Source organism: Eulemur rufifrons, chromosome 23, assembly GCF_041146395.1.
Source record: "Eulemur rufifrons isolate Redbay chromosome 23, OSU_ERuf_1, whole genome shotgun sequence".
NCBI classification, from domain to species: domain Eukaryota; kingdom Metazoa; phylum Chordata; class Mammalia; order Primates; family Lemuridae; genus Eulemur; species Eulemur rufifrons.
In genome coordinates this window covers 4,511,377-4,562,531 of record NC_091005.1, presented here as the reverse complement: position 1 = coordinate 4,562,531, position 51,155 = coordinate 4,511,377, and the positions used below count along the sequence as shown (strand labels likewise).

General features: G+C 55.9%; 2 protein-coding genes across 2 annotated transcripts; both read right to left on the bottom strand.

The window, feature by feature from the left end:
- Positions 1 to 479: 479 nt before the first annotated feature.
- KATNB1 (katanin regulatory subunit B1) lies at positions 480 to 21,277 on the bottom strand. The gene is made up of 20 exons (XM_069497913.1): positions 21,192 to 21,277; positions 19,787 to 20,087; positions 15,215 to 15,345; positions 11,856 to 11,973; positions 6,362 to 6,462; positions 5,964 to 6,005; positions 5,326 to 5,409; positions 5,098 to 5,213; positions 4,561 to 4,632; positions 4,305 to 4,455; positions 3,970 to 4,160; positions 3,732 to 3,862; positions 3,343 to 3,393; positions 2,550 to 2,617; positions 2,307 to 2,426; positions 2,035 to 2,184; positions 1,673 to 1,749; positions 1,525 to 1,599; positions 1,163 to 1,279; positions 480 to 905 (listed from the first exon to the last, which is right to left on the bottom strand). Exons 2-20 carry the CDS (start codon positions 19,824 to 19,826, stop codon positions 773 to 775), a joined length of 1,968 nt encoding a protein of 655 aa, XP_069354014.1. The 5' UTR covers positions 19,827 to 20,087; positions 21,192 to 21,277; the 3' UTR covers positions 480 to 772.
- Positions 21,278 to 24,640: 3,363 nt separating this feature from the next.
- On the bottom strand, positions 24,641 to 50,802 carry DRC7 (dynein regulatory complex subunit 7). Its single transcript, XM_069456449.1, has 18 exons — positions 50,756 to 50,802; positions 48,052 to 48,283; positions 47,126 to 47,300; positions 45,941 to 46,066; positions 45,075 to 45,269; positions 42,869 to 43,027; positions 41,426 to 41,644; positions 33,737 to 33,865; positions 31,354 to 31,426; positions 30,430 to 30,558; positions 30,143 to 30,271; positions 28,568 to 28,788; positions 27,599 to 27,814; positions 26,934 to 27,044; positions 26,753 to 26,863; positions 25,655 to 25,849; positions 24,827 to 24,966; positions 24,641 to 24,734 (listed from the first exon to the last, which is right to left on the bottom strand). The coding sequence occupies exons 2-18, from the start codon at positions 48,246 to 48,248 to the stop codon at positions 24,641 to 24,643; spliced, it is 2,619 nt and encodes an 872-aa protein (XP_069312550.1). The 5' UTR covers positions 48,249 to 48,283; positions 50,756 to 50,802.
- Between the last annotated feature and the right edge of the window lie 353 nt (positions 50,803 to 51,155).

Below are 51,155 nucleotides of genomic sequence, written 5' to 3'. Positions count from 1 at the left end.
GTCCCCTCCCCGACGGGCTGAACCCCCCAGCTGGGGCCTTGGGAGCAGGAGGGGATCTACCTTTAGGAATGACCACTGGGGCAGGGAACCCGTTCTGGCCGGCCAGCTGTCCTGCAGCCCTGCCCGCGGAGGCCCTGGGAGAGGGTATTAGGGTCTCAGCACCCTGCAGTGTACAGCTGGGGGTCTCGGCCAGCCTTGGAGGAGTCCACGGGACAGCTGGGGGCACAGCAGAGACACAGGTATGGGCCAGTGGGGCCCAGCCTCACCTGTCCCTCCCAGCCACGGAAGGGTGGCTCTGCCTCCCCTTCCTGCCCTGGCCAGCTGGACAGGCCATCCCAGCAGGTCCTGCACTCTGGGCGCACAGCCCGCGGGGCTCTCAGGGGCAGTGTCTCACCTCTGAAGAGACCAGGGCCGGTGATACTGGACCTGGGAGAGCCTCGTGGCCAGAGGATAACATTCCTCGCAAGGAAACCAGGGACTAGTTACAAATTTAATAAAATTCACCTTATAAATTACAGCAGCAGCCCTGGGGCTCAGTTCGCTGCCCCAAGAGAAGCAAGAGTTGGGCAAAGCTGGGCAGCCGTTGCTGGAGAGGAAGTTGTCTCAGAGTTCCAGGGCTGTGGAGGTGACAGTGGGCCAGCGCCTCCAGGACGGCCACAGGGCAGCAACGGGGGCCGGGCAGAGGCTCACGGGCCGGTGGGCGCACAGGGAACAGGACTCGGGGCTGAGGCCAGGCCCCACGGGCTGCCAGGTGCCCCACGCCCTGGGTTCCTCAGTCCAGACTGGCCATGAGCAGGTGCAGCTCGCGGAAGGCACTGCCGTGGCGGCCGCTCAGGCACGACTTGCTCTTGACGAGGCCACTGATGCTCTTGAGCTGCTTGTAGCAGAGCCGGCACTTGTGCAGCCTGCAGCAGGGAGGCAGCGCTTGAGGGGGCCGGGCCACCACCCTGGCCACAGCCTACACTGGGGTCCTTGCTGTCCTGACCACGCCAGGGATGGGGAGCACAGCCAGGCCACCCCCGCCCATGCCCTGAGCCACTGTCCCAGACACCATGTCCTCCTCTATGAGCTATTCCAGTGGGGCTGTCAACAGCGAGGCCCAGGCCTGTGTCCCAGGGCCTGCCATGGCACCCCAGCATACACCTGCCACCTGGGCCCTCACCTCTCTTCCCGGCTGATGTCCACGCCCACAGAGGGCGGCGCCGCCAGGATGTCGGTGATCAGGGGCAGAAACCGCTGCAGGATCAGCTTCAGGGAGGTGCAGCCTGTCTGGACGTAGCTTCAGGGGTGGACAGATGGAGTCACAGAAAGACAGAGAGACGGGGGTGGGAGTGGTGCAGAGAGAGACAAGCAGACAGACACGCAGGCCTGTTCCCACCTTGACCCCTCTGGACCACAGCGGGGGCAGCAATGCTTCGCAGCCCCCTCCCAGGGACACCCAGCCCTCGGATGCTTCCTGGGGTCCGGCGAAGGCGTCTTGCCTCTCCCGGCCGTGCTGCAGCGGGCGCCGCCCCCCACACATACCTCTCGTACTTGCTCTGCAGCAGCTTCTCGATCTGGGGCAGCACCGTGGTGCACAGGTCCAGCTTCCACAGCGAGCTGGGGGAGGCCAGGACACGGCGCCGTCAGCCCCGCCCTGCCCCCTGCCCCCTCTCCCCCTGCGGCCACTTACGCCTTCTGGTTGACGATGTTCAGGAGGTCCACCACCACCGACAGGTCGTTGATGGCCACGGCCGAGTCCACTGACGTCTGTGCAAACAGAGCCCCGTCAGGGCGTGGGGACAGTGTGGCCCCGAGTGGGCGTGGTGGGCTGGTGGCATTGGCTGTGGGGTATTAACAAGACTACACCTAATACGGTAAGTGCAAGGCCAGGCCTCTAAGTAGGTGCTCAATAAACAGCAGCTTGTGGTGGTGATGATTTCAGTACAACGACAGGAGTTGCCTGGCCCCCGCCTGCCCCCCGCCTGCCCCCTGTGGCCTCTTCAGGGTTCAGCCCTAAGCCCAGGCTGCAGAGGAAGGGGGGTGGGCACTCGCCTTGATGTCGCCCGTGGTCCACACTGCCCGCACGGTGTCCAGGTTCTTGTGGCGGCTAGTGAGCACCACACACATGGTGTCGTGGCCTTTGCGGATCTGTGACATGGCATCCTCATCCACCAGCTCCGCCTGCTGGGGGATCTTCACGGCCTGCATGGGACGGGCACCCGGACGCTGGCACGGAAGCAGGCGGCAAGTCCCTGCCCTCGCCCCACGGGCCTCCACCCTGCCCCGCGGGCCTCCACCCCGCCCCGGGCTGGGCCCCCACTCACGGGCAGGAAGTCGGCGGCCTTGAGCCCGATGGGCTCGTTCCGGGTGGCAGGGATGATGGCGGGCTCGGCCTTGGGTGCGGGTGTGGAAGTGATGACTGGGGACCCGGGTGGGGCATCGAGCTGAAGGGGTCCGAAGTGGGAATGAGCAGCCAGCCTGAGACCTCTTCTCTGCCTGCCAACATGGGGTCCCCCAACTCCAGCCCCTCTGAGAGCCCCCCACCATGCCCGCCCGGCCAGACATACATTTGGCATCGGGAACTGCACGTCCATGGCTGGGCTGGGGTTTGCGGCCTCCTTGGCTGTGGCTGTGTCTGGCGGCAAAAGGAAAAGAGGGCTGGGTCAGGCTGGGGGCTAGGGGGGCAGGAGGGACAGGCTGAAACCCAGCGGAAGGCAGGGATAAGACGATGGTCCCCGAGGGGAAAGGTGGGTGGAGGGGAGGGATGCCCTGCAGGACCAGGTGCTCCACCCCTGCCCCTTCTCCAGTCATAAGAAGTGAGAAAACATCTGCTTTAAGTCCCAACCCCTCTGCCAGGGCCTTGTGGGCCTGGCCTCCCCCTGCTCCTGCTCCTGCCCCAGGCCCGCCCCTCTCCCCACTCCCCTCCCACCCGAGGCCTCCCCCGCCCCCCACCGCCCCGCCTGTCCCGACAAGGCCCCAACAAGGCCCTGGCTGGTGCGCAGCCTCCTCAGAGCCTCCCGACTGCCCCGTCTACAGCAGGCCCAGGGACTCCTCTCTGTCCCCTACAACACGCGTCCCCCAGCAGACCGTTTGTGTGGTTGGCGCCTACTGTTTGCTCTGCACACAGCAGGTGTGGGTCCTGAGGGGAGCGCCTGTCACTCACGCTCAGTCGCCAGGGCCTTGCGTGGGCCCGGCACGCAAGGTCGCAGGCGCCTGGAGACGGGCGGAGGGCGAAGACGGCAGCAAAGGCCGGAGACTGTGCCATGACAGGGGGCCTGGGAGGGGTGTCTGGGGAAGGTCTTGTCAGGAGGGGCTCACAGGGAGAGGGTGCCCGGCGGGCCAGGCCCTGCCCCGACTCACCATCCTCTGGGGGAGCTGGGAAGGGCTCGCTCCTCCGGGGCGGCGTCCGACCTGCAGAGGCAAAGGGGGTCCTGTGTGCGAGCCCTCCCGGCCAGGCCTGCCCGGGACCCAGGGCCCTGTTGGAGTGCGGGGGACGGGAGGTGGCTCCCTGGTACCCGGCTGCAGACCCATGGCCCTGCCCCCCTGCCCGCTCGCCCCGCAGGCCCTCGCTTTCCCCAGGGCAGGGCAGGGACGAGGAGCAGCTGCGGGCCTGGCAGGGGCGAACCCAGGAGCACGAGCACAGAGGGCCTGGGCCCCAGTGTGGGTTAGGGATGAGGCTAAAGGGACCCTCTGCCTCCGTTTCATGGACGGGGACACCGGGCTGAGGGGAGCGGGGGGCCCGGCCTCACTGATGCTGTTCTTGGGCTGGAAGATCTCGTTGTAGTCCTCGGCGTTCTGGATCTCCGCCCGCGACTCCCGCTCGTCCCGGTCGTCCTCGCTGCTAGGGCTGCGGCGTTCGCTCTCCGAGTTCTGCTTCACCCTGGGGGTGCAGGGCCGAGCCGAAAGGAAGCAGGGCCCCCGTGAGGCCCAGGGCTGCTTCCTGGGGCCTCCCCCGTACCCCGTCCTCAAAGGGCCCCAGCAGCCCACCTCTGAGGCTTGCTGCAGGTCGTGCTGGGCCGCTCGTAGATGCGCCGGAGCGGGGCGCTGGGGTTGGGCGGCAGCTGGGCCAGGGGCCGGCTGTCCTGCACGGGGTCCTGGGCCACCGTGCCTGTCCTGGTGACCCGTGTCAGATCCACCACGTAAGAGGAGACGTTGCTCTGGGAGAAGGCCACGCCGATCTGTGGGGAGTGGGAGAGCGGGGGCCAGGCCTGGAGGCTGGAGGGGCCAGATCCCAGCAGGGGGAGGGGGCCTGAGGGGCCCCAGGTGGACGCAGGCAGGTGGCCCGGGGGAAGGGTGGGAGGTAGGTGCCGTGGCTCTCTCACCAGCTGGTCATTGCAGATGGCCAGGTCGGCCACCTTGCCCCAGTTGACGAGGACCACGTCAAAGCAGCGCTCGGGCTCCCAGCCGTAGACGCGCAGAGAGTCCTGGCAGCCGCTGTACAGGCAGCAGCCGTCGGGGTTGAAGAGGACGCTCCTGCGCCAGGCGAGAGTCAGCGTGGGTCTGGCAGTGCCCGGCCCAGGCTCCCCCAGGAACCCCGGAGAGCCCAGGACAGGGAGGCCCACTCAGCCCCCCGCATACCTGACGGGCCCCGGCTCCCCTTCAATGCAGCTCACCACCTGGAATTTCTCCAGATCCCAGAAACGGATCGTCCTACAAAGGCAGCCACGTTGTGCCAGGAAGCCAGTCCCCCCATCCTGGCCTCCACATGGGCCTGTGGTTTGGGACGTCAGCTTCTTTCCAGAAACCTCCCAGGGCCAGGGCCGTGAGGAACCACGTCTGGGGCAGGGGCAGGCCCTGACTCAGCAGGGGGCTGGGGGCGTTGGCCCCAATAGCCACGGGCCTCCCTGCACTGTGGGTCCCCACTAGGTGCCCTGGGTCCCAACCTACCCATCAAGGCACAGACCCAGGACACGAGGGCCAGGAACCAGAGCTGGGGGAGACACGGGACCAAGGCCCAGTCCTGGCTTGGCTGAAAGCCAGTTCAGTCCACATAGGATCATCTGTGTGGCATGTGACACCCCAGGGCAGAGACAGACCGGGGATGGAGACACGCACAGAGGACAGAGGTGGGGAGGGACAGCAGTCGTGGATGGGAGCCCTGCTCCTCCTCCTCACCTGTCAGAGCTGCCAGAAGCCAGGAGGTACTCGTTGGGGTGAAACTCCACCACGTTGACAGGCCCCGTGTGACCAGGGAACTCAGACATCATCTTGCCGGCAGTCAGATCCCAGAGCTGGGGGCAGGCGGGGCGACGTTAGGGCCAGGCTGGGCCCCTCGGTTGCCAGCTCTCCCTCCAAATCCAGCCCAAGCTCTGTGTCCCCTCGGCCTCGGTCGGGCGGAGCTACCTTCACCGTGTGGTCGTCCGCGGCCGATGCCAACCACTTCCCATCGGGGCTGAACCGGAGACAGCGCACGGCCTGGCTGTGGCCCTGAGCGGGGAGGACAGAGCACCGAGCTCACCGTGGGGGCCTGGGCCCGACTCCTCACGCCATCCCTGCCCCTGACACACAGTGCCTTCCTCGGGGACAGATGGCTACATTCAGGAGATGTCACAGGACATCGCTCCGTGTGAGGCCTGCAGGACACTCCAGGAAATCAAGCCTGTGTGGTCACATCGTTTGGGAAACAGTGTATTTGATGCTCCCTTTTGGAGAGTTAAATGCCCTCTTTTAATGTCAAAGGCTCTGAAAACCTGCAACTACCAAACGCATGAGAACAGGAGCCCCCTTCACCTAGTGACACCAGTCACCTGCCTGGCTTTGCTCGGAGCTCAGTTTGATCAACATGGCTCTGGGGGACTCATGGAAAGCAGAGGGTGCGGGTGGGCCCCCCACGGCTCTCCTGCTCTGCTCCAGGTCCACGTTTCACGTTCTCGCCCACCTCGGACAGCAATCCCCGCCACCCCTGCCAGGGTCTGGGCACACGCCCTGCCCAGGGCGTGCAAGGTACCCGCGGGGTGGCCGACAGAGGGTGCCGCCCTTACTCTGTATCGGAAGACGCAGCCTTTCCTCCTGATGTCCCAGAGCTGCAGGGGAGAGACACAGAGGGGTGGAGTCAGGAGAGGCCATGACCGAGTCCGGGAGCCTGGGCAGAGGGCAGCGTGCAGCCACGGGCAGAGGGTGGGGCTCATCACGCCCCTCAACGACAGGGATGCAAACTGCTCGCTACAGCCGGGCACGCTGAGCAGAATGTCTGGCCGCTGCCCGCACGTCCGCCTTCCCTGGGAGGGCGAGCACACGGCTGCAGAGAGGGAGGACGCCCCCAGACCGAGGCAGCCACCCCGTGGGCAGGTCAGGCCCCAGCCGGCACCCAGCACGTGAGGGCTGGGCCAGTCCTGCTGCAGGCCCAGCGGGAGACGCAAGGCACAGGGTGGCGTCTCACCTTGATGTTCGTGTCCTGGGAACCAGAGGCTACAAACTCGCCATAGGGGTGGAAGTCCAGGCTGCAGATGTTGGCTTTGTGTCCCATGAGTGTGCGAAGAACTAACAAGAACGAAAGCAGAGACAATGGCGTGAGCGCGAGGCGGCTGGCGGAGACAGGCTGCTGCACCGTCTGTGCGGTTTAATATTAACTGTCCGGAAAATTAGAACAACATGGGTTTTAAAAATAGGGGGAAAATCAATCAGAGTCCCGCCACCCTAACAACCAATCTTCCTGTTTTTCTCTTGAGAGGTGACAGCCCTTTCTGTTACTCAAGTCCCCAGAAAACACATCACACCTCCCCAGACTGTGCCCGTGGGCTTGTTCATGAGTGAACCCCCAGAGGCTGCAGAGCCAGGTCCCCACTGCACTCAGCTCAGGCCCCGCGGACGTGGCGCTCACAGTCTGCAGGGCGCACATCCCTACCCGGGACAGCACAAGGAGAGAGGTCAGGAGTTTCCAGCTGGAAGAGGAGCTGGTTGGAAAGAGAATGCAGGAAGGCTTCATGGAGGAGGTGCCATTTGAGCAGATGTCAGTGGGTAAAGGATGAGGGCCGCTGTGTTAGGCAGATGGAAGAGGTGGGCAGAGGCCCCAAGGATGGCAAGGGAAGGGCACGTCTGGGGAGGCCCTGGTGCTCACACTGGTCCTCTGGGGTCAGACCCCTGTCCAAGGGATCTTGCGGGTGGCCGTGAAGACAAGTTGAGGAGCTGTGAGAACTGGGAGAACACAGGGAGAACCCCCAGGACTGAGCACCCACTGATCACCCAACCTGTGGGGTTGTGCAGGTAGCTCCCGGCCAGGCCGGCCCAGCCTGCAGGCAAACTTGGTGTTACTGTCTCTGAGTGTTCTCTGGTACCATTCAAACGTGCCTCACGTGTCTTGCTTTCTGAAAGATTTACAATCCCACTGTCTGAATGAAACACATCAGCCCGCGAGCGCTGAGGCCAAGGGATATGGAAGTCCAGCCATCCTTACATACGAGCCAAGGTGAAACAGGGTGCCTGGGGAGGTAGTGAGCTCTCTGTTGGAGGAGGTGTTCAACACTCCGGATGTAACACTTTAGGGACAGGAAGAGTCAAGATCGAAGCACTGGGTGAATTAAAGGAACGCCACTGTATACTCTTCTCCACCCCTTAATGTCAGCACGTGGGCTCTGGAGCCAGACGGTCCTAGGATCACTCCTGGCTCTGCTCCTCGCTTGCTGTGTGACCCTGGCCAATCACTCCCTCTCTCTGAGACTCACCCTGGGTCGTGGTCACAATTGAGTGAGCAAATGGACATAAAGAGCTTAGCATGGTCCTGGCCCATGCTAAGCACTCAATAAACGCCAGCCATGATTCTTCCCGTTCTAATTCTCCCTGCAGAAGGCCTGCCTCCACCCCCTCCTGTCTGTCCCCCGAGCTGGACCTTCTCTCCTCCTCAGGCCAGAGCACGGGTCCTCATTCTCCCTCTTCTGGCTCCAGTGACAACCCACTACCCAGGACCATGGCCCCCTGAGCACCTCCCTTGTCCCCATGATGTCTGATGAGCACTTCCAGTATTCGACGGGCTGAGTGATTTCTGGGCATTAGCTCACCGATTCCCCCTGCCCTGCCCCCCAGCACGCCAGCAGGTGGGTGAGGGCAGAACTTGGCCCAGGCATCCGCCTCGTAAGCAGCTTCCTGCACCAGGTGCCTGGCCTGGGTCAAGGCGGCTGACCTGTGCTACAGCTCCTCGGACAGGCCAGGCACAGGGTAGAGCAGGACAAAAGTGATCTGCTCTCGCTGGTATCTGCCTTGAGGACAAAGTCCGTTCCCCGTCCACCCGCCCACTGCATCCATGGCCCTCTGCGGCAGGCTCTGCCAGGTGCTGGCGCTGGGACCAAGCCACTTTCACATCCCTCTCAGGGCTGTCACATGAGCATCTACTTCAGCGGCACTAGAACCCGGGACAGCCGTCCCATGCGGCTGTCAGGGGCTGCTGGGGCCGTGGCATTGCCCCGCTGACCGGGGAGGCCTGGTTAGTGCAGGGCGGGAGGACGCAGACTCGTGCCGGCTCCTGCTCCAGGCCACGCCCACCCTCAGCCCACTCGCTTTGCGGCCCATGGTGAGGCTTCAAAACCCTGCCCCGCCCTGTGGCGTCCCACCCCTGCGTGGGCCAGCTTCTTCAGAGCAGGCCACCTTCCTGTGGGAGCCTGTGGGATCTGCTGGGCTGGCCACCCTCGCACTCCGGCTGCGCCGTGGGAAGCAGCAGGACCACATTCTTCTGCCGTGACTCCTGCCTTTGCGCTTCTGTCCAGGAGGGCCCTTGGAGGCCTCCCAATGCCCGGACTCAGCCGTGGCATCTGGGAACTGCATCGCGGAGGGGTCTCCGGCGTCTGTTGGCCGCACACGGGAACCTGCAAACCCTCCCAGCCAGGCAGCTGCTCGGCCCCCGCCTCAATCCTCCAATGACGGGGAGGGGCCGCCCTTCAAGGCATCCGATGTGACACGAGGCTCCCTTTGCACCTCGTCTGCACCTGGGGCCTCGATTTGCCTCTGTCACTGTCACCCACGCTCTGGCAGGTGGGGATGGGCCTGAGCTCTCAGCTCCAGCTGTCGAGGGCAAGTTTCTTGTCCGTCTGAGAACCGCCAAATGTGAGGTAGCCAATGGCAGAGCACAGAGCACTGGGATGGGAGTCCTCACACAAGGATGCGGGTCCCAGGTTCCGCTATGCACAGCTACAGGGTCTTTACGAAACTCAGCGCCCTCCCTGGGCCTGTCTGCCCGTGTGTCAGATAAGGGGTCCTGTGCCCTTGGCTCTGCATCGGAATCACCTGGAAGCTTCCTGAAAACCAGACTCTGGGCCCACCCGCTACTGATCAGGTGGGGTCCGAGCCGGGCTTCTGGAAGGGGCTCCCTGTGGAGTAGCCGGCCCTGGGCATCCAGGGCCCAGAATCCAGAGGTCTTCGGTTTTCATTTCTTGATCACCTCAAGAAATTCTCACATTTCCCTTGTGATCAAAACAAACATGGCTGAGGAAGCCTGAGCAGGAGGCCCGGCGTCCTGGCTTCTCGCTTCTGTCCCTTGATCTTCAGTGAACAGTCAGTGGCCACTGGCCATGCGCTGGGACTCAGGTCCAGGGAGCTGACCACCTTCTGTCCAAGCCTTTCGCCTTCTCAGTTAGAGCCCAGCCAGCCTGGGCTCACGCCTCCTCTGCCCAACTGAGCCCAGCAAAGCCCACGCACAGCACTGGTGTGGCCAGGTGGTAGGGACCATGTGCTAAGACACAAAGCAAGCAGTCCTGCTTATTATCAAAGAGGTCCTGGGGCTCCTTTATTCTTGTCTTTTCATTTTTGTTTTTTTGTTTTTTTTTTTTTGAGATAGCGTCTCACTCTATCGCCTAGGCTAGAGAGCTACAGTGGCAGTTCCCAGCAGCCACAAACTTCTAGGCTCAAGGGATCCTCTTGCCTCAGCCTGCCAAGTAGGTGGGACTACCTATAGGTGCGTGCCACCATGCCCAGCTAATTTTTTTTTTTTAAGAGATGGGATCTCACTATGTTGTCCCGGCTGGTCTTGAACTCCCTGATCTTAAGTGATCCTCTCCCTTGGCCTCCCAAAGTGCGGGGATTACAGGTGTGAGTCACCACATCCGGCCTCTTTTGATCTTAGACCACCACCAGGTATGCAAGCATCACGCAAGGGGCCAGGGGCGCCCCCTTTCTTGAGGAGCACCTACACGAAAAGCCCACTGTCCTCGAGCAGAGCAAACCTTGCCACTGGGCGTGTGCGGTGGACGCCCACTGTCCTGCAGCTGATGTACAGAATGGACCAGGGGAGAGGCCCAGAAGAACCTTCAAGTCTCAGCCAGGCACGAGGGCTCTCTTCTAGAAAAAGCAGCCTCGGCAAAATCCACGCTGCTGTTTCCTCTCCGGGGCTTCAGGTGGGTGGCCTCTCGCCTGGCATGCTGCAAAGTCCAAACCAGAGGCAGCCAAAAAGCAGTAGCAAACAGGTCTTATTTGGACCTCACAGTGCTGGCCCGCTCGGTGTTCCGAAAAAATGTTGACTTAGCCATTGACATTTAAAAATGGATGGATTCCACATGAATTTCCAGATTCTCTTAAAAAACCTGCAGAACTGGCAACACCTGCCGAGGCTGAGAGGCGGCAGGCAGGACTCTCCACTTGGCCCAGAACTGAGGGCGCGAGTTTCTTGACTGACAGAGCCCTGAGAGGACCTAGCACATGGGTGAACAGACCCACACCAAGGCTCATCTCTGTGAAATGCCAGAACACTGGGACAGAGACCCTACAAGCTTGCAGAGAGAGAGAGGTGGCCGGTGGTGAGAAGCTGGTCCCTGTGCAGGACCTGGGATCAGAACAGCACCGGCCCTCCTGGTTGCCACTGTCCCAGTAGCAACCCTGCAACCTACAAGGCAGTAGAGCTGCACCTCCAAAATTCCAACAGCGAATTATTCCCAACCTAGAACTCTATACTCAAACTTACTTTAAAAAAAATAAATAAATAAAAAAGGATGAGGGTAGAATCAAGTCATTTTCTGCCCTGGAAGTTCTCTCAAACCATACCTGCCATGCACCCTTTCTCAGTAAGCTATGAAAGTATGTGCTCCAGCAAAAATAAGGAGAAAACCAAGAGAGCTGACAATATGAGACCTGGAAGAGCAGGTGGAAAGAGAGACTTCCCAGAGAGGAGACAAAGAGGCCCACAGTGACAGCTGGGCTACAGGCCCCAGGGCTCCAAGGCCACTGGGTCCTGGAGGACAGAGGCTCTGAGAACACCTGGATTATGGGATAGGTTTACTCTTCTGGTAGAGAATTTGGGGATGAATTAGTGACAGGGACACTGGAAATATACAGATGAAGAACAGAACAATTATTAACTCCAGGGAAACTAAGTCATAAAAAGAAGAGAAACATAATCGGCTGTGAAAGACATTCACGTGGCCCTTGCGGTGTAAACACTGTGCATTTCAGCAGTGATCCAGGGAGGGTAGGAGGAGAAGCGCTGTGAGCAGATGAGAACGACACTAAAATAAAACACAACCAACAGAAGATCTGGCCCCCAGGCCCACATCCCAGGCGCACCAGTGGGCCGGGGCTGAATTGGGACCCACGCCCCCCAGTTCTTCACAGCTGTCCCCACACAGCCACCTCACTCGTTCACATGCCCTGCGGGGTCCCTGGCAGCGCCTGACGTCCGCCCAGGTTCTGAATCCGTACACACACCCGCACACCCACCCACGCGGTCGTTCATTTAGACATTTCCTGGGCGCCCCCCGGGTGCCAGCCACTCAGGAGGCAGCAGTGCGCTTTGCTGCCAGGCTCACAGGGACGTGGGCGCCGCCCTGTGCGGTCAGTGCTCCCGGAGCGAAGCAGCCAGCCTAGCAGGGCGGGCTTCTCCGGGGAGCCGCTCGGCCGCACAGCCTGGAGACTAACGCGGGCCGTGGGTGGGAGGGGAAGGCGAGCTCGGAGCCTACTTTTGGCAGCTTCCAGGTCCCAGACGCGGATGGAGCCCGACTGGGAGCCAGCCACAATGAGCTCCTCGGGGGTGTTGAGGCGGACACTCTCCACGGGGGACGTGTGACCCGTCAGGCTCTGTGGAGAGAGGGTGACAGCTTCAATGCACTGCGTGGACAGAGCCCCCACCCCAGGCTGACGCCCTGAATTCTGGGTCCCAGGGAAGGCTTCCGCGAGAAGTGGCCAACGCGGGAGGCTGCGCCCACAGGGGACACGTCAGGCTCTGCTGCAGACGGCTTCCGAGACGCCATCCTCCCAGCCGCAGCTCCCGAAGCCAAAGCCCAGTCACTCCCCAGCCACCTTCCACTTCCCACCGTGCTCTGACATGGGTGTCACTGCGAAAATGGCCCTGGGCCCCTCTGAGGAGAGCAACTGGCCAAGACACGGACATGCGGTCCCTGCAGCCCTACGTGCAAACCACCTCACCCGGGCTCTGCCCCCACCTTCGCTCTCTGCCGACACGAGGCCCTCAGCAAGGGACGCCACGGCAGAACGGAGGCCGGGCTCACTGTGGGTACAGGCCGCGCCATGCGCCCACGCAGGGGCCGGCGGAACCCCGAGGGCATGGAGTGACTCTCCTGGAGGACCCAACTCAGAGCAGGTCCCCGGCTCAGCCACTCTGTCGGGGGAGGTGCCGGTTTCTCCAGCTTTCTGGAAAAGAGGGCTGGAACCTGAGGCCCACGGTGTCTGGCCACCCCGAGGCACAATGGCACCTCTATCAGTGTTTGCTAGGACAACAGTCCCCACGAGAGTCGGAGAGTTGCAAGCAGCTTGTCTGACTCCCAAACGTCCCTGGTAGGGGTACACACAGGCACAGACCCCAGGGAGCACAACTGCCCACTCCCTTCACACCAGCAACTCCGCCTCTGGGGACTCGCCCTGACTCAAGGCTGTCCGCTGCAGTGACCCAGCAAGACATCGGGCACGATGTAAATGCCAGGACAGGAAACTGGTGAGCCCAGCTGCTGGCTCACCCACGCTCGCCCACGCGGTCGACTACTGCCCGGCCCAGAAACGAGTGAGGCAACGAACCCTTCAAATGCGATTCAGGCTAATCCACGACACTCTTAGGTACAAAAAGATGGAGGACAGCGTACACAGCATGATAGCGCCTGTGTGAAGAGCAGGGGAGGACACATGCATCTGCCTGCACACGTATGAAGTGACTCCGGAGGGCCACAGACGCAGGTGAGAACTGCGGTTGCCTCCAAGGAGGGCTGTGGGGTCGGGAGCGGGAGGAAAACTTTCCACTGTTTACCCTCTATCCTTGGGATGTTGAACCGTATGAGTGTATCGCAAACTCAAAAATAAACAAAAATAAATAAAAGTGGACAGTCTGCAGAGGGCGTGGCATGTGCATCAAGCCCAAGGTGAGACGGACGCTGCCGGGCCGACAGCTGCACCTGGCGTCCAAAGACAAGTCTGAGGGCCACGCTCTGACTGACAACCGTGCTTCTCTGGGGGCAAGAGCATGGGGTCATGGCCTGCCCCCTTTTTGATTCTTTTTCAACTGTGTATGTTACTCCTTTGGCATTTGAGGGGGAAGAAAACACATTTGAACCCTAAAAACAAAGTAAAACAAAACAAGGCTGGGCCTGGTGGCTCACGCCTGTAATCCTAGCACTCTGGGAGGCCAAGAAGGGAGGATGACTTGAGCCCAGGAGTTTGAGACCAGCCAGAGCAACAGCGAGATCCGACCTCTCCAAAAATTTTTTAAAAGTTAGCTGGGTGTGGTGGCGCATGCCTGTAGTCCCAGCTACTGGGGAAGCTGAGGCAGGAGGATCGCTTGAGCCCAGGAGTTTGAGGTTGCTGTGAGCTACGATGACGCCACTGCACTCTAGCCCGGGCAACAGAGCAAGACCCTGGGTCCAAAACAAACAAACAAACAAACAACCTTAATTCGTTCTTACTGAACCCCAGTACACTGGCTGTGGTTTGGGTAGACCTGGATCTAGCAAAAACAATGAAGTGATTAAGTTTCTACTAATGAATATCAACTCCCACCAATTTTTTTTTTTTTTACCTTTATTTTACCAAGAGTCAAAAGAATGATACTGCATTTCTTGGCATGGATGCAGGGAGAAAAAAGGTTAGGTTCCTATGCTGTTGGTGAAAATGTAAATTGATTTCTGGAGGGCAATTTGGCAATACGTTTTGAAAGCTTTTTAAAAAGCACACGCCCTTGGAGTTAATGCAACCATCACAGATCTGCTCAAAGATCTGGGGAGATGAGGATGTTCACCACCAGATGGTTTAGCAGAGCCAAAAAACTGGAATCAACCTCCATGCTGACAACAGGGTGTGGCTAAGTTAATTACAGCTCATCGCCACAATGGAATACCAGGAAGCTATTAAAAATTATGTCGTAAAGGAATATTTGTTGACAAAGGAAAACTCTTACAACATCGTTAAAAAAAATCCAGGCTACACAGGAATAAGATAGTGTATTGGAAAAATATATATATATACGTATACTTCTTTTAGAGACAGGGTCTGGCTCTGTTGCCCAGGCTAGAGCACAGTGGTACAATCATAGCTCACTGCAGCCTCAAACTCCTGAGCCCAAGTGATCCTCCTGCTTCAGCCTCCTGAGTAGCTGGGACTACAGGCACATGCCACCATGTGGAAATATATTTTTATATATTTGTGTGTGTGCATTTGTGCTTTTGCATGTGTGCGTGTGTGTACATGTACACATGCATCTTTCTCAGCACCTAGGACACAGATCAAAACACCACTGCAGTGGTCTTTGGATAATAGAACTCTATGTATTAAGAATTTTAATTTTTCTTCGTTATGCTTCCCTATTTGGAAAACAGTTTCCAACACTGAACACAGTTGTGTAACTAGAGGTAAAATGCTACTAAAGAACTAGCTCCCTAACCAGCTCCAACCAGGTTCCCCCAAATCCTTGCTGTGGAAAGAGGTTGGGAATGAATCTAAATGAATTTGCACATGCAGCCGCCAGGCAGGCAGATGGGCAGGTGGGCAGGGGAGGACTACAGGCCTTTCGGCTCAGTCACAGGCCTAGGGGCTTATTTTAGCCTCTTCCTGCAGACTGTCTGGATTTCTGTCCCACAGGCAGGTGCCTCCCTCATTCCTGGGGGCTGGCTGCTGCCCCAGCCACCCTGGGGTGTCCTGGGCCTCCCTGAGCAGACAGCTGGGGGGAGCACTGATAGTGTGCTCTGTCCCCCGCCACTCCTCCCTCCACCCCTGAGCTGGGCCCCCAGAGGATGGGGTGCCCTGGGCTCAACAGAATCTGCAAAGGCGCCTGCTCCCCAGCCCCCAACCACGCCCTGTCCCATCCCCCGCTGCTCACCATGATGCAGTTGGGCTTGTTGATGGACCACAGGTTGACACGGCAGTCATCCCCGCCTGTGGCCAGCAGCCGCCCCGAGGCTTTGCCCAGCACCAGCGAGGACACATTGCTGGCGTGTGCGACGATCTCCTCTACACAGGAGAGAGACAGGCAGTCAGGGGGGCTTGATGGGCCACATGGAGGTGGGGGGGCCCTGCTCGGCCACTAGCTCTGGAACCTGAAGCCCAGCTCTGCCTCCTTCAGCTCCCCATGGTCCCCAGACCCCTCCCGCAGGAGCTGCAGGAGCTGCAGGACCAGCAGGCAGGGAAGGGCGTGGGCCAGAGACAGAAGCAACCCTTTGTCAGTGCAGTCGTCCCTGTCCTACCCTCGGGCCTCGTGATTTTTTTTCCTTTTTCCAAATATCACCTGATCATATTGACCACCTATACTCAACTTTTAATATTGACTTGCTATTTTTAGTTAGCTTTGTCTTAAGCAATAATATCCATAAATTACAAGTTTGATACGCTCATGATACTTTTTCCAATGATACAAAAAGAAAACAAAAACTATTAAAATAAAAATTACTGACCCAAGCACTGTCTAAGCACCTCTCAGTACTGCTCTATACACAACGCTTAGCGGAACACGCTTTAAGAACTGAAGTCAAGGCTGGGCACAGTGGCTCACGCCTGTAATCCTAGCACTCTGGGAGGCCGAGGCGGGAGGATCACTTGAGCTCAGGAGTTTGAGACCAGCCTGAGCAAGAGTGAGACCCTGTCTCTACTAAAAAGAGAAAGAAATTAGCCAGGCAACTAAAAATGGAAACAAAAAATTAGTCCGGCGTTGTGTCGAGCACCTGTAGTCCCAGCTACTTGGGAGGCTGAGGCAGGAGGATCACTTGAGCCCAGGAGTTTGAGGTTGCTGTGACCTAGGCTGACACCATGGCACTCTAGCCCGGGCGACAGAACGAGACTCTGTCTGAAAAAAGAAAAAACCCCGAAGTCGACTCTAGACCAGCTGTCCCCATAGAAGCTCGCACAGGCTTCAGCTCACAGATTCAGAGTGACCAATCAGATGCCAGTCTGAGCTCTGCTATCTGCTACTGTGTGGCCTTAGATAAGTCACTGGCCCTCTCTGAGCGCCGGGTTCTGGGCTGGTAAATGGGAGCGATAGTGCGCGCCTCACACCCAATGCCGAGGATTCCGAGAACACACCGTGAGCTGCTCCAAAGCGGGCGAGCGCCCCGTGGCTGTTAGGCAGGATCAGGACTAGGCGCCATGAGAGAGGCGGCCAGGGGACCACAGGCAGGCAGGCACAGGAGGCAGCAGACCGAGCAGACTGGGGGGCGGAGGTGAGGGCTGAACAGACAGAGCAGGGGGCCGCATGGGTGGTCACGAGGGCCCCGGCCAGGCCTGCAGCCCGAAGCAGGGCAGCAGACACGCGGCTCAGAGGGCCTCGTCAGTGCTCTGAAGGGAACAGGGCACAGGCAAGAAAGCAAGTGGCAGCCCAGGCCTCCGAGCCAATCCCCGAGTGAGCTCTCCTGGGAGAGGAGAAAAGCCAGATCTCCACATGCGGGCCAGGGGAAACCCACCGTGCCGACGCCCGGAGGCAACCGGGAGGCTGGCTTGGGTGACCCCGAGGAAAGGGTGTTGCGTCTGTCCGGTTCCGTGCCCCAGCTCCGGACTCCCCCTGCCCGGGTGTCTCTGGTGTGGGCTGCAGACCACAAGGAGGCTGGGAAACCGGGCCCAGGAGAGCTGCTATCTGGGCAGCCTGGCTCACAGGAGCTACCAAAAATGCCCAGGGAACCACGCTCACGAATGACTCCCGGCCGCATGGCCTGGCCAGGGCGGAGCCGGCACAGGGGGCACCCAGCCCCAGCAAGGGCGGGAGTTCCCTGCAGGCCCAAACGTGAGCCATGGGGACCCTGCCATTTGGATCCAAGGGAGCTGGGCCCCTCTCTAGTCTTCAGGTCAACCATGGAGCCTTCTGTCTTCTAGACACTGTGAGGACAGACACTTGTCTGTTCAACGGCTTCTGCCCAACCCAGAAAGGGGGCAACCCACCTTCTCCCCGGGCATTCTGTTCCTGAGCCTTGAGCCCTCTGCCCTTCCCTGCAGACACCCCCTGTGTGTGCTGCCCTCTGCCCAGACCTGCCTGGAGGCCTGTCCGTCTACCTGGCTCTCAGCCCTCCCAGGGAAAGTTCTGGCTGGGCCCCACCTCACTGGGCCTCAGGACTGCTGCCCCTGGAGGCAGCCAGTAATTCATAACGTAAGTATTTCCTGGGCGCCTGCTCCAGGCCTAGCACTGGGGAGGCTGTGGGGAGCCGGGGAGAGAGACAGAGACGGTTCCTGTCTTTATGCTCCAGGGTGATCAGGTGGTTTCGGGGATGGGGCACTGAGCTGGCAGAGCCACAGACTTTGGGGGGAGAAGGATTTGGAAGCTGGGCCCTTCTGAAAGGGCCCACACCACTCCCTCCAAGCAGCCTGACCAGGGACTGAATAGAGACCATGTAGGGACGGGGTGGGGGTGGGGGTTTGGGGACACAGCACAGGCACCAGCAAAGGAGACACAGGGCACTGGCCCCAGGAGCTCCCTCTCTATCCAGGCCACACAGGACAGCAAACGCCAGTGGCCTAGGCCCGGGTACCTGATTTTAATGCAAACAAAAACCCTCAGTGTCTACTGGCAGCCAGCTGACACCTGCTGCTCTGCCCTGGGGCACAAGCCCACACCAGTGTCCCCAGCTCTGCGGTACAATCTGGGCCCCACAATGCACACAAAGCTGGGGAACACTTTGCACCCTGGCCAAAGGCACTGTGGACCTGCATCCCCAATGGAAGATGCAAAGAACCAGGTTTCAATGACGCGTGTTGGCCAAGCACCTCTGATCCTCACCAGAGCCTAGAGCCACAAGGAGCCAGAGGTCATGCAGCCATGGGCTCTTCAGACAGTTATTTCCAAGGAAACCAGGAGCACATGAAATCCTCAGCAGATGCCCCATACACCTGATCACATTACTTTCTGCTTAGATGGCTTGGCCTGGCCATAGCCTCAGGAGGGTTGGGTCCCGTGGACACGTGCCCTTGCAGAACTCACTAGCTTCACACGGCACCACGTTCCTCCTGCAGCTGTGTCACAGCCCATGGCCTCCTCTGAGTCCTTCCAATACACTGAGCTTCCTGCCTCAGGGCCTTTGCACTTGCTGTTCATGCGGCCTACAGCATTCCCTGCCCCAACCACCACCTCCATCACCCAGTTAATTGATTCAAAGCACAGGCACCAGCTTGGAATTACAGAATGAGAGACAGATGGGCATGGTGATCTAATTCTTGCCTGTCGCTCTCCCCAGGTTCTGAGTGCCCACTGTACAGGGACCTTGTCTGTTTTGTCCCCCACTGGCTCCCCAGAGCTTAGCTCTATGCTCGGGAAAGACCAGCTATTGAATGGATGGATACATAATCCCAAATACAAAGCCACTCTGTCCAAGATGTACCCTCCTTAGGAAGCCGTAACAGCATTTTCCCAAAAACCTAGGGCTTTGGGAACAATGTGAAAATGGCCCAGATCTCTCACTTTACAAATAAGGAAACAGAGGCCCCAATAAAGGGCTTTGCTCAGGGTCTCGTGGTTAAAAAGTAGTGGATCTTGCCTCAGCTACTGAACACAGCCCAGGGACAGCTCACAGCAGAGGGCGACCAGGTGGAGCCCATCAAAGCTACGCCAACCAGTTATCACAGGTGGTGCCAATGTGTAGAAGAGTTCTCAGTGATCTGGGGATCCCTGGGATCCTCAAGATCCTTTCAGGGAGTCTGACAGGGCAAAGCTATTTTCATACTACTGCTAAGATGGTATTTGCTTTTTGCACTCGTGTGTTCACAAGCATACAGTGGAGTTTTCCAGAACATATATTTGACTATATATTCTTGTTTTAAAATGTCTAGTGTTAATTTCTAACATGGTAAATATTGACAGATATAACTCCCATGAACAAAAGCACTTTGGGGTCCTCAGTAATTTTTAAGAGTACAAAGAAGTCTTAAGATCGAAGAGTTTAAGACCACGAGTGTAGAGTAATGGCGGGGATGTGGTGCTCACACTCAGTGACATTCCAGGGCCGTGTTAGCATTCTGCTGCCCACCCCTCCGCTCCTTTCACTGCCACCCCCACTCCCGCAATGCTTTTATCTGACCGGGGAAGTTTGACTTGTAAGAGGTCTGACAATGCAGAGAACAACTTTCAGGATTTCTCACCCCACTCTGCCTGGAAGCCTAGCTGGAAATCTTGTCCTAAGTGCTTTATCACGGTCATTCTCTCATGTGACCTTATAGAACCAACACAGGTGTGAACCAACCAACACAGGTGTGATTATCTCATTGTACGGATGAGAAAACCGAGCCTCAGAAAGGTTGAGTCACCTGCCCAATATCACCCAGCTAAGAAGCACCAGTCATGATTTACACCTGGGTCTATTTTACTCCAAGGCCTGAGCATCTCCACCTGTGCCAAGAACAAAGCTGAGCGTTCAGGCCCCCCAGCAACAAGCAGGTAACAGAAGAAATGAGGTGACGAAGAAAAATGAAAACCACTCACGCAACTTCCAGGCCGTCTTGGTGACCACAGGAGTGGCCATCCTTCCGCTGGCTGGCACCTGAAGCCCCACTCACAAAATGGACTGTGCTTTCCTTGTGGGGTGGGGGTGGATCCCCCCCAGATCCACCAATCAAGTTGGCAAGGAGTTTCCAAACATCCAGGCAGAGGGAATCCTCGTCTCCTGGCCCCGGACCGCCTCGTGGTTTTAAATCATCCACAACAGCAGCAGCAGCTTGTACACATCTGTCAGGGCCCAGGATCACGGAATGTCAGGCTTGAGCCATCTCAGCTCAACACTGGGCTGGAACACAAACAGAGGCAACGGCTTGTTAGGAAAACTTGGTAAGAGCTGCAGCTCCCTGGATCACCAAGGCCACTTGATAAAGACTAACGCCCACCAAGCAACCACAGCCAGAAGCTGCATCACAAATTGGCTCTCAGAATGTCAGAGGAAGCACCTCAGGCAGGGCGACTTGAACACAGGGAGAAAGGTCCTCCCAGACGCTGGGATAATGGGAGCCGGCTGCTCGGGGATGCTGACTGCCTAAAGTGCAGCAGCTGCAGTGGGGCGGGGAAGACCACGTGTCTGCAATTCACACAGATTTCTGGGAGTCACTGTTTTTGCCTGACGTACAGGATGGGGGGTGGAGTCAGAAGCTAAGCCTGGGGGCCCACGAGAGGCACTCCAGAAACAGCCACTGAAGGTCCTCGTTGGGGAGAATCTCAAAGAGGACCCTGAGGGTCCAAACCCCAGCTCCTGGCAAGGGAACCACTCCTGCCCACTGCAATTCCCTAGCACAGAGCTGGGAACTAGGCCTCCGGTCTGGGTGTGAGTGGGTCTGACTCCTCAACTGAAAGGCCACCTCATGGTGCCTCCCACCCCCTTCCCACAGCCACTTCACCTCTTTCCCATGAACCCTCTCTCCTCCCGTCCCCTTTCTCCTGGGTCCCCTAGTTTTGCCTCGCTAGACCTCCGTTCACACACCCTCTTTTCCCATGCCCCCGAGTCTCCCAGTCAGGCATATCCTGTCTCCTGAGCTCCCTAACTTGGCCCCTGACTCGCCACGCTCCCTTCACTCCCCTTTCCCATCTGCTATCGGTGTCCCCCATTCATTCACTCTCCTGCTTCTCCCTATTCATCACGCATCCTCCTGCAGACCCCCCAGCTCTGCTTCCGGCCTCCCTGGTTTTCCCTCTCCCGCCTCCACGCCGGCCCCGCTCGTCCGGAGGCTGCGCTGGTCCCTCGGCCTCGGCTTATCCTCCCACCCCTCTCAGCTTGCGGGACACCGGCTCTAGCTCCCCCCGCCGGGAGCCCTCTTTCCCCGCAGCCCGGCCGGCCCCGCCTGGCTCGGCCCGGCCCAGGGCCCACAGTCCCCTCGCCTCCTCGTCCCCTTGCCCACTCTACCTGGAGCTGCGGCTCGGAAGGCCGAGGCTCTGCTCCAGGCGCGACCCCTACTTGCCTCCATCCCCTGCCCTGATTGGCCGCTGCTTGACAACCGACCCTCACAACAAACCCTACGGCCCAGAGCCCCGCCCACCGCACCTCCCGCACCAATCAGCCGCCGCGGGCGCTCCGCCTCCCGTCAGGATTCACCAATGGAACCAGGCGCTTCTGCCGCTTTCCCTAAGTGCCCGCCCTCTTTTCCCGAATCGGACTACTCACGAGGAAGGAGCGTTCAGGAGCCTCCCCTCGGCCTCTAATGAACCAATGTGGGCTGCCATTTCCTTGCTCCCGCCTCTGTCTCAAGCTTTCCCTCTACTTCCCCTTTCCGTCTCTTCCCTGAACCTAGTTTGCGTTTGAAAAATTTGCGAGACGCCCTCCAATGGCGGCTGCACCAATTGCTTTAGCAACCGTCCTGGATCGGCCAATCAGCGTCCGCATTATTGGACAAACCAATTCCCAGATAGCCAATGGGAAGGGGCCTGCGGGAGCCGTGTGAAGCCGTGGCCCTTCCATCTTGGAGTGGGGCGAAGCCGGCTGAGGCCTTAGTCAGCGTTTTGCCGAAGTTGTCTGTCTGCCACGGGAAGCCTAGAGGGAAACAGCCTGATGCCGGGTCCGAGTCGTGTGCCGCCCCACCGCCGCAGTCTCGGCCAATGGATGAATGGGCAAGTGGCCGCTCCCGTAAGGGGACCACAGTCTAGGAAGTCGAGAGAGCCCGACTTTGTGACACCTTGGGCGGGGTAGGCTCCGGGAACAGCAGTCACCGGCCATGAGTCAGGGCTCCTTGCCTGGCCCGGGGCCGCGTAGGAGAAACTGGGCCCCACGGAAGCCTCTGCCCGGGCCAGGCCCTGTCGGCCGAGAGGTGGTCCAAGCTTCTAAAGACCCTCGAACTTTCCCGTTTATCCTCCGGTCTTTCAGCGCAGGTCGGGGCTCCTTGGGCTGACACAACGCTCACCACAACCCTAAGGGGTAGGAATTCTTGCTCCCATTTACAGATGAGGAAACTGAGACCCGGGTTAAGGTGCTGATAGAAAATCACACACCCAAAGAGTAATGGCCCCATTATTCGAGCCCTTGTCCCTAAAGCCAAAGCCTGGGGATTCCCCACTGTACGCACCTCTTCTGCCTTCGACAAGAGGCAGAGGGTCCATCCGTGCCGTGATACTTTTGGGAAGCAGTCCCAGGCATTGGAAAAGAAGATTAGAGTAACAGAGTAACACTGGATGTAAACTGTCCAGCCTGCGTTTCCCCTCACCTTGTATTATGGAAAACTTGATAGTATAATGATACAACCTAGATTTTGATACTTGCTAACAAGTTTGCTATATTTGCTTTGTGTATTTTTTTTTTTAGAACGATTTGAAAATTGTAGATATCATGACGTTTCACCCCTGACAATAAATACAGAGCAGGTAGCTCTTAAAAATAAGGCCCTTATTCTGCATAATCATTGTCATGACCCCTAAGAAAACTTAATAATTCTCTAACACCCAGTCTGTATTCACATGTGCCCAATCATCCCAACAATATCTTTTTTTTTTTTTTTTTTTTTGAGACAGAGTCTCACTTTGTTGCCCGGGCTAGAGTGCCGTGGCGTCAGCCTAGCTCACAGCAACCTCAAACTCCTGGGCTCAAGCAATCCTTCTGCCTCAACCTCCCGAGTAGCTGGGACTACAGGCATGCACCACCATGCCCAGCTAATTTTTTCTATATATTTTTAGTTGTCCAGCTAGTTTCTTTCTATTTTTAGTAGAGACGGGGTCTCCCTCTTGCTCAGGCTGGTCTCGAACTGTTGACCTTGAGCGATCCTCCCGCCTCGGCCTCATGGAGTGCTAGGATTACAGGCATGAGCCAACGCACCCGGCCCCAACAATATCTTTAATACCTTTTTTCCTAAGTAGGAACAAATCAAGATTCAGCACACTTGGCTCTTAACGTCATTCTATTTCTGTCCCCCAACTTTTATTTATTTTTATGACGTTGATCTTTTGAAGAGATCAGATCATTACCTTATAGATGTCCCTCATTATGAATTCGTTTTCTTCTAGTGTCATTTACCTTGTTCCTCTTCCCCTGAGTTTCTTGTTAAATGGAAGTTAGGTCTAAAGGCTTGATTAGATTCATGACAAACGTTTAAAAACACTCCAAAGGACAAATACTGTATGTGTACAGGTTGATGAATTTTTACAAACTGAACACACGGAGGTCAAAAAGCAGAACGTTACTAGCAACGAGAAGCCCCCCGGTACTCACCACCATGCACACTCACTAACCGTCACACTATGACCACTCTCCTGACTTCTAATGCCATCCATTAATTTTGCCCATTTCTGTTCTTTGTATAAATAGAATCTTACAGTACGTACCTTTTGGTATCTGGAATCTGTTGACAACATGATACTTAAGAAATTCAACCATGTCATTCCATGTAGGTGAAGTTCATTCATTTTCATTTTTCTGTAACCATCTCAATATCATTGACATTTTGGGCTAGATAATTCTTTGTTGTGGGGGGGCTATCTTGTGCATTATGGGATGTTTAGCAGCATGCCTGGCCTCTACACACTAGATGCCAGAAGCATTCTCCCTAACCAATTATGACAACCAAAAATATCTCAAGGCCACAATTTATGCATCCATTCTACTCTCGATGGGCACATGGGTGGTTTCCAGTTTGGTGTTACTATCAGTAGTGCTGCTATGAACATTCTAGTGCGTGCCTTTTGGTGGATAGCTGTCTGCGTATCTCCATTTCTGCTGAGTTGCTCATTCTTTGATGGATGGGTGGAGGGAGTGGAACCTAGGAGTGGAATTGTTAAGCCGTAGTTTAGCTTTAGTAGATGCTGCCAGCCTCTCTACCTTATAAGTCTTATTTAACACAGCGATGCCATCCCCATTTCACAGATGGGTAAGTGGTATCTGGTAAGAAGAGGAACTGGGATTCAGCCCCTTGCACTCTAACGTCAAGCTCTCAAGCTCTGGGTCATGCACCATTGCCTTTCCCCTCCCACTTTGTGAGCTGAGCCACCCTAGCCACGCAGAGATCTTGTTTGCCGGTGGCTATGGGCCCATATGCAGAGGCGCTATGAAGATGCCACCTTCCAATGGACAGAGGACAGGAAGCAAATGAGGAAGGTAGCCAAGGTGGGGAGGAAAGGGCTGGTCCCAGGTGGGAGATAAAGAAGGGAAGGAGAAAAAGGCTGATGCTGGAGCTTGTGAATCAGAGGCACAAATGGCAAATTCTGTGTGTTTATTTACAGGAAAGTCAGGAGAAGCAGGAACAGGGGGGGCTGCAGGGGAGGAGCGTGGCAGCGAGGCCAGGCCAGGCGTCTGAGTAGATGGGCCGTGGGAGCACGGAGGCGTGGCTGTGGGCGAGATTTGCTTCCTCTGGCGGCTCTGCCCCAGGAGGAGTGTCAAGCAAAGACTTTCAGGAGCTCCACCAGGCGTGGGTCCTTGTAGAGCTTTTCCTCCAAGGCCAAGTACTTCAGCGGGGCCAGCTCTTTGTGTCTGAAGTCAGAGGGAGGAATGAGACGGCGTGAGGGGGTACACAGCCAGTGGTCCGGCCTCCCAGTGGGTCCTCCCTGCCCCCGCCCCCTCACCGATTGAGCCGCTGCTCCAGGATGCGGATGCGGAACATGGCCTGAGAGCAGTAGCTCAGGTACGCGTCTTCATCCTCGGCCGTCAGGGTCACCTGGTTCTCCTGGTACCACTGCTGCTTCTTCTGCAGCTCCTGGGTCTCCTGTGGGAGGACAGAGCAGGAGGGGTGGCAAGGACGGACCCTCACCCAGGCTGCAGCCTCACTGGCCACCAGACAGCCCCATGGCGGTTGGCCCCCCTGCCCCCACCCACACACGCCAGAGGAGCAGAGTCAGGGGCCACCAAATGTCTTGGACGGGAGCCACTGTGGTGTGTTTAGGAGAATATCATGTCCATGAGGTCAGAAGAGGGGTCAAGAAAGACAGCCACGTGGCTCTGGAGAAGCTACTGACATTTTTAGAACCTCCAATTTCTTGTCTGCAAAATGAGGGTCACTGTACTGCCCCTACGTCTTGCAGAGCTCTTTGTCAGATTAAATCAGATGATGAGTGGGGACTACGTGATGTGTGCCTGACCAACACAAATGGGTCACAGGCCAAGAGTCGTCGTAATGCACCAAACGTCCATCCATCTACCCACCCACCCATCCTACCCGTCTGTCCCTCTGCCTGCCCTGCCACCTGTCCCTCTGCCCACCCGTCCACCCACGCATCCATCCAACAAACGAGAGTGGGGAAGAACAACTCAGCCATCGGGAAGCCCCAAGCACCGACACACTCACGCCCTGACCAGTCCCCCACAAGTCTGAGAGGTGGTGCCCAGGCAGCCCTGGGCCCACTTTCTAGATGGGAATGCTGAGGTCCCCTCCCCTGCCAGGGCCCTGGCCACACCTTCTCGAAGCGGGCCTGGATGAGGTTGGCCTTGTCGATGAGCCGCTGCTTGAAGTCACTGAGGCACTCGTCCTTGAGGCGCACGGCCTGCCAGCGCGTCAGCTTCTCTCCCGGCGGCAGCTGGGCCAGGAATGGGGCCAGGTAGTCCAGCTGGGTCTCCACCTGACGCAGGTGCTCCTCGTGCATCACGCGCTCCTGCGGCGGTGGGGACAGTCAGCTGGACCGGCTGGGGCTGCAGAGACCTCCCGACTGGCTCTGCGGCAGCCGGTGCCAGCACGAAACCAGGCCTCAAAGGCAAGTCCCGGTGGGTCGTGCCTGAGACAGGCCTTAGCGGGGCCTGCGTGCTGGTTTCTTATACCCGTGTTATTGGTGACAGTGAACTCCTGTTTCTTACAAACATGCATGTCTCTCTACTTGAGCCTCATTTTCCTTCTCAGACGAGATCACGTCTGTAAAGCACACAGTCTGCCTGACAGTCCATAGTAGGTGCTTATCTAATACATGGTAGTGGTTATTAATGATGTTAGTTAAAAAGTTCTCTTTCACCCTGGGGCCTGGTGTCCTACATCAGCAGACAGGGGCCAGTGAAGTTGGAGATGTGAGGGCCAGCACCCTCCCTTGGGGATCTGAGAACAGTCACCCGATGCCCTGTCCTGCCTCACCAACCCCAAACTATTTTTAAACATCTCAGCTGGCTTCGTGAAGGGGATTCAGAAGCCGGCCCTGAAAACCAAGCTGGGCTTTGCAGCCCGCGGGTGTAACCTGAAAGCCCTGGGTTGCAGGCTTCAGAGAGCTTGGGCTATGGCCAGGGTTGGCTGGCTGGGGCAGTGGGAGCGAGCCCTGGGTAGAGGGAGGCACACAGTTCTAATTCTTTTCCCATGCACCACAGTCCTTGGCTTGGCCATAGCCCCTGGGGATTGGGGGAGGCCTGGCCCGGATCCCAAGTACTCTTTGGGGCGAACCGCAGACACGGGTAGCTCAGCAGCAAGGAGGACCACATGGTATCAGCTTCGTCCCCTTCAGGGGGCTTCTCCGTGGAATCCCCGATGGCCTCACCGCCCTGGCGGCCAGGAGGTCCGGGCAAGGGGGCCAGCTCACCATGGTCTCCCGGTACTCCTTGCTCTTCTCGTTGCGTCTGGTGTCGTAGATGGAGATGGTGAGTGCGTGCGCCTCCTCCTCTTCCTCTCGCAGCTTCAGGATCTCCAGCACCTGAATTGGGCAGTGATGGAGGGCAGGATGAAGGCACCCCACCCCCGCCCACTCTCCCACAGGACCCTACCTCCAGCTCCGACTCCCAGGCCAGATGTCTGGACAGCTTCTCCTCGTCCTTCAGGTGCATCATGGTCTGGTACTGGTACAGCAGCTTCTTGGTGTGCTCCATGGGTTCCACCTGGGCAACAAGCACCACAATGACACAGACAGGCTGCAGTGGTCAGGGCTGTGGGACCACCTGGGCTCAAATCTACTCCTGCTGTGTGACCTTGAGCAAGTTGCTCAACCTCTCTGGGCCTCAGTTTCCTCACCTACAAAAGTACAGTTAATAATAGAAGAGGAACTGAAGACTCAGAGGCTAAGGGATGTGCCAGGACAGTGAGGATGTGACTAGGAAGGCCAGCCCCTCGGGGGTGGTGAGAACCTTCTCCTCCTACAGCACCGTTCCCTAGGACCTGGGGTCTGCTCCGACCAGGGGTTGGGTGGGGAATGGGAACCATGAGCAGTAGTCATGGCCTGCTGGGTTCTCCTTTTTGGTGGAAAAGGCAAGATTTTCAGAGGAGGTACGAAAAGACAAGTCACCAGCTGGGAGCTTTTGATTTTCCCAAGGGGCAAAGATGAATTTCCTGGCCGGGACTCCAAAGTGTCCCTCCCAGTCCTCCCCCCAAGTTGCTGGGATGGGTCGGAGGGCCCAGCTCCTTCTCCTCAGCCCACCCCCGCCCCCCTGCCCACCTCAAAGCTGATGCACATGTCGGGCGTCATGATGATCTTGTTGCCTTTGCTGTCCACCTCGGTGCGCCGCAGGAACTCGCGCTTGGAGGCCGTGATGTGGTCATCGCGGCAGTGGTAGCGCAGCTGGATGCGGTCCTCGCCGATCAGGAACGCGCGCTCGGCTACATCCTCGTCCGCAGGCTTCGCAGAGTTGCGGAGAAACCGCTCTGTGATTTTCTGTGAGGCCAGAACGCACATAGGGTGAGAGGCAGGGGAGGAGATTTCTGTGCATGCCCAGTGGGCAGGAGCAACAGATACTCAGGATGCCAGAGTCCGGGCTCAGTTGGGGCTTCGCGTGGAGCAGCCCCTCGTAGCCAGACAACGGATTTCGCGGCCCCCCTGGGTTCTCAGGGCCAGGCCACTCCAGGCTAGCGTGGTGCTGGACTTCTCTAGTCCCCTCAACAAGACTCTGCTTGCCTACCCCAAGAGATGGGGAGCTCACCACCTCTCCAGGCAGCCAACCCCATCACCAGACATCTCTTAGGAAGAGCTTCTTTGGCATGCGGCCATTAAGCTCAATTGCCAAATAATTTGTAATGACATGGAGGGGGAAAAATGCACAATTTAATGTTAAATGGGTGATACGGGGATTCTAACCTCCCTCCCAACTCTCAAAACCAAACCTATTAATCTACAGTAAGATCTAAAAGTTGCCATTCTGACATATTTCTACTTTTCTCTTTATATTTTCCAAATGTTTAGTCATGAGTGTGTATGTTTTCTAATACCCCCTTGGCCCGGTAGTTAAGGGCAATCTGGCGCAGGCAGCCCCGGACCCGTGCATTTGGTAAAATGCTTGGCTCACAGTCCATGCCCTGGAAACATCTCAGGCCTTGATGCCACCCCAGAGCCAGGGGTCTCCCCATCCAGAGGTGACATCAGCTGCCAGAAAAGACAGGCAACCCGTCCCCAGGCCCGGGGAGCTCTTACCACCATGGGCCGGGGATTTGACTCTGCGCTGTCCAGAGCAACCTTCTTGGCTCGGGGCCCGAAGTTGATGTGGCGGTAGGAGAGGAAGTCTGGGCGTCCTTGATAGTACTCTGTCATCGTCAGGGGCGTCTCCTCCCGCTTTATCAGGCCATCTACACGGGCCGTTTCGTAAAACTCCATGACGCGGTCCATCTCAGGTTCCATGGACTTGTACGAGTGCACTGGGGTGGGAGCAGGGAGGCGGGGGCGGGGGGAGATGGCTGGGTGAGTACTCAGAGCTACGGCTGCTCATTCGACAGCCCCACCCCAGGCCCAGCGAGCAGGCAGGTCCACATACAGATGGGCATTCGTTATGTGACCTGTCCCCTATTGCTGGGTGTTTAGTTTGTATCCAACTTTTTGTTATCATAAACAACACCTTGATGAACATCTGCATTGTGCATTTTTTTGTTCTTGCCCATTATTTGCTAAGAGCAAATTCCCAGCAGAATTGCTTCAAAAAGCATACACATTTTAAGGCTATCATCAATAGGTTTTGCCCAACTGCCCTCCAGAAAAGTTGTGCCAATTTGCTACCAACAGTGACAGGGAGTGATTACTGCTTCCCACACTTGCTCACACCTAGGAGGACCTTTTTTTTTTTTTCATCTTTGAGAACATGAGGGTTATAAGATGGTCCCTTAGAGGTTTAATTTCATTTTTTAAACTACAAAAGGAGGTTGATCGTCTTTTCCAATGTATGTGGACCCGTGCTTTTCTTCTAGGAATTCTTTTTTTGGTTTTTGGAGTGTTTTTTGTTTGTTTGTTTTTTTTTTTTTTTTTTGAGACAGAGTCTTACTCTGTCACCCAGTCAGGAGTGTACAGTGGCACAATCATAGCTTACTGTAGCCCTGAACTCCTGGGCTCAAGAGATTCTCTCACCTCAGCTTCCCTAGTAACTGGGACTACAGGCATGAGTCACCACACCTGGCTAATTTTTAAAATTTTTTGTAGAGATGGGGGTCTTGCTAAGTTGCCCAGGCTGGTCTTGAACCCCTGGCCTCAAGCGATCCTCCCACCTCGGCCTCCCAAAGCTGGGATTGCAGGCGTGAGCTACCTCACCTGGTCCCTTTTATGAATTCTTGGTTAGGGTTGTTGATTCTCTCCCAAGACATGGCCTTCCCTCCCTCCCCAACCTCGTGGGCTCATGGCCATGTCGGACCCTCTGCCCTCTGCCGTTGTGGGCACGTTTGCCGGCTTTACTGCTCAGCATCTTCACCCCCTCTAAATGTGGCCCCCACGCGGTGCCCTCTCGGTGGGATTCCTGCCTGATCCCAATCACAGAATGGGCACGTGGCCCTGGCTGTCCTGGAGGAATGCCTGCCACATTTCCTTGGACTTTCTGAGCTTCTCCGGCCCTCCCACATGCTGGTTTGCTTAGGGAGGCAGAGGCGGCTGCTGCTGCCACCAAGGACCCCACTGAAACGCAGGTGTTGCCTCCTCCCACCCCACGCCACCCGCCCTGGCGGCTGCTCTGAAGAGCGTGCGAGGACCCTGCCCCAGGCTCCTGGCCGGCCCAGCAGCAGGTGCACGCACCACGCAGAGCTTGGGGGTGGCCCGGCTTGAAGTAGTCGATGATCAGGCCCGTGGTCTTGTTTGTGTGTTTCAGCTCCAGCATGTCTTCCCGGTTCTGGTACCACTCCTTCACCTCCACCGTCTCGGTACCTGTGGGCCGGAGGACGCTTGCTGCAGCCAGGCCAGGGCCCGGCCTCCAACCTCCGTGCCAGGCACGCAGAGGCAGCGATGCCCGTGCGCACGAGGAGAGCAGACGCCACCCCTGGCCCCGGCCCGGCTGGACCCGGAGCCAGCGCCGCCTCCCTCACACTCTGGGTCCTTGTAGGTGGTGAGGCGGCACACCAGGCCGTTGCCGTTGAGGTACGGGGCCCACTTCTCCAGCTTCGCCCTCTTGTACTGTGTCACCTTCTTCCCGTTGGGGCAGCGGGTCTCGAACGCTGTGGACACAGAGCGGGCTGGGGTCTCCCAGACTGGGGGAAGGGAGGGCCGACCCCGCCCGGCCGCTCCTCTGTCCCCCGCCCACTTCACTGTCTGCTGAACTCCTCCAGGCCCCGAGCCCACGCCAGGGAGGCAGAGAACAGTCACCAGGGGAGGCTCCAGCGCCGGGGAGTTCTCAGGTCAGGCCGAAGCACAGGCTGCCCAAGAACGGGATCGAGCCCAGCCAGAGGATCTGCCCCCGGCCACGCCACGCCACACTCGCTCACCTGCCTTTGCCTGTGCAGGTCCCTCTGCAGAAACACCACCCCTGCCGCCCTCGTGGGCTGACAGCTTCTGAGCCTTCGGGACTTAGCTCCAGTGACCCCTCCTTCTGGAACCCCTTTCTGTCCACCGACCTCCCAGTCCCCCTGGAGCTGGGCTGCGTGCTCCTCCTCTGGGTTTGCACGACACCCTCTCTAGCATGTCCCACCCTGGTGAAATGTCCGGTGCCCTCCCCATGGGTCTGGGTGATCCCAGATGGGCACCCAGCAGCCAGCAGATGGTGACATGGGGCATGAAGGTCCCCGCCTCCTGCCTTCTCCGCCTGCCCCTCCCCAGTGCTGACACCCCCTGCACCAGCTGGGGCATGTGACAGGGGAAAGGGCTGCGTCCCAGACAGTGAAAGCCAGAAGGATGGAAATGAAGGCCAGGGCAGCCTCTGCCACGTCCCCCTGCCAGCAGCTGTCACTGCGAGCTCCCCGGAGGCCCAGGAACTGGTTCTGGAGAGGACCCGTGAACACACAGACAGCAAACACCTTCTGGGGAGATCTCGATCTGCTCCACCCACGAGTGCGGCATGTCGAAGCTCTTGTCCTCTTCCTCCTTGCCCTGTTGGGAGGGGAGAGGGTGGGGTGGGGGGTCAGGGCTTTGCAGCAGAAGTTATGGTCAATGCTTCTGTCTCTCCCCCCAGAGCCAAGCCAAGGTGGTCCGTCAGCTTCCCCCGAGAAGCCAGAGGTCGTGAGTATGATGCATGATGGGGAAGGGGAGTCGGCTCTGGGCAGAGAGCTTGCTCTGCACCCTCCTGGCGATTGATGGCGACACCTGCTGCCCTGCGTGCCCTGCTGTCCCTGAGCCGGCCACACGCCCGATGCCAGAGGCAGGTGCACCCAAGCCCCGCCCTCTGCCCAACACCAGCTACAGGGCCCTGGGCAAGCCCTTCAACCCCTCTGAGCCTCAGTTTCCTTAACTGTAGACTGGACCTCCTGGGAGCAGTAAATGAGACACTGTATAGAAAAGGGCTTGGGCGCTGCCTGGCTGACATAGTTATTATTTTTTGTCTCTGAGCCTTAGCTTCCCATCTGTAGAACAAGGCGCGACCTAAACAAGCGGTGATCACAGAAACTTGGGTAAGGCTTTCTCAACTTAAAACTTTTCTCCCACAAACATTGCTCAGTCCTCTGACGACTGCTCATCTAATTGTGACTTCTTGCAAGGGACAAAAAGTGGGTGAGCATTGTCAAAAAATCTCTAAGATGGCCAGGTGGGTGGGCTGTGGCCAGAGGCTGGGGACCCCACCTGTCCATCTTTGCTGTAACAGCGGTTCCCGGTCCGGGGAGGGAACGGGACTCTGTGACTGGAACTGTTTGACAAGGAACCGGCTGAGGTGCTAAGGCTGCTGACCCCAGCTGGGCTCCCTGGGTGCTGGCCGCTCCCTTCCTCGAGGCCGGCAGGGGGCGCCTATGCCTAGATTTACTGCACGGGGGGGGCCCCCCCAGGCTCCAGAGATGAGGGTGCTGAGAACCCGCAATGCCCCTTCCAGGCGCGTCTGCGGGGCTGTGCCAAGCACATCACATCAGTGACCTCATTTTGCTGATACAGAACAGAGTCGCCGCTGAGCACCCAGACTCTGAAGCACCAGACTGTTTAGGTTCAAACCCCAGCTCCATCACTAACTGGCTATGTCACTTTGGGTGAGTCACTTAACCCCACTGTGTGTAAGTCTTCCCACCTGTAAAATGGGATGATGATCATCATGGATGACAGTACTAGTGCCTGCCCACCTCCCCGGCTGGTTGTGGAGCTTCAAACGAGTTGATTCAGGTTAAGCGTGTCCAGCAGAGCCGGGTGCTTATTAAGGACCACGTGTGCGCTACCTACTGCTGTGGGCTGAGCTGTGTGCCCCGAAATTCCACGTGGAAGCCCTAACCTCCAGTACTTCCGGATGTGACTGTATTTGGAGACAGGGTCTTTGAAGAGGTGATTACGTTAAAATGGGGCCATATGGGTGGGTCCTAATTCACTGTGACTGGTGTCCTTATAAGAAGAGGGAATTTTAGGACGCAGACTCATACGCAGGGAGGACCATGTGAGGACACAGGGACAAGGCGGCCGTCTGCAGGCTGAGGAGAGAGGCTCAGAAGAAACCAAGCCTGCCGACACCTTGATCCTGGACTTCTGGCCTCCAGGACTGTTAGAAAATAAATGTCTGTTGTTTAAGGCCCCTCGTCTGTGGTCCTTTGTTAGGGCACTAATATGCCCCCTGGGATTACTATAAGGCAGCTTTGACACCCCCTCGCTCCCCCACTTTACATGCAGGCCGGAAACTGAAGCTCCCAAAGATGAGGAAGTTGACCGAGGTCACACTGTCGGTGACCAGGGCCCCTGGGCCCCTCCACGCACAGGGCCTCACGCGGACTTGCTGGAAGGGAGGCCGATGCCTTGGGGAACTGACCCTGGGCCAATGACCTTTAGGGGATCTGACAGGTCAGACAAGCAAGGCCTGGCAGTGCAGGGGGTTCGCCGTGGCTGCTCAGGGTGGAGCTGAAGAACGGCCACTCGGGGCTCCCGGGGGCTGGCAGAGAGGGTCTCGTGACCCCACTCCAAGCGGTGTACTTTCTAAAGGAGCAGGGCAGCTTCTGAACAGGAGACCCAAATGCAAGTCCCACCCTTCCCCTGGCCCACTGCGGGGTCCTGGGCAGGTCACTGGGCCTCAGTTTGTCCATCTGTAAAATGGGGGCATTGTCCAGGCCCTTCTGCTTTGAGGAATCTATAATTGTTTTGCCTGGACATTCCCACCCCCACCCCCACCTCCACCCCCGCCATACATGCTGGTGGGGACATCCGTCAGGCTGCCTGAAGCCACGCAGGGGCAAGGCCTTCCCCACACAGCCCCTGGCCCCACGCGCCGCTGAGACTCACCAGATTTTCCACGTCATCCTCATCGTTCATCTCGTTGTCGTCTTCCTCGGTCAAGGACAGGTTGGGCTTATCGGTCCCCAAGAGCATGAACTCCCACCTCACGGGGTCTCCCAGGTCAAAGACCAAGTCCTGGTGGGGGAGGGGTGATCAGCGGGGCTCACCCATGGCCACCACATCCCCACCTGCTCGGTGGGCAGAGAAGGGACCTGGGCCCGGGTCTCAGAGGGGCGGCACGTCTGAGAGTCCATGTCCCCCCCAATCTCACCAGGGCAGAGAGGGTCACGGCATGGCCCTCACGACCCTCTCGTGCTTTCACCCCCGCCAGGGAGGAGGGGAAGCTGGGAACTCCCCCTGTGGTGGGGTCCTCCGCTTTCTTTTCATCCGGCCCACCTGAGGCCTAGGTCTCCTCGGTAACAGTGGCTCAGCCTGGCAGGCGGGGAGCACCCCACATTCCAGACTACTCCTCAGGGCGAGGGGCCCCCACCCCGAGTCATGTTCCAGAAGGTCAGGGGCCTGCAAGGAGTGTTGACGTCAAGCTGTCCTGAAGCCACCCCGATCCTATCTGTGTGTGAGTCCTGGGTGTCACTTTGCTGTGACCACAGGTGGAGGAAGGGGGGGACGTGACAGAGGGAGGGAGGGAACTGCTCACAGATGAATGGTGGTTGGGGACAGTCAGAGCTCCGGGGAGAGAAACCCAATTGTACAGATGTTTGCATTCTGTCACTCTTGTCCTGAATTCTGTCACTCTTGTAGGCAGTAAGCCGTAGTGAAATGTTATGTTTTTCTACTTTGACTCACAGTCCTGTTTCTGTAGCAAAAGCATAACTGAATGGACAAGGACCTCACCCCGTGCCCGGGGTTTTGTACCAGGCTGTCTCTGCGGGGGGCGCTCATCATCCTCCCCACCCCACCCCCGGTGCCATTTCAAGGTTCTCTGAAGGAACAAAGCAGCTGCCCCAATGCTCCTTTGGCGGTAAAAGTGACGGCCACTGTCATAACCCTTCCTTCATGCCCTCACTGGGTGACACAGGACTGTCCCTCTGGTCTCACTTCCTCCTTCCTCTCGGAGGCTGAAGGACAGGACGAGGACTCCCAGGCTGGGAGAGGGCAAAGGAGGACGGTAGCAGTCTCTGAAAGGCCACTGTCCTGCAGAAGGCACTGACCGCCGTGGTGGCTACGAGCCCGGGCTCTGGGGGAGGGCAGGCTCAGCTCTGCCCCGTGCGTGAGAGAGAGAGAGAAAGACTGACATTATTCCACTTCTCCGGGGCCTCAGTTTCCTCATCTGCAACATGAGAGTAACAATAGCTGACATTGTTGGACAGCCAGGGAATGTTCTAAGCACCGGCTGAGTTATTCCCCACAGCCCGTGAGTCAGTGAGTCTGCTAAAGTGACAACACCAGGCCTGTGGCCCACCTCAGACCACCCTGTCCCCCTTTTCTGGTGGGATGCTGTGCTCGGAGGGGCTCTGTTCTCTCCTGAAGGAATCAGAGTCTCAGAGGGCAAAAGAGAAAACAGTCTTTGTTTGCAGATGACATGAGCATCCACTTACAAAATCCATCAACATCCACGGACAAGCTACTGATGTAAGAATGTTTGCAGCATACAAGACCAATAAAAAAATCAATAACATGTATCTATACCAGCAATGACCAATTAGAAAATATAATGAAGAATAATCCAATACCAATCACAACAGCGACAATATCTATAAACTATCCGGGAATTAACTAAGAATACCCAAACCATGTTCTTGCTATTAGATGAAACTGTAAAAATACAAAGTATCAAAGTTCAATGAATTTGATTATATCAGATTTAAAGACATGTTCAATGAACGAGTTAACAGACAAGTGGCAGAATGGTATTTGCAATGTGTCAAAGTAGCGTATGATTTATATCTAGAATATATAAGGAACTCCTGCAAATCCATAACAAAGAAAAACAGCAAGCCCAGTAGAAAAAAAAAAATGGGCCAAGGATAAATGTAAACAGTTTACAGAAGAGGAAACCCTAAAGATTCAAAAGCACATAAGAGATACTCCAACTTTCTGGTCAACTGAGACAGGCAAAGGAATCCAAGCATCCCTTTATCCCCATTTCTAGCAGAACTAGAAACACGGGTGCTGCCACATGTTGCCACTGTCGGTGGGAATATAGACGAGTGCAGCCATTTCAGACAGTCATCTTACAGGTCTCAGTTAAATTATGTATTTAAAAAAAACACAAAAACACCAGGCCCGAGCAATTTCAATCCTGGGTGGATACGCAGAAGGCTCGTCTGTCACCGGGAACCAGAGGAGCCAGGGGTGGCGGACCCTGGAGTATCACAGGCAGCCACGAGCAATAGATCAGAACTTACAAACATGATGCTGAGTGGACAACAGAAAACGTAGGAAACAGAGAGTTCCATTTCTGGTCAAGGTGAACCAGGTGATTTGGGCCAGCCCTGCTGCTGACAATAGCTAGAGCTCAGAAAAATATTTTTTAAATTATCTGTTGAAGGCTAAGGAGCTTATAAGGCAGCAAAGAATTATGAAACCAAGATCCACGAGAAGAAGGAAACCCCGAGAGGCAGGCCCGGCATTTGGGGGCTGCTTTTCTTCCAGGGCTGGCTTTCCAAACGAGGCAGCTGAGAGGCTGAGAAGAACTTTTGAAAGATTCACAGCAGTAGGGTAGCAAAAATGGAAATCGGAGTCTTCCAGAGGGAAACAGGGTGGTAAATCCCCCAGACTCCGTGTTGGGACTCTGAAGAACAACACTGTAGGAGGAAGTGTGAACCACAGAAGCCCAGACCCTGCAGGGACTGATGCCCAGAATCGTGTCTGCTGTACTGAAAGTGACCCAGAACTGCTAGAACCCTTAGCTTCCTGCCAGAACCAGACCCAATGCATCTCTGGAGAAAGATAACACCAGTCAGGCCTCCAGTTATCTCTAAAACTTTTTATATGCCGTGTTTAGCGTACACACACACACACACACACACACACACACAAACCAGGAACATGAGGAGATGAGACCATATGGCTACAAAACTAGAGACAACAGATAATAATAATAAAAAAGGATCCACAGAGGATCAAGGTAATGGGTTATCAACAATGGTGAGTGAAACAGCTATGATTAATACTTAAGGAAATGAAAATCACGTTAAGATTTTGGCATAGAGCTGAAAACTATGCAAAAAAAAAAGAAACAAATGAAATTCCAGAATTTAATTGCCAAAAAAAGGAAAGAAAGAAAGATCTCAATGTATGGATTAAACAGCAAATTAGATACATCTGAGGGAAGAGTTAGAGACCTGGAAGATAGTTCAGGAGGAAATATCCAGGAAGAGAGAGAAGAAAAGGGCATCAGAAACATAGCAAATATTGTGAAAAGGTCTCACACAGAAGTCCTAGAAAGAAAAGAAAGAAACATGGGGTAAAAACATTGCTTATGATGATAAAATTTCTAAAACTAAGGAAGCAGATAACAAGATGATAGACATAAACTTAACCTTATCAATAATCACACTAAATGTAAGTGGTCTAAATACCGCAAATATGAGGCAGATATTGTCAGATTGGATAAAAAGCAAGACCTAAGTATAGGCTGCTTATAAAAAATGCATTTAAATTTAAAAGGCACAAATAGATTAAAAGAAAAATAAAGGAGAAGTATAGGCCATGCTAACACAAATCAAAAGAAAATTAGAGTGGCTATATTAATATCAGACAAAACAGATATCAGAACAATAGGCATTGGCCGGGCGCGGTGGCTCACGCCTGTAATCCTAACACTCTGGGAGGCCGAGGTGGGCGGATCGTTTGAGCTCAGGAGTTCGAGACCAGCCTGAGCAAGAGCGAGACCCCATCTCTACTAAAAATAGAGAGAAATTATATGGACAGCTAAAAATATATATAGAAAAAATTAGCCGGGCATGGCGGCGCATGCCTGTAGTCCCAGCTACTCGGGAGGCTGAGGCAGTAGGATCGCTTGAGCTCAGGAGTCTGAGGTTGCTGTGAGCTAGGCTGACGCCACGGCACTCACTCTAGCCTGGGCAACAGAGTGAGACTCTGTCTCAAAAAAAAAAAAAAAAAAAAGAATGAGCAAGGTAGCATCACTACAGATTCTAAAATAGAAGGAAATTGAGCTATTTTGGATATTTTCATGGTCATAAAGGCCAAGTGTGGTAGCTCACACCTGTAATCCTAGCACTCTGGGAGGCTGAGGCAGGAGGACTGCTTGAACTAAGGAGTTTGAGACCAGCCTGAGCAACACAGTGAGACGCTGTCTCTACAAAAAAATAGAAAAGCAAGCCTGGCATCATGGTGGGCACCTGTAGTCTCAGCTACTGGGGAGGCTGAGGCAGGAGCATCGCTTGAGCCCAGGAGTTAGAGGTTGCAGTGAGCTATGATGGTGCCACTGCACTCCAGCAGGAGTGACGGAGCAAGACTCTGTCTCAAAAAAAAAAAAAAAAAAAAAAAAAAAAAAAAATCCAGGCAACATAACTTACGATAGACTAAAAAAGAAGAATCATATAATAGTCTCAATAGACTCAACTGACAAAAATCCAATATCCATTCCTGAAAAAATTCTCAGCAAACTTGGAATAGAAGAAAACTTCCTCTATTTGGTAACGGGAACCAACAAGTCTGTGGCTAACATCATATTTAATGGTACGAGACTAAAAGCTCTTCTTAAGATCAGAAATAGTACAAGGATGTCCTCTCTTATCACTTCTATTTAACATTGTACTGGACATTCTAACCAGAGTAATAGGCCAGGGAAAAAAGGCCTCCAGATTGGAAAAGTCAAATTGTTTTTAACTCCCAGATAACATAATCATCCATATAAAAAATTGGTGGAATCTAGGCAAAGGCTATTAAAAAATAAGTAAATTTAGGAAGAGTACAGTATACAAGATCAATATGTAAAAATCAACTGTATTTTTATTTAATAGCCAGGAATAGCCAGAAGTTGAAATTTTTAAAAATCTCATAGCATCAAAAAAACTGAAATATTTAGGGATGAATCTGACAAAAGATGTGTGAGACCTGTACCCTAAAACCTACAAAACGTTGCTGCCAGAAATTAAAGATGACAAATAAATGGAGATCCCATATTTATGAGGAGTACGATTCAAGGTTGTCAAGAAAACAGTTCTCTCATAACTGATCTATGGATTCAAAATAATCCCAATCAAAATCTTCTTTTTGGAGTGATGAACATACTCTGGAAGTAGATAGTGGTGACGGTTGTACAGTCCTGTAAATATACTAAAAACCACTGACTTGTACACTTTAAAATTATGGATTTTGTGGTATGTGAATTATACATCAATTTTAAAAAGGAGAAAAAACCCGGTCGGTGATATTCATCCAGTTTATAGAAGGAAAAATCATATGATCATTTAATAGAAGCAAAAAAGGCATTTGATATAAACAAATTTTGTTTGATGTTTTTAAAAAACCAGCTAGGCCAGGTGCGGTGGCTCACGTCTGTAGTCTCAGCACTTTGGAGGCCAAGGTGGGAGGATCTCTTGAGGCCAAGAGTTCTAGACCAGCCTGGGCAACACAGTGAGACCCCCATCTCTACTAAAACTTAAAAAAGAAAAACCAAAACTTAGCCAGGGGTGGTGGTGCACACCTGTAGTCCCAGCTACTCAGGAGGCTGAGATGGGAGGATCGCTTGAAGCACAGGAGTTCGAGGCTGCAGTGAGCTATGATTGTGCCACGGCACCCAGCCTGGGCAACAGAGTGAGACCCTGTCCACCCCTCCCCAAAAACAAAACAAAACAAAACAAAACAAAACAAAAACTGCTAGTAAACTAAGAAGAGAAAGAAATCCCCTTCGTTGAATAAAGGGCAGCTACAAAAACCCTATAGTCAACATAAACATCATACAAATAGTGAAAGCTGTGATACTAAGGCTTTGTGAGTCAAGAATGAGCAAGGACGCCCACAACTCCCACTTCAGTTTGTCACTGGACAGGATGTACTAACCAGAGAAATAAATCAACAGAAAGAAATAAAGAGAATTCATAATTTTAATACAAATTTTATAAAAAAATATTTTACATAAATATATAAAATATATACGTAAATTTTATATAAATAAAAGGATTAAAAAGAAAGAAACAAAACTGCTGCTATATGATTATGTATGTAGAAAATCCCAAAGTGTTTACAGGTTAATTTTTAGAATTAATAAGCAAGTTTAAAACTTGCTGGATATATGGAAAGTTTTGTAAAAATCAATAGTATTTTTATTTTTATTTTTAGTTATTTATTTTTTTTAGAAACGTGGTCTTACTCTGTCACCCAGGTTGGGTGCAGTGGCACAATCATAGCTCACTGCAGCCTCAAACTCCTGGGCTCAACCGATCCTCCTGCCTCGGCCTCCTGAGGAGCTGGGACCACAGGTGCGTGCCACTACAACTGGCTTAATTTTTTTATTTCTTGTAGAGATGAGGTCATGCTGTGTTGCTCAGGCTGGTCTCAATCTCCCAGCTTCAAGCGATCCTCCGGCCTTGGCCTTGAAAAATGCTAGGATTATAGGCATGAACCACTACACCCCACATCAATTGCAGTTTTAAGTGAAACCATAATGCAGTATCATTGCATATCCACTAGAATAGCTAAAATGAAAAAGACAGAAAACATCCAATATTGTCCAGGATGTGGATGGAGTTTCTGGAACTTTCTCACACTGCCGGGGGGGCGGGAGGGGGGTAAATTGACGCAGTCCTCTGGGAAACAGGCAGCGTCTACTAAAACCGAGCACGTGCCTATCCTAGGACCCCTAAGTATTCACCCAACAGAAACGAGTATGTGCGTTGTTCGCTGAAATGCACGTACAAACATGTTCGTAGCAACACTATTGAAAACAGCCCCAAACGAGAAACAACCTACACGGGCAACTGTAGAATGAGTAAGTTCTGGATTTCAAATAATGGAAAATTAGTAAACAATGAAAATGAACAAACCACAGCTACACACAAAACATGGATGAATCTCATGAACATGACAATCGGTGAGCGAATCCAGGCATAAGAGCAGAGACCGTCCCCAAAATAGGTGAAACTAATGGATGTTGTGCGGAGTTCAGACAGTGCTTAAGTCTGGGGAGGATGGAGGGGCAAGTGGCCAGGAGGGGGCAGGAGGGGACTTCTGAGGTGCTGGTCCTGTTATGTGGGTGTGTCCGGTGTGCGACAATTCAATGAGATGTACACTTAGGATGACGCTGTCCTCTGTGCACTCTCGTGTGTGTGTGTGTGTGTGTGTGTGTGTGTATCAGTGCACAGAAGTTAAAAACACATTCTGGGGGAGGTAGCAATTGGACACGAGGGGCTTTCTGGGGTCTGGGCAACGCTCTATCTTCTGATCTGGTGCAGCGATCTGGGCTATGTTCCATTTACGGGAATCTGTTGAGCTGTGTGCTTAATGAATGAATGCACTTTTCTGCATGTCTATTAAACTTCAAAGTTTTAAAAAATTCACTCAATCCAAATTTTAAAAGGATATACAAATCAAAAGAGGGATGATAATTGTATCAGAAAGGGTTATTTATGGGCAAGGGAGTGGCTATGGGGACTCAGCTGTGGGGGAAGTCCAAAGCCCTGTGGCCTCGGGGCCAGCTGTCCCCAAGGTCTCCCCTCTGTCCCCCTCCCACGGTGCCCGCCGCTCCCGCCCAGCCCCGCGAGGCACCTTGCAGCAGTTCCAGCAGTCCTGCATGTTGATCCAGTAGTTCTTGTGGTTCCAGAGGCTCTCGATGCCCAGGAAGTGGTCGTCCTGGGTGCTGTAGCTGAGCGCTGTGAACGGGTCGATGAAGAAGGTCTCGGGCACTTCGCGCTTGCCCGACAGCACGAGGACCCAGGAGTGCACCCGCAGGCCGTGCAGGGGGTCAGGCTTTGCCTTCTCTGCCTCCTGCACAGGGAAGGTGGGTGACCATGAGGCGGATGGGTGGGAAGGGGGGCCTCCAGGGCTCAGATGTCTCTCCAGGGCTAAGGAACCGGCAGGAGCACCGAGTTCTGATCCAGAGTACACCATTGGCTGGCCGTGTGACTGTCACCCCCCCACCCCCAAGCCTATTTTAAAAATCAATACAATGTGAAGATCTGACTCGATCTGTGGTTTACAAAATGAACTCTTCAGGCCTCTGGATATCTGGGCTTCACTGGCTTTGTGATTCTGGGTGCAGTTTCATCCACAGAAAGATAATGGGACACCATGTGGCTTCCTTATCTGCCTCCCTCTGGGAGAAATGTGACTGTATCGTGTTCATTATTGTATCCCCAGGGCCTGGGCCAGAGGAGAAGCTCAGCACATACTCTCTGGAAGGAAAGAAAAGGAGGAAGGTGGGGGGAAGAGGATGGGAGTATGGATGTTGGAAGGAGAGATGGGAGGATGGATGGCAGGAGGGGAGGATGGATAGCAGGGTGGATGGCTGGGAGGAGAGATGGGGAGGGATGACAGGATGGATGGGTGGGAGGATGGATGGGAGGAGGGATGAAAAGAGAGATGGGGGATGGATAGGAGGAGGGATGAATGGGAGGATGGATGAGAGGAGAGATGAGAGGATGGATGGGAGAATGGGTGGGTGGGAGGATGGATGGGAGGAGGGATAAAAAGAGAGATAGGAGGATGCATGGGAGGAAGGATGGATTAGAGATGGGAGGATGGATGGGAGGATCAGTGGGAGGAGGGATGACAGGATGGATGACAGGATGGATGGGTGGGAGGATGGAGGGGAGGAGGGATGGTTGGGAGGGTGGATGGATGGGAGGAGGGATGACAGGATGGATGGATGGGAGGAGGGACGACAGGATGGATGGGTGGGAGGAGGGATGGGAGGATGGACGGGAGGAGGGATGACAGGATGGATGGTGGGAGGATGGAGGGGAGGGCGTGTGTAGGCACGTGTCCAGTGAAAGTCTGGAACCACGAGAGCACGGGAGTTGCCCAGGCAGTAGAGCCCTCCGGTGTGAGGAATCTGTCATCAGAAGGGGGCTGACCACCGGTGGGAGATTCCCACGTGGCCAAGCAGAGGTGAGGGATGGCTGTGAGGGTGCTCTGGGGGTCCCTCCCATGACCTGCGCCTGTTTCACCATCCCGAGCGGTCCCTCCTTGACCGCTGAGCTGAGGACCCACCAGGAGCCGCTCCTCCTCCTCCCGCAGCCTCTTCTCCTCCTTGGCTCTGATCTCCTGCTGCCTCTTCATCTCCTGCTCCTGCTCAAACTTGCTGCTCAGGTCCCTGGGGGGCTTGACGGTGTACTTCTTAGACAGCAACCTCTCCTGCCTCTTGACCATCTGTCCCCCAACAACAGGAGGAGGATCAGTGGCCCTGCGGCCTCCCTCACTCACGCCCCTCCAAGAGGCTGAGACCCGCCCAGCTGGTCCCTTGGACCAGGGGGTCGCAGCTGCTCCTGGAGCCTGCGGGCTTTCTGGCCCCGCGGGCAGAGGGAGGTCCCCTCGCCGCTCTGGACGTCAGGCTCGTCCTGAGAAGTGCAGGCAGGAAGATGCCCGAGTGAGAGGCCTTGGGCCGGGAGCTCTGGGGGGAAGCACTTTCTCCTCTCCACGGCCGCTGCCCGTCCTACCTGCCCTCCAGCTCTGATCCAGGAGCGGGTGAGTCGTCAGGAGTTGAATATTCCAGACCTTGTCATTGGAGGGTTTCATGTGTTGACTTAAAGTAAGAGTTTACTAGGCCAGGAAGGAGAAGAAAGCGTGTGTGTGTGTACAAATATGTGCTAGGTGGCAAGAGCCGCTCCCAGGAAAGAGCACCGCAGAGGCCGCAGAAGAGGGCCTGTGACAGTTATAAGGGACAAACAGAGACTCTCCAGGGTTCAGAGTCACACAGACCCAGGCTTCGGTCTCTGGGTCTCCATTTCCCAGCTCTGCGACTCTGGCCACATTATTTCATCTCCCTACTTCATCTCAGTGTTCTCACCTGCAAAATCAGAGTGATGACACCACCGGGCCATCGTGAGGAGCAGCTAAGCCAAGGGACATGAAAGGGGATTATAAACCAGAAAGTTCCCTGCATCTGGTATTTATGGATATCGTTTTAGTTATTAAACTTTTGGCTGAGCTAAGAGGCCCATGTGTGAGCTCGGAGGCTGTTGAAGCCACAGGCTGTGCTGGAGTTTTGCTCCAGCTTCTCCTGGGTGGGGGGCGGGGCTGAGCGAGCGAGGCCTCCCCTGCTTTCTTGCCCTTCCTCCACCGGGGCACCCCCAGCCCGGCCTCCCCAGGTGCTCGCAGGTGCTTGCAGGTGTGTGGGCATCCCCACCCCCGGGCTTCAGACACCCACAGGGGCTCGACCCCGACCACAGAGTCCTGGAATGAATGTGGTTCATGAAAAGCACTTTCTGTCTGTAGTGTGACTATCTTGCAAATATACAGAGGTGCTCCTGTGATTTTGATAATTAAAATTCACTTAAGAGTGTCTCTTGGCCGGGCGCGGTGGCTCACGCCTGTAATCCTAGCACTCTGGGAGGCCGAGGTGGGCGGATCGTTTGAGCTCAGGAGTTCGAGACCAGCCTGAGCAAGAGCGAGACCCCATCTCTACTAAAAATAGAAAGAAATTATATGGACAGCTAAAAATATATATAGAAAAAATTAGCCGGGCATGGTGGCGCGTGCCTGTAGTCCCAGCTACTTGGGAGGCTGAGACAGGAGGATCGCTTGAGCTCAGGAGTTTGAGGTTGCTGTGAGCTAGGCTGACGCCACGGCACTCACTCTAGCCTGGGCAACAGAGTGAGACTCTGTCTCAAAAAAAAAAAAAAAAGAGTGTCTCTTGTGTTTGTAGTAGCTTCTAGTCACTCTGGAACTCTCAATCAACCACTCCCCACTAGAAGGTTGGTGATTTTTTTTTTTTTTTTTTTTTTTTGTGCTATTAAAAAGGGGCCGTTTTCCCTGGGGTGGGGGTGGGCGGGTACGGGGACCCAAACGTCTGCCCACTCGTCCGTTATTTCCTTATATAAAAATGCCTGGGTGGATTTTTTACCAAATGCACAGGGTAAATTTGGAATAATTTGACTTAGGATTTAAGCCATGGAGCATTCATAAAATTTACTGAGTGGGGAGAACCGTAGCTGAAAGCGAGTTAGAACTAGCAGGGAGGGGACAGCCAGTTTGGAGAACTGGGCTGAAGGTGTTAAGACGCTGAGGACAGAGAAGTCACCAGTGGTTTGAAATGTGCGCTCCGGGGCAGCTCAGGGCTGCCTGGTGATGGAGCTGTGTCCCCATGGCCAGGACAGAGGGAGGAGGAAGCGGCCGGGACAAAGTACTCTAAGGATGGCGCAGCGGCACCGGGAATGCCGTCCCTTGGGGCGCCCGGGCAGCTCCCGCCTGGCCGTACCTCCTTCGGCCTCACGGTGAGCGGGCACACCTCCCGCGTCAGGTCCATGTGGCACAGGTCCCACGAGCCGTAGCCGTTGACGCAGTAGGCGTCGTAGCCGGAGCCGATGAGCAGGGAGCAGAGCAGCGTGCTGAAGTCGAAGCAGTTGCCCTTCTGGTACTTGAGCACCGTGGTCGAGGAGTACAGGGTCGCGGGCTGGCCACCGAGGGCTGGTCAGCACAGCCGGCCCCGCAGCCCCCACCTGTCCTCACCTGTCACAGCCCACCTGTCGGGGCGGGGGCCGGGGCAACGTGCAGACTGGACCTCCTAACCCTTACTGGGAGGTGCTAAGAATGGGATGGCGGCCAGACCCGCACAATCCACATTTGCCTAGAATTTTAAGGGGCTCGTGGACTTCCTGATAGGGAAGACTGTCTGGACCGTAGAAGCTTCTGGTCTAATGGCCTCTGATGGGTCGCTTTATTCTTTTGCTCCAACATCCCCCCTTCCTTCTAGCCCTCATCCTTTCCTCCTCCCTTTACCGATTCCCCACCCTTGACCTATCTCCCCCTCCGTCCCTCCCCCTCCCTCCCTTCTGGGTGAAAAGCTGACCCAGCCGGTCTGAAGCCCAAGATAGGCAGCCAGCACCACCCCTTCCTGCACCCCTTGAAGCTGAGCAGGGGAGGCTCTGACAGCAGAAACACATAAAGGAGGGAAAGAGGTGGGGACCAGAAGCTCAGGCTTGCTGTGTGCCCTCAGGCAAGTGGCTGTCTCTCTCTGGGCCTGTTTCCCCCTAGTGGGTCTCTGAGGGGCTGTGGCCGGACCATGCCTGGCTTCCCATCGTGTGCCTAACGGGCCCAAGGACGAAGCCTGTGAGGGGCACTCACCGGCCTGAGGGGGTCGGGCAGGAGCACCATGGTGAGGAAGTCGGAGACGAACTGGGCGCAGCCGTCCCAGTTGTAGAGGTCGGGGTAGGGCAGGAGAGTGGGCCGGATGGTTGTGCTCACGAACTTCTGCAAGGGGAGAGATCTTGCCAGCGGGGCCACCTTCAGGAGGGACCTGTGAGATCCAGCGGCTGGTAGGGCTTCCCTCACATCCACAGGGAGCCCCTGGGGGCCTGAGCACATGCAGAGGGCCAGACTCGTGCGCCCTGGGGCGGCACAGCAGCCCCTGCACGGCCAGGTGACGCCCAGGTCTGGCACGTGGCAGCAATCGATGGAGCAGTGGCACGGCCTGGGGGGCCCCCTCGCACCCCCGGCACCCAGAGACGGCACAAGCGTATCTGCGTCTGGGCTGGAACGGCCTTGAGGGCTCCCGTCCTCTAACCCCAGGGCACCAGCCGGGAACCTGAGGCCCAGAGAGGCCTAGAGAGCTGCCCAGGGTGACCCAGCAAGTCAGGGCTGAATGAGATCGGGTCTCCTGTGTCCCAGGCTTCCTCGGAGCTCTGAGGTCTCCTCCCAGGGCCTACGAGGTTCTGGCCGGGCCAGGCGATGGCCAGGGCGGTCTCCAGCCCCAGGGGCTGGCCCCGTCCAGGGAAGGGTCAGGGCAGGCCCCAGGACCTGAGCCCTGGCTTCTTCCTTCCAGCCCTGTGGCCCAGAACACGACCCTGAGTCTGTGGGCCTCAGTTTCCCTATCTATAGACGGGATAGCATGGGATTCATCCAAAGGTTGCAAAACAGCAGCCCCCAGGCTGACAGGGACCCACAGACCTGTTAATTGGCCCATATGGTGATGTTCAGCATTTGTGTCAGCTGCCAGCATTTAAAAGCCAGGGATTATCACACAAATCCTGAGTCCCTTCTTCTCTTGCTCTGGGAACCCCAGGCCTGCATTTTCCCTGCAGCCATCAGCGGCTGCCTCTTTAAGGGGGTCTCAGGCCACCGCAGCACTCCAGGACTGATTCGCACAAAGGCTGCCGGCCTCTGAGTCTTTGCTGTCCCTGGACGAGAAGCTCTGACCCACAAGAGGTCTGGGATTTGGCCCAGAGACCTTGGAGAACCAGTCCCACCTCCCCGTGCCCCCTGTTCTCCAGTCCCCACCCCCCACCCCTGCCCTCCACGTTCCGGCCTTACGGGCACTTCACACTCGTTCAGGGGGTGCAAGAAGAGGGGCACGCGGTCCGGGCACAGGTGGCTGTACTGGCGGGAGAAGCTGTCTGCCACCTGCAGCAGGTGTTCCTCCTGGGGGGTGTTGGTTTTGTAGGAAAGGGGCAGGTTGGAGATGTCGATGGTGTCCTTGGTAACGACCCTGCACCACAACAGGGATGGCGTTAGCCCCAGTGACGCTGTGCATGGCACACGGGAACCCTGGACACACCTGGCTGCCCTTGGCTCCGCCCCTTCCTCATTTAATCCGAACAACTACGTAAGAGGCAGGTGTCTTTATTATCACCTGCACTTTTAAATGGATAACGGCACTGAAGCACAGAGAGGTTGAGTGACTTGCCCAAGGTCACACAGCTAGTGAGGGGCAGAGTGGGGAGTCGGCCCAGGCGGTCCGAAAGTGGAGCCCTCACTCTTTTTTTTTTTGTTTTTTTTTTTTGTTGAGACAGAGTCTCACTTTGTTGCCCAGGCTAGAGTGAGTGCCGTGGCGTCAGCTTAGCTCACAGCAACCTCAGACTCCTCGGCTTAAGCGATCCTACTGCCTCAGCCTCCTGAGTAGCTGGGACTACAGGCATGCGCCACTATGCCCGGCTAATTTTTTCTATACAGATTTTTAGGTGTCCATATAATGTCTTTCTATTTTTAGTAGAGACGGGGTCTCGCTCAGGCTGGTCTCGAACTCCTGACCTTGAGCAATCCACCCGCCTCGGCCTCCCAGAGTGCTAGGATTACAGGCGTGAGCCACCGCGCCCGGCCAGGAGCCCTCACTCTTAACTGACTCCCTCTACGTCCTGGTCCCCCTGCCAGCCACCGCTCCGCCTGGCTCTTCCTGTGCCCAACCCTGGTCTGCCCTGGCCAGGGCCGCTGTGCCCAAAGACCCTGCCCCTCACACTCACGGGGCCCCCACTGAGGCAGGGGTCTCAATCTCCGAAAGCTGCTTCTCCAGGTCTCTGAGCGTCTCCGGGGCCAGGGTGACTTCCTCCTTCCGCACCTCCACCGGCCTCATCGATTTCTCAGCCCGCTCGGCCCGCTCAGCCGCCGCCTCCCGCTCGGCCTCCTCCTCCTCCTCCACCTTCTCCTTCAAGACCTCCATGCCCGCGGCTCCGGCTGTCCCGAGATGGAGCGTCTCTGCGGGGAAGGAGAAATATACCCAGCGCGGCCGGCAGTCAGACCAGGCAGGCACTGCCAAGGCCACCTGTGCGTCCCTGCGCGCCCTGGGAGGGGGTCTGCGGTGGTTCCGATCACACGGAGAGGAAGTGACTCCCTCTGAAACTTCCTTCCAATCAAGGAGAAAGTCTCCGCTGCTGGCGCACCTGTAACACCTTTAACGCTTGCACCTGCCCGTTTGCGACACAGACAACGCAGGCAGGCCTCGGGCTGGGAGCCGCCAGGGCAGGCGCAGGTGTTGCTTTGCCTCCAGTATGTTTATTGTGACAGCTGTCTCCCCTTTTGGCAAGGGATGCTCCTGCTGTAGGAATCACTGTCGTGTTGTAAAGTTTCCTATTTATGTAAGTGAATTGGTTGAAAGAAAATCATTCACACTCGTAAGGTGATTCAGAACAGGTCACAAAACAATGAAGGTGGCAGGTGAATGATATCTCATCTGACCAAACCGGCCACTGAGGCACAGAGGGTGAGAGGGCAGGGCTGCCACCAAGGCACTGGACAGGGTGGGGTGGAGGTGACAGAGCCCTGCTCTCCTGGCCAAGCCCCGCATCAGCCCAGGGGACAGGCATCATTCTGAGAGCCACCCAGGATGCCACCCGTGCTCCTGTGCCCAAGGGAAGGCCCTGTCTGTGGCCGCAGAGCGAAGCCTTGCTGAAGCAGACTGCGCTGGCACCCACCCAAAGACCCGGCCCCTTCCGTGCAGCAGCAGCTCAGTTTTGCAGAGGGGCCGCAGAGCACAGGTCCGAAATGTTCAGGGTCCCAGACTCTTGCAGCTAGAGGTGGCCCTGTGGTGTGGCCCTGTGGTGTGGCCCAGTTCTGGCCGATGAGATGTGGCCCCTTGCCCTTCTCTGCCTGCCTGGAACACGGACACAAAGTGGGACATGGGGCGGCCAAGGCGAGACTGGGAGGTGACCACACACGAGGGCCAGAGCTGCCGCTAAGGGTGGCAGGGCAGAGAGACAAGGGAGCTGAGGTCTCCAGTGGTGCCACAGCGTCCTGGAACGCCACCGCCAGCCTTTCACTGTAGGAGAAACTCGGCCCCTACCCGGGTCCCTGTCACAAGCTGCCCAGTGTCACCCCAGTGACCCACCTGTCTGTAGCCCCCAGCCCAGCGTCAGCCCACCTCAAATATCTGTTTTCTTTACAGCAAACAGGGCGAGGTTCCAGAGAGGAGGAAAACCAACCCAACCCACAGGATTGGGGGGGGCGAGTAGTGGGGAGAGAAGAAAAGAGTCTCCCCAGCTTTGTCATCACCCCAGCTTTGTCGTCACCCCCTGGGGTTAAGCCATGACCAAAATGGCAAAAGGGACCAGGAGGCAAAGTCTGGCCGCACCTCCCCACTCCACACCCCTGTTTGGGCTGCCTCGACCTCCCGGGGAGGTGAGTCACAGGCCACCAGCCAGGCCCAAGCCAGGCTGGGGGAAACCCTGGCTCTGCCAACAGCTCCACTCTCTGCCCATTTCTGGGCCTCAGTTTCCCCTTCCTCGATGTGAAGGGAGGGACAGAGATTTTCTGTTCAATTCTGACATTCTGTGCTCTAGGAGGGGCTGGACGCCCCTGCTGTGGGAGGTCAGCCCACCCACGGCCCAGGTGGGCTGGCGCCGGTCAGGGCCCCGGTCCCCAGGGGCAAACCTCTAGCCAAGCGGCCCTGCCTGGTCATCGATCTGTTTGTCTGCATCTTGGACCTGGGCCAGACGAGCCCAGGGAGGGCAGTAATAGCCATAGCAAGGCGCCTAGAGTTCAATGAACACCTACTGTGTGCCAGGCCCTGCGCTAAGGGTGGTGCAGAAATCATCGCATTTATCCTCCAAGGACTCTGTAAGGCGGACATTCATGATACCCACTTTGCAGACGAGAAGATTAAGGCCTAGAGAGGTTAAGTGAACTGTCTAAGGTCACAGCTGGTATGTGGCAGATCTGGGATTTGAACCCATATACTTCTGGTTCTGAGACCCATGTGCCTCCAGGCCTAATGAGAGGGGAAAGTCCTAGAAGGGATGGGGGGTGGGGGGCAGTAGTGAGCAAGGAAAGACACAGGACAGAGAGAAGGCCGAGGTGTCAGTGGGCAGCAGGGTCACCACCGAGGCAGGCGCTGAGACGGGCCCGAGCCCAAGGCTGCAGACACCTCCAGAGGCAGAGCTTGGGGGACCCGCAACGCTTTACCCCCACGCGTGCAGCGGGGCCCCGCGTGTGGAGGGCAGGCCTGCCCCAAGCTTCCCTGGCCCCTGCCCCCACCCCAGGCCCTTCCCTGCACCCCTCCCCACCACACACACACACACACACACACACACACACACACACATTTCCCCAGAAAGGTCAGGGCTGGGGGCCCCAGGCAGAAGCAGCCCCCTTCCCCCACCAGCCTCCTCCTCTCCCTGCAGGACAGTGTCCAGCCACCCCCCACCCCCGTCCCATCCCCTGCTCCCTCCTCACCCCTCCGAGGACAGCCTGTACTATCTGTTAGCCATCTCCATGGTAACAGCTTTGGAAGCAGAGAGCAGGGCCCTGGGGGAGGAGGCTTCTGGGAAACGTAGTCTTGTGGGACCGTTCGGTCCCCATGCCTGCGGTGTGCTGGTCTAGCCTTGCAGCAGCTTGAGGGAGCTGGCGGTTAAACTTTCAGGGATTTTCGTGAGCCAGTTGTCAAACCCAGCCATGATTAAAAATTAAATGATAAAACCTATGTGATTAATTCTATAAAAACAAAATAATTCTATTAAAAACAAAAGTAATAAATACTCAAAACCCATCACTAATTATTTTACTATATTTTACCATCGTCTATGCTCTTGAAGTGATTTATGCTCTTGTCTCAGTACAATGGAAAAACTAGATA

Coding starts and splice junctions, on each gene's coding strand:
- KATNB1 (XM_069497913.1), bottom strand. CDS start 19,826: ATGGCCACTCCTGTGGTCACCAAGACGGCCTGGAAGTTGC. Junction 1,280..1,524: donor CTGCAGAGCAAGTACGAGAG/GTATGTGTGGGG, acceptor CCACCCCTGAAG/CTACGTCCAGACAGGCTGCA. Junction 906..1,162: donor GACATCAGCCGGGAAGAGAG/GTGAGGGCCCAG, acceptor TCCCTGCTGCAG/GCTGCACAAGTGCCGGCTCT.
- DRC7 (XM_069456449.1), bottom strand. CDS start 48,248: ATGGAGGTCTTGAAGGAGAAGGTGGAGGAGGAGGAGGAGGCCGAGCGG. Junction 33,866..41,425: donor ACTGCTGGAACTGCTGCAAG/GTGCCTCGCGGG, acceptor CTCCCCCACCAG/GACTTGGTCTTTGACCTGGG. Junction 28,789..30,142: donor CCACCCCCAAGCTCTGCGTG/GTGCGTGCACCT, acceptor CTCCCACCCCAG/TGCACTCGTACAAGTCCATG.